Raw genomic sequence first — 72,089 nt, forward strand, 5'->3', positions numbered from 1 at the left:
GTCTGTAGTTGTTGATATCGGAGGGATCGAGTGTAGGTTTTTTCAGAAGGGGTGCAACTCTCGCTCTCTTGAAGACGGAAGGGACGTAGCCAGCGGTCAAGGATGAGTTGATGAGCGAGGTGAGGTAGGGGAGAAGGTCTCCGGAAATGGTCTGGAGAAGAGAGGAGGGGATAGGGTCAAGTGGGCAGGTTGTTGGGCGGCCGGCCGTCACGAGACGCGAGATTTCATCTGGAGAGAGAGGGGAGAAAGAGGTCAAAGCACAGGGTAGGGCAGTGTGAGCAGGACCAGCGGTGTCGTTTGGCTTAGCAAACGAGGATCGGATGTCATCATTCTTCTTTTCAAAATGGTTGACGAAGTCATCCGCAGAGAGAGAGGAGGGGGGGGGGGGGAGGATTCAGGAGGGAGGAGAAGGTAGCAAAGAGCATCCTAGGGTTAGAGACAGATGCTTGGAATTTAGAGTGGTAGAAAGTGGCTTTAGCAGCAGAGACAGAAGAGGAAAATGTAGAGAGGAGGGCGTGAAAGGATGCCAGGTCCGCAGGGAGGTGAGTTTTCCTCCATTTCCGCTCGGCTGCCCGGAGCCCTGTTCTGTGAGCTCGCAGTGAGTCGTCGAGCCACGGCGCAGGAGTGGAGGACCGAGCCGGCCTGGAGGATAGGGGACAGAGAAAATCGAAGGATGCAGAAAGGGAGGAGAGGAGGGTTGAGGAGGCAGAATCAGGAGATAGGTTGGAGAAGGTTTGAGCAGAGGGAAGAGATGATAGGATGGAAGAGGAGAGAGTAGCGGGAGAGAGAGAGCGAAGGTTGGGACGGCGCAATACCATCCGAGTAGGGGCAGAGTGAGAAGTGTTGGATGAGAGCGAGAGGGAAAAGGATACAAGGTAGTGGTCGGAGACTTGGAGGGGAGTTGCAATGAGATTAGTGGAAGAACAGCATCTAGTAAAGATGAGGTCAAGCGTATTGCCTGCCTTGTGAGTAGGGGGGAAGGTGAGAGGGTGAGGTCAAAAGAGGAGAGGAGTGGAAAGAAGGAGGCAGAGAGGAATGAGTCAAAGGTAGACGTGGGGAGGTTAAAGTCACCCAGAACTGTGAGAGGTGAGCCATCCTCAGGGAAGGAACTTATCAAGGCATCAAGCTCATTGATGAACTCTCCAAGGGAACCTGGAGGGCGATAAATGATAAGGATGTTAAGCTTGAAAGGGCTGGTAACTGTGACAGCATGGAATTCAAATGAGGAGATAGACAGATGGGTCAGGGGAGAAAGAGAGAATGTCCACTTGGGAGAGATGAGGATTCCAGTGCCACCACCCCGCTGGCTCGATGCTCTAGGGGTATGCGAGAACACGTAGGCAGACGAGGAGAGAGCAGTAGGAGTAGCAGTGTTATCTGTGGTAATCCATGTTTCCGTCAGCGCCAGGAAGTCTAGGGACTGGAGGGTAGCATAGGCTGAGATGAACTCAGCCTTGTTGGCCGCAGACCGGCAGTTCCAGAGGCTGCCGGAGACCTGGAACTCCACGTGGGTCGTGCGCGCTGGGACCACCAGGTTAGAGTGGCAGCGGCCACGCGGTGTGAAGCGTTTGTATGGCCTGTGCAGAGGGGAGAGAACAGGGATAGACAGACACATAGTTGACAAGCGACAGAAGAGGCTACGCTAATGCAAAGGAGATTGGAATGACAAGTGGACTACACGTCTCGAATGTTCAGAAAGTTAAGCCTACGTTGCGAAAATCTTATTGACTAAAATGACGAAAATGCTAGCTAACTAACACAACACTACACTAATCAAGTCGTTCCGTTGTAATGTAATAGTTTCTACAGTGCTGCTAGTCGGTAGAGGTTGGCTATTATACAAAAGCAACTTTGTAGCTAGCTAACATAACATAACACTAATCAAGACGTTCCTTTGTAATGTATTTAGTTTCTACAATGCTGCTCGTCGGTAATAGTTGGCTAGGTATGGAACAATGGCGTCGCGGGGGACAGAAATAGCTGGCTAGCTAACCTAGCTAACCTCGAAAATTACTAAACTACACAATTATCAAGCTATGACAAAGACAGCTATGTAGCTAGCTAGCTAACACTGCACTAGTCAAATCGTTCCGTTGTAATGTATTAGTATCTACAGCGCTGCTAGTCGGTAACGGTTGGCTAGCTAGCGGTGTTGACTAGCTAGCAGCTAGCAGCTAGCAGTGTTGACTACGTTAGGAGGACGAAAAAAAAATAGCTGGCCTCGATAATTACTCTAATTACTCTAAACTACACAATTATCTTTGATAGCTAAGAAAAATAAATAAAAAATTGCTCAGATCAAACAAACCAAACCGTTGGTTAAATGTAAATGTGGTGTTTCTTTTCGGAAATTAAGCGTAGGCAGTTCAGAAGGGAAACCTGATATCACACCAATTGGATTCACACTAATTACATGGTCTATTTAAGTTGACCAGTTCTACACATGCTTCCTCAATGACGGATGTCACGTGCTGGTGTTTCGTCCGTGCTGCCGTAACTAGCTGTTACTTGGTATGCTTGCTGTTTCTGATATCCCACCACAGCCTCCACCTATCTGGGTTCTGTGTTTCTTTTTTCGGGGGATTTGATATAGCATATCGTGCTCACTGATTGTAGTTCTATTATAATCTTCATATGACGCTTCGCTCTGGCAGTGAGCTACCCTGAAGAAGCAGATCCCTAACACCAAGACATGCATTATGTTTTCTAATAAATCATGTATCATAGGGCAGCAGGTAGCCTAGCGGTTAGAGCGCTGAGCCAGTAACTGAAAGGTCGCTAGTTGAAATCCCCGAGCCGACAAGGTGAAAAGTCTGTGCCCTTGAGCAAGGCACTTAACCCTAATTGTGCCAGGGTCGCCGTTGGTAATGGCAGTTGTCTCAGGGGGAGAAAATATATATAAATGTTCAATACACACACACAAATGTATGCACCCACAAAAGCAACGGATGCTAATGTTGACACTAGACCTTTTAACAGTAGAAAATGATTTCTATTTTTCATATTGCACTAGAACCAGACCGGGATTCTCCTCGACCATACTGGTCCCAACCAGGTGGGCTGGATCCAGGAGCCAAAGATGAATGAGAAGATCACTGGAAAACATCTCTGCTTCCTTTTTTACATGAGAAGCTGCCAAACAGAACCTGGAAAGGGTGATCAATGGACTCATAAGGCCTGTCAACAGATCAAAAACCTGAAACAATGGATGTGCAACCACCAAGAAGTATGCCAACTCCCTTTTGATGTGAACCGACACCACAAAAATCTTGTAGGTGAGGAGGCTTCACTCTCTACACACAATGGTTGAGAAAAGGAACAATGTGACTAGTAAAAGTATCTTTATTAATGAATTCATATTTATAACCACATGTATTTGTCAGGGTACTGATAAGTGTCTTAATTATTAAATGGACTCATTTGATTCTAGTTCACATATTGAATATACTGTTTAAAGTAACTGTCCAGTGTTTCCAGATTTCAATGAAATATGACCTATAATTAATTACAATGAGTGAAAAAAAGTTTCCCTTCCAAAAAAAATAATGCAAGTATATTAAAAAGCATCTTTCCTGTGTTGGAATGGTGTGTAATGTTATGGAACTGAGAGGCATGATCGAGGGCTAGGCGTACCCCAACAACAGAATGGTGTGTAATGTTATGGAACTGAGAGGCATGATCGAGGGCTAGGCGTACCCCAACAACAGAATGGTGTGTAATGTTATGGAACTGAGAGGCATGATCGAGGGCTAGGCGTACCCCAACAACAGAATGGTGTGTAATGTTATGGAACTGAGAGGCATGATCGAGGGCTAGGCGTACCCCAACAACAGAATGGTGTGTAATGTTATGGAACTGAGAGGCATGATCGAGGGTTAGGCGTACCCCAACAACAGAATGGTGTGTAATGTTATGGAACTGAGAGGCATGATCGAGGGCTAGGCGTACCCCAACAACAGAATGGTGTGTAATGTTATGGAACTGAGAGGCATGATCGAGGGTTAGGCGTACCCCAACAACAGAATGGTGTGTAATGTTATGGAACTGAGAGGCATGATCGAGGGCTAGGCGTACCCCAACAACAGAATGGTGTGGGTGTATAACGGGCAGAAAAAATATTAATGAGAGTAGATTGGCCAGCTCATCCACAATTAGCACATTTTTGAAACCGTCTGTTTGAGAAGTTTGAGGTGGGGTTTTTGAAGGGTTTGTTCTCCAATATATGCTTTGGCCACATACAAGTATAGGATGAGTCAACAGAATATGAACTTTTAAGTGAGATTTTCACTGTACAGTTACTTTAAGTCCAAGAATTGTCTGTAACTATCATTGTTATCAGTTGACAGTCATAGAAGAATATTAGCCATCATTGGAAATGCCAGGTATTATACCTGATGCAAATCTGTTAACATGGAATAAAAGTACTATTCAGAAAAAAAATCATGTCTTGAAGATGAGAAACTGTCAAAGAGCAGAAAACTGTACCGTTGTCATACTTCCTAGACTTGTAACATATGCACTCGGGAATGCAAGAAAGGAGGATATTAATGTTACCTAAAACAGTACAAAAACACAGAAACCATGCTGGGGGAAAAATGTATTTACTTTGTAGACCAAGAAAGAGAATATTTACAACACTTACTTACTGTATCTCAGGGGGAACAAACATAGAAAGACTTCCAAAAAGTAATCTCATAAATGAAATTTCCCATTAAACAAAATAGTTAATCCTTGTTTTATAACTTAAACCAGGTCATGATTCTTCAAACATTCCCCACATAGTAACTGCCTGGCAAACAAAACGTTTTAATGACATCCATCTGCTCTTGTCCTTTTGGAGTCTTTGCATAGTTCCAATTCCCTTTGAATGGAACAGAAATAAAACCTTCGATCTGAATGACACTAGATTCATGTTAGTTGTGATTAGCCCACAGAAATGCTGTCTGATGTGGCCAATACTGTACATGGGGCTCTGAATCAGTAACAATACGTTCCCCAGTCATAGGATAAAGGGTACTCCACTCGTAGAGTAGCAAAGAGTGCAAACATTTAGGTGATCAGTTATTGAGACATGTATTAAGGACTCTCGTAAAGCCCATATAGCCTCTAAAAAATAACATACATTCAGGAAATACAGAACCAATGGTGCTAAATGTGATAGAATTTGCTTTGAATTCTGTTGTGCATCAAAGTAATATAACAACAACAAAAAGTACAAAATATCACTCTGCAACAGTCATGAGTTACAGTAATAAAGTATATCCATGTATTTGCTGTTTTGAGGTGCATTGCTAATAAAGGAGTAGTTTCTCTAAATGCCTCCCACAATGTACCAATGTAGGTCAGGGTTTCTGAGACTGATAAAAGAGAGACGTGAAATTAAAGTTTCTACTTTCGCAATATGACCTATAATGTTTAACTGTATCTTAGACAAATACGATCTGAACTATGAGAAGAGCTATGCATCTTTGACAGGCTAGCATAAATGTCATAAGCATACGTTAGACAGTAGGATGACTTTATTATAAGAAACAAAAAAAGAACATCATACATATGCTATGTATGTAACCTGTATGATTACAGTATGGCTGATGCTTTCTTCAGCTTAAAATATCCTGATTGTGTTTGTTTGGTTAGTTATAGGGAACAGCATAAAAAGCTCACCAGCACATCCCTGAGAGAACAAGAAGAAAAAAGCAACATTCACCACATAATGTTTGAATGCTCCTATAGCACAAGGTTTATTTGTTTAAATGACAATGAAAAGGTAGGCTGCAGCGTGTAAGGTTAAATGTGCTCAAAGTGCTTCATACCTGTCCATGGCCTTGTCCAGGAACCACTCAGGGTCCATTAGTAAAGACTGAATTTTCCTTGAGTGAAAAGTGAACCTTTTTCCATGGATAGACTTTGGCTTAACATCACTGAGGATATTAAAGACTTCTGGCATTATTTGAACAGTCCAACCCCCCCAAGAAAAGGGTAGAATACCCAGAACGTCTGGCCACAAAAAACTGGGACACCCTCCCACTTCATGGAAGACAACTGTGCAAAAGTTCTAGACCCCACCAGATGCAAAGGCACATGAGCCGAATGATGAGGATGAAAAAACAGTAGTAAGTAGTTACTGAAGGCTTTCAGAGTACTCAAAGCATACTGCTAATCAGTGCTAAGCCTTTTTGATAACACTCAATGTATCCACACTCACAGTCATACAACAGAGGAAACAACAGAACCAACAGAATCTCAGGACGCTACAACTCATTCAAGAGATATTTCCCTTTTATGACAAATCATATGCCGTTGTCTTTGCTTCATACCTTAAATAACAATATGAGCTAAATAAAAACAAAAATACCAAATAAAACGAGCAAGCACGGTATAACACCTCTGGTTCAACACCATGTTATTTGCCTGCCAAAGTACAGTACCTTCAGAAAGTATTCATACTTATTAAATTTTTCTTTGGTGTGTTACAGCCTGAATTCAAAATGGATTAAATCAATTTTTTTCTCACCCATCTACATACCCCATAATGACAAAGTGAAAACATGTTTTTAGAAATGTTTGCAAATTTATTGAAAATAAAATACAGATATCTCATTTACATAAGTATTCACACCCGAGCCAAAACTTTGTAGAAGCACCTTTGGCAGCGATTATAGTTGCGCGTCTTTCAGGGTAAGTCTGAGCTTTCCACACCTGGTTTGTGCAACATTTTGCCCATTATTCTTTTCAAAATTCTTCAAGCTCTGTCAATTTGGTTGTGGATCATTGCTAGACAACCATTTTCAGGTCTTTCCATAGATTTTAATTTAGATTTAAGTCAAAACTGTAACTCGGCCTCTCAGAAACATTCACCGTCTTCTTGTTAAGCAACTCCAGTGTAGATTTGGTCTTGTGTTTTAGGTTATTGTCCTGCTGAAAGGTGAATTCATCTTCCAGTGTCTGTTGGAAAGCAGACTGAACCAGGTTTTCCTCTAGGATTTTGCCTATGCTTAGCTACATTCTGTTTCTTTTTTAACCTGAAAAACTCCCCAGTCCTTAACGATTACAAGCATAATGTTGGATTCTAGTTTGAAATATACTTATTAATGTTACCATACTAGAACGTATTGATTACTTTACATGTATAAGGAATGCATATGTTCGGGTCAATAGAGGGTGTAAGAACTAGGTGTATGGAAAGTTACTGAGTGAGGAAGTGGGAGTGCAGAAAGTTTACATTCTGTCAGAACATGGTATTGTTAAATCTCATGGCTACTAAAGAGGGAAGCAAACTGCAACAGTCTGGTTTCAGTCACTGATAAGGTAGGACAGCCGTGGAGTAGGGAGGAGTGAGGAATTTGTCCCGAGGTCGGGTCAGATGAAGTGACAAGGAACAGTCCTGTTACACACATTATACTTCCATGCCCACGAGGGTTCTAGCAGGAGGCAGGGCCATGACTACACCAGTGAGAGGAACCAATTAAGTCCGGACTTGCAACAGAGATGTATTGGCTGTTTAGATGGGAAAGGAGTTGACTCAGCCTAGTAGGAGGGTATAAATATATGTGCTTGTGTAAACATGTCTTTTGTCTTTGCAACTGTTTGACCCAGTGGGGGAATAACTTGGTTTGAGCTTTTCCTAATCGTCCATTTGAGTTTTTACTCTTTGTTCAGAACCTAACAATACCCATAACATGATGCAGCCACCACTATGCTTGCAAATATAGAGAGTGATACTCCGTAATGTGTCGAATTGGATTTCCCCCAAAACATAACACATTGTATTCAGGACAAAAAGTTAATTGCTTTGCCACATTTTTTACAGTATTACTTTAGTGCCTTGTTGCAAACAGGATGCCTGTTTTGGAGAAGAAAATAAAATTCTGTACAGGCTTCCGTCTTTTCGCTCTAATTACGTTATTATTGTGGAGTAACTACAATGTTGTTGATCCATCCTCAGTTTTCTCCTATCCCAGCCATTAAACTCTGTAACCATGAGAGGTTGGTTTCGTTCCTTTCCGGCAACTGAGTTTGGAAGAACGCCTATTTTTACAGATCTACCAATAGGTGCCCTTCTTTACAAGCCATTGGAAAACCTCCCTGGTCTTTCTGGTTGAATCTGTGTTTGAAATGCACTGCTTGACTGAGGGACCATACAGATAATTGAATGTGTGGGGTACAGAGATAAGTTAGTCATTCAAAAATCATGTTAAACACTATTATTGCACACAGAGTGAGTCAATGCAACTTATGTGCAAATATTTACTCCTGAATATATTTGGACATGCCATAACAAAAGGGTTGAATACTTATTGACTGAAGACATTTTAGCTTTTCATTTTGAATTAATTAGTAAAATTAAAAAATATTCCACTTTGACATGAGGTACTGTGTGTAGGCCAGTGACAAAAAAACTACATTTAATCAATTTTAAATTCAGGCTATAACACAACAAAATGTGGAAAAAGTCAAGAGGTGTGAATACTTTCTGAAGGCACTGCAAGCCTTAAAACTAATTGGGAGTTCCACCATCAACAGCGTGGCGAGTTACATTAACAAAGAGCAATGTTATTGCTGTGTTCAAAATATGCTGCAAATGTTGTTCTATGTGTGGTGTGTATTAATCATCCAAAGTAACACACCGAGCTTGGGTTGTTGACCGCAAAGCACAGTCGATGTGTAGGAATGAGAGGTCAGTAAGCTGGATGAGGTCACATATACAAAGACCACAAACTTCATGTCCTGTTCTAAATGGTAATGGATAGGGTGGAAGACAGAGTAACTTCTTTAGTTTACCTTTAAGGCAAACTAGTGCTGGTACTTTTCCATTCTGTAGTTTCAAGGTCTTTTTCAATCTGGAGAGGTTAGAGTACTTTGTGGTAGAGACCCTCTGTGGAGTGCTGTACTAGAGGGAACTATGACCTTGCACTCTATCTGAATCACTCTTCCCCTCCCCTGGGAGGTGCGGCTAGGAGTCTGCAAAGTGATTGTGGGTGTTGGTGACAGCCTGGGTGGCTTCCTCAGGCAGTAGGGTGGGGTCAGTAAGGATGGATGTGCTAGTGCTGAACTGTCGGAGAGTGCTCAGTACCACTGGACAACAGAAAGACCAATCAGCTATACATTCATGACAGTTTACATTTTGTGTGACAAGTTACACAAAACAAGTTACAAAAAATACATGTTTTTTTCCTCCATAAAATAATTTATGAAACAGCAGACAAAGATAAAGAGGAGCTAGCATGCCTCTCAGTAAGGATTCAGATTGTGCATCTGACTCTTCATAATCCTACTTCCAAAAGCATGCTAATCAGACGGTAGTAATATATAGTCGCTAGTAAAAGTCTATGACCCAGGGAATCGATAGAACATCGCTCAGAGATGCACAAAAACAATGTACCATTAACAATGGGTGAATCTTCACTTTAACACTTGGTGGAAGCACCCTTGGCAGCCATTACAGCTTTGAATAATTTTGAATAAGACACCAACAAGTCTTAAGGCAACATATATCCATTGTTTTTGTAAAAATTGCTCAAGCTCAGTAAATTTGGTTGGGAATCATTGATGGTTAGAAATATTCGAACCTTGGCTGTGATTTTCATACAAATTTAAGTCAGGACTGAGACTGGACCATTCACTTAACACCTATTGGAAAGCCAATTCTGGTTTGTCTTTGGCATTACTTTTGTGTAATTGTCCTGCTGGAAAATACAACTGTATCCCAGGGTTAGGTATTCAGAAGACTGTGGCAGGGTTTCTCTAACTTTTTACCTGGGCTTTGCTCCTTTCATATTTATTTAGATCCTGACAAACTCCCCAGTCCCTGCCGGTGACAAGCATACTCATAACATGATGCTGCCACCACAATACTTAAATACCTTATCCTGGGTTATGGTTTTATTTTTCAGTGGGACAATTACACAAATGTAATGCCAAAGACACACTATGATGGCTTTCCAATAGGTGTTGAGTGTTCCAGTTTCAGTTCTAACTTAAATTTGTTTGAAAATCAGAGACAAGGTTGGAATATTGTAATTTTAAGGCAGCAAAATGTGCAAAGGGTGTGTAGACTTTCACTAGGCACTGTAACCTAGTGAACTGAACTGTCTCCAGTGATGATAATCTCTGACATCAACATCCCTCCCTCTTAGATTGAGTGTGTGAGAGACACAGGTTCAACAAGAGACTGAAGGAGAATGTGTTCTTTCTTGTAAATAAGTGACGGGGAAAATATTGTGTGTGAGACCATGTCACATCAGGAGGCAAATCTTTCCTTACAAAGAAAAATGGGGGTGAAATGGACTATTAGACATTCTAAAAAACAAGTATATCATACATCACACATACTGTACCATCTAACACCTACAGACAACCAGTCATTCAATTCAAAATCATAGTGAAATGCTGTAATGCAGTGCTATTCAAACTTTTCAGGCTTACGTGTCTTTTTGTCGAGCAAAACTTTCTGAGGAAAGTAATACGCAGAGCATAACAAACTTCGTTGAGATACGTCAAGTGTCCTTGTAGGTTTATTTGGCGTGGAAAATGTGAATCCAGCTGTATAGCCTATTGCCTGTTTCTGTTTATGAGTATTTTATCAAAGAATGTGAAACGATGTGTCTGTTTACTGCTTTTCGTTAAATCATGCATAGCTGTTCTTTACATGGCCTAAAATAAATGTGTTCATATGGGCAGAATATTATCTATAGGCTATAGCATACCGAATTTTTATCAGTTATGAAAATAAAACATTTAATGCAGAAAAATGGATCTGGTAAAAGGCTGACATTTGGATGTTTCAGTTAAAACAGACTGTCACATGACTTTAGAAATGGAAACATTACAATTTTAGAGACACAAAGTAACAATAACCTATGATTAAAGGGTTAGGCTATACCGTCATCATCATCATTCCAATTCAACCAAGTCACAATTATCGGCTTTGGTATTGACATCAATGAGCATACTTTCCGATTATGATATTAGGACTGAAGAAATCCACTGTTTATATAAAAGGTCTGCCTTTTCCCCTACATTTTAACAGTCTAAATAAGTCAACATAATATAGGACATCACAAAATCCATTTGGCCTACGTCGTTTTATGTAGTCTCACTATGACGCGGAAAATGTAGGCTATTTCAAAATAATTGAATACCACATTGAGTTGACTGTATAGGCTATTATAGTAAATATCTATCCGAGGTTCAACTTTAAGCCAAGGGAATTTTTTAAAACTATTTTGATACTCACCTCATGTCTTGATAATGTGAATGAAATCCATTTTGTTTTGAAATCAGTATTTGTCCATATCGCCCATTGTTCCCATTTTCAATAAAGAAATATGCATGAGAGACTCACAAGACTATAACATTGGAATGTTGTAAAGTGCTGCCCTACCCTGGCTGCCGAGGACACAGGTGAAGCCACTGAATACAATTAATTACAAGGAAATTAAGCTTTTTTGCTTTTGAACCCATTTTAAACATGCTATAGGCCTACATTTTTAGCCTCTATAGTTTTGGACTATTGTTTTTGTAAAGTATGAGACTTGCAATCACAACAGCTGTTCACTTTACTGTCAAAATTCTGATTCAGCTGATTGTTGAAACAGGGTTCAAGTTGAATGTCAAATTTCACATATAAATGCTTATAGTCTGGAAGATGGCGCCAAAGAGGATGGCTGACGTTTCATATGCCCGTAACCAATTGTGCTATTTTGTTCATTTTTTTTGCGCTGTTTGTAACTTATTTTGTACATAATGTTGCTGCTACCGTCTCTTATGACCGAAAATAACTTCCGGACATCAGAACTGGGATTACTCACCACGAACTGGAAGAAGCTTTTTCCTTTATTATTTATTTCACCTTTATTTACCAGGTAGGCAAGTTGAGAACAAGTTCTCATTTACAATTGCAACCTGGCCAAGATAAAGCAAAGCACTTTGACACATACAACAACACAGAGTTACACATGGAGTGTGTAAAACAAACATACAGTCAATAATATAGTAGAAAAATAAGTCTATATACAAAGTGAGCAAATGAGGTGAGATAAGGGAGGTAAATACAATATAGCAAGTAAAACACTGGAATGGTAGATTTACAGTGGAAGAAAGTGCAAAGTAGAAATAGAAATAATGGGGTGCAAAGGAGCAAAATAAATACAGTAGGGGACGAGGTAATTGTTTGGGCTAAATTATAGATGGGCTATGTACAGGTGCAGTAATCTGTGAGCTGCTCTGACAGCTGGTGCTTAAAGCTAGTGAGGGAGAAGTGTTTCCAGTTTTAGAGATTTTTGTAGTTCGTTCCAGTCATTGGCAGCAGAGAACTGGAAGGAGAGGCAGCCGAAGGAGGAATTGGCTTTGGGGGTGACCAGAGAGATATACCTGCTGGAGCGCGTGCTACAGGTGGGTGCTGCTATAACAAGTTCGACAAGAAAGATATACTGCTCTCCTGGGAACAGGCCCAGATCCAAGTCATTTGCATTAAGAAAAGACGGAGGAAAAGAGGACGCAGATCGGGCTGCATTTTGAGAATCCGTAGGCGAGCGAGTAAACTCCCACTGGCATCAATTCTACTTGCTAACATGCAATCATTGGAAAATAAAATTGATGACATACTATTACCCTACCAACGGGACATTAAGAACTGTAATATCTTATGTTTCACCGAGTCGTGGCTGAACGACGACACGGATAATATAGAGCTGGAGGGATTTTCAATGCACCGGCAGAACAGAGAAGCTACGTCTGGTAAGACGAGGGGTGGGGGTGTGTGTCTTTTTGTCAATAACAGTTGGTGTGAGATGTCTAACATTAAAGAAGTCTCAAGGTACTGCTCGCCTGAGGTAGAGTACCATATGATAAGCTGTAGACCACACCATCTACCAAGAAAGTTCTCATCTAAATTACTCGTAGCCGTCTATTTACCACCACAGACCGATGCTGGCACTAAGACCGCACTCAACCAACTCTATAAGGCCATAAGCAAACAAGAAAATGCTCACCCAGAAGAGGCGCGCCTAGTGGCCGGGGACTTTAATGCACTGTAAATGCATCGACGACGTCGTCTCTACAGTGACCGCAAGTACAGTTGATGTCGGATGTTTACATACACTTAGGTTGGAGTCATTAAAACAAATTTTTCAATCACTCCACAAATTTCTTGTTAACAAACTATAGTTTTGGCAAGTCGGTTAGGACATCTACTTTGTGCATGACACAAGTAATTTTTCCAACAATTGTTTGCAGATAGATTATTTCACTTATAATTCACCGTATCACAATTCCAGTGGGTCAGAAGTTTACAAGTTCACAAACTCAGTGGCTCTTTGCTTGACATCATGGGAAAATCAAAAGAAATCAGCCAAGACCTCAGAATTTTCTTTTTTAGACCTCCACAAGTCTGGTTCATCCTTGGAAGCTATTTCCAAACGCCTGAAGGTACCACGTTCATCTGTACAAACAATAGTACGCAAGTATAAACACCATGGAACCCCGCAGCCGTCATACCGCTCAGACTTGTTCTGTCTCCTAGAGATGAACGTACTTTGGTGCATAAAGTGCAAATCAATCCCAGAACAACAGCAAAAGGACCTTGTGAAGATGCTGGAGGAAATAGGTATAAAAGCAACAGTAAAACGAGTCCTATATCAAGATAACCTGAAAGGCCGCTCAGCAAGGAAGAAGCCACCGCTCCAAAACCGCCAGACTATGGTTTGCAACTGCACATGGGGACAAAGATCGTACTTTTTGGAGAAATGTCCTCTGGTCTGATGAAACATAAATAGAACTGTTTGGCCATAATGACCATCATTATGTTTGGAGGAAAAAGGGGGAGGCTTGCAAGCCGAAGAACGCCATCCCAACCGTGAAGCACGGGGTGGCAGCATCATGTTGTGGGGGTGCTTTGCTGCAGGAGGGACTGGTGCACTTCACAAAATAGATGGCATTGTGAGGAAGAAAAATTATGTGGATATATTGAAGCAACATCTCAAGACATCAGTCAGGAAGTTAAAGCTTGGACGCAAATGGGTCTTCCAAATGGACAATGAGCCCAAGCATACTTCCAAAGTTGTGGGAAAATGGCTAAAGGACAACAAAGTCAAGGTATTGGAGTGGCCATCACAAAGCCATGAAATCAATCCTATGGAAAATTTGTAGGCAGAACTGAAAAAGTGTGCGCGAGCAAGGAGGCCTACAAACCTGACTCAGTTACACCAGCTCTGTCAGGAGGAATGGGCCAAAATTCACCCAACTTATTTTGGGAAGCTTGTGGAAGGCTACCCAAAACGTTTGACCCAAGTTAAACAATTTAAAGGCAATGCTACCAAATAGTAATTGAGTGCATGTAAACTTCTGACCCACTGAGAATGTGATGAAAGAAATAACAGCTGAAATAAATCACTCTCTACTATTGTTCTGACATTTCACATTCTTAAAATAAAGTGGTGATCCTAACTGACCTAAAACAGGGAATTTTTACATGGATTAAATGTCAGGAATTGTGAAAAACTGAGTTTAAATATATTTGGCTCAGGTGTCTGTAAAGTTCCGACTTCAACTGTAGATATCCCAACCAGAAGCCATGGATTACAGGCAACATCCGCATCGAGCTAAAGGCTAGAGCTGCCACTTTCAAGGAGCGGGACACTAATCCAGATGCCGATAGGAAATCCCGCTATGCCCTGTGGCAGGGCTTGAAAACTATTACAGGTCAACATTCACAAAGCGCAGGACCAGATGGATTACCAGGACGTGTACTCATAGCATGCACGGACCAACTGGCAAATGTCTTCACTGACATTTTCAACCTCTCCCTGACTGAGTCTGTAATACCTACATGTTTCAAGCAGACCACCATAGTCCCTGGACAAAAGGAACACCTACGTGAGAATGCTTTTCATTGACTACAGCTCAGCGTTCAACACTATAGTGCCCACGAAGCTCATCACTAAGCTAAGGACCCTGGGACTAAACACCTTCCTCTGCAACTGGATCCAGGACTTCCTGACGGGCCACCGGGTAGGCAACAACACGTCTGCCATGCTGATCCTCAACACTCAGGGGTGTGTACTTAGTACTCCCTGTTCATCCACGACTGTGTGGCCAAACACGACTCCAACACAATCATTAAGTTTGCTGACGACACAACAGTGTCCTGATCACCGACAACGATGAGACAGCCTTTAGGGAGGAGGCCAGAGAACTGACAGTGTGGTGCCAGGACAACAACCTCTCCCTCAATGTGAGCAAGACAAAGGAGCTGATCATGGACTACAGGAAAAGGCGGGCCAAGCAGGCTCCCATTAACATCAACGGGGCTGTAGTGGAGCGGGTTGAGAGCTTCAAGTTCCTTGGTGTCCACATCACCAACGATCTATCATCGTCTCCCCCTCAGGAGACCGAAAAGATTTGGCATGGGTCCCCAGATCTTCAAAAAGTTCTACAGCTGCACCATCAAGAACATCCTAACCGGTTGCATCACCGCCTGGTATGGCAACTGCTTGGCATCTGCACGAGCGTTGCAAAATAAAATGTACACATACATGTTATTCAATCATTGCACCCACAATGCTCGCGCATGCCAACGAGCGTCTGCGTTGCCAGGGGCTAAAATATAAGTTGCTTCTATTTGTGACGCCGAACGCGATGCAAGTCCTGTCTCACCCATCTCCTCATTGGCTTTTAGAAGCATATACCCATGTGCCATCTCCTCATTGGTTATAATCACATGAGTGATTGAAAGATGAACTGAGGTCGGTCGGTCGGTTGTGGTAATACACCTTATTATGAAAGTTAGATGCCAATCGCCATATAAAGTCCAAAGAAGAAAAAGCCTGGAAGGAGAAGAGATGACTAGAAACGATTCGGTTGACCGTTTAATGTGTGAGTTAATTGTCCGAGTAGAGGACCTTGTGCATTTCAGGTAAAATGGCTAGCAATTGCAAGCTAGCTAGCTAAATTGCCATACATGTTTAATGCTTTTCGACCTGTCCCCAAATTAATATAATTGTTTCAGAGTTTGCTTTGATATTTCAACCTGCGTGTCGTGATCGCGTTTGGTGTGAGGGGACAAAATCTATTTGCGCACGATGGCACACACGGACGCGGTTTGGGCATGGTGTGAGGCAATACCTGAAACCCGACTCAATCATGACTTACTCCAAGCCAGCGGCTTTTAAAGATTTCACAAAGGTGTTTCCTGGGACTCACAACCGGGGTTGCTTCTTTCACATGAAACAGGCCATTTGGCGAAAAGTACAAATGCTTTCCAAAGTGCAACAAAAGTACCTCCACGACACCGACTATGCCCAAGAGATCAGGGAGCTCGGCGTGCTAGCATTCGTCCCGCCTGCTGATGTAGGCGAATGTGTCCATGACCTGCTGGATACCCGGTTCTTTCAGCGCCTGGAATGTCAACTGGAGGAGCTCCTGACCTACTTTCAGACAACATGGGTTGGGGAGAAGGTCGGATGCATTTTTTGTATTTTGCTAAGCTTATTTGTTGATAAATACATGTTTTATAGTGAATGGTTGGTGTGAATGGATGGTGTAAAAACTATATAAAACAAAAATATATTGTAGAAACTAGATATAGGCCTAGATATTATAGTTTGTTTTAGCCTTGAGCCTTTATAGATATATTATAGTTTGTTTGAGCCTTTATATTGAGCCTATATATATATATATATATATATATATATATATATATATATATATATATATATATAACCATATGTACAAATTTATATATAATATTCTGCCCATACTAACTTATTTTAGTCCATAACTGAACCAGTTTCTGTATATACACGCACAATATTCTACCCATAAGCGCTAATGTATATACTATATTTTAGCCATACGTGATTAAATGAAAAGCACTAAAAACACCTGCCCATGTGAACGAATGTAGGCCAATAGGCTATACAATATTCAGAACCATGAGTAAACATACACATTATTTCACATTCTTTAATAAGACTCATAAACACAATCACGCAATAGGCTACAGATCACTTCACAGCTTCACCGGGAAACTCAACGTATTGTAGCCTCACGTGGATGAAACAGTAGCGGAGGAAGGAGTTCGCTTCTGCTGCAGTGTTCATGGCAAAATATTATGTGTTGCAGTGGTGCTTCGCTTTTTCAGCAAGGACTCAAATTATTATTTCCACCAACATTTCTGGAACCCCATTTTTGTTTTCGCCGGAAATTCTGTAGACCCCACCACAAATCTAATGAAACAACCTTAAAAATGGGTACATTTAGTTTTCCATATCAACAAATAACCATCTCTCCTATCAAAATAAAGAGAACCAATATATACAGTGCCTTCAGAGTATTCACATCCCTTTACTTATTCCACATTTTGTGTTACACCCTGAATTTAAAATGGATTAAATTGAGATTTTGTGTCTCTGATCTACCCCCAATACCCCAAAGTGGAATTCATTTAGTAGAATTTTTTACAAATTAATTAAATCTGCAATATGTAACTTTTTGGAGATAAAAATAAACAATAGAGCTAAGCACCAGCAAAATCCTATAGGAAAACTTGGTTCAGTCTGCTTTCCAACAGACACTGGGAGTCAAATTCACCTTTCAGCAAGACAATTATCTAAAACATGGCCAAAGTTGCTTACCAAGACGACATTGAATGTTCCTGAGTGGCCTATTTACAGTTTTGAGTTAGATCTACTTGAAAATCTATGGCAAGACTTGAAAATGACTGTCTAGCAATGATCAACAACCAACTTGACAGAGCTTGAAAAATGTTACAAAGAATAATGGGCAAATATTGTACAATCCAGGTATGCAAAGCTCTTAGAGGCCCAAAAACACTCAGCTGTAATCGCTGCCAAAGATGATTCTAACATGTACTGACTCAGGAGGTTGAATACTTATCTAATCAAGATACAGTATATTAGTGTTTTATTTTTCCTAATAAAACAAATAATCTTTGAATTTTTCTTCAACTGACATTGCAGAGTATTGTGTGTGGATCGTTGACAAAAAAAAAAGACAATTCAATCCATTTGAATCCCACAATGTAACACAGCAAAATGTGTAAAAAGTCAAGGGGTGTGAATACTTTCTGAAGGTACTGTACATTTACTCAGTACATCAAAAGTTTGGACACACCTACTCATTCAAGGGTTTCTCTTTATTTGTACAATTTTCTACAATGTAGAACAATAGTGAAGACATCAAAACTATGAAATAACACATATGGAATCATGTAGTAACCAAAAAAAAGTGTTTTTAAATATATTTTATATTTGAGATTCTTCCAAGTAGCCACCTTGCCTTGCCAGTTTTGCACACTCTTGGCATTCTCTCAACTAGCTTCATGAGGTAGACACCTGGAATGCATTTCAATTAACAGGTGTGCCTTGTTAAAAGTTAATTTGTGGAATTTCTTTCCTTCTTGATGCTTTTGAGCCAATCACTTGTGTTGTGACAAGGTAGGGGTGGTATACAGAAGATAGCCCTATTTGGTAAAATACCAAGTCCATATTATGGCAAGAACAGCTCAAATAAGCAAAGAGAAACGACAGTCCATCATCACTTTAAGACATGAAGGTCAGTCAATATGGAACATTTCAAGAACTTTGAAAGTTTCTTCAAGTGCAGTTGCAAAAACCATCAAGCGCTATGATGAAACTGGCTCTCATGAGGACCGCCACAGGAAAGGAAGACCCATAGTTACCTCTGCTGCAGAGAGAGGATAAGTTCATTAGAGTTAACTGCACCTCAGATTGCAGCCCAAATAAATGTTTTACAGAGTTCAAGTAACAGACACATCGCAACATCAACTGTTGAGAGGAGACTGCATGAATCAGGCCTTCATGGTCGAATTGCTGCAAAGAAACCACTACTAAAGGACACCAATAAGAAAGTCGCTCTGGATAAGAGCGTCTGCTAAATGACGTAAATGTAAAATGTAATAAGAAGAAGAGACATGCTGGGCCAAAAAACACGAGCAATGGACATTAGACTGGTGGAAATCTGTCCTTTGGTCTGCTAAGTCCAAATTTGAGATTTCTGGCTCCAACCGCCGTGTCTTTGTGAGACGCATAGTAGGTGAATGGATAATCTCCACGTGTGATTCCCACCATGAAGCATGGAGGAGGAGGTGTGATGTGTGGGGGTGCTTTTCTGGTTACACTGATGGTGATTTATTTAGAATGTATTTAGAATTCAAGGCACACTTAACCAGCATGGCTACCACAGCTTATCATTTGTTTTTCAACAGGACAATGACCAAACACACCTCCAGGCAGTGTAAAGGCTATTTGACCAAGAATTACAGTGGTGGAGTGCTGCATCAGATGACCTGGCCTCCACAAATCACCCGACCTCAAACCAATTGAGATGGTTTGGGATGAGTTGGACTGCAAAGTGAAGGAAAAGCAGCTAACAGGTGCTCAGAATATGTGGGAGCTCCTTCAAGACTGTTGGGAAAGCATTCCAGGTGAAGCTGGTTGAGAGAATGCCAAGAGTGTGCAAAGCTGTCATCAAGGCAAAGGGTGGCTACTTTGAATAATCTCAAATATTTGTTGTTTAACACTTTTTGGTTACTGCATGATTCCATATGTGTTATTACATAGTGTTGATGTCTTCACTATTATTCTACAATGTAGAAAATAGTCTAAATAAATAAAAACCCTTGAATGAGTAGGTGTGCCAAACTTTTAACTGGCACTGTATATATTTTTATTATCTTTCTCAATAACGTTTATAACGTCCTATGAAATAATACGTACTCTTCATTTTTGGTTCTCCCCCTGAAAGAAAATGTTTTATTTTGCGATCCCACTGCAATTCCATTTGAATATCACTGCTGTAATGGAACCATTTGCCAACTGCCCCTTCTCTATCCACCTCCTCACTGTCCTACTCTGACGCTTCAGCTACAGGAAGACTGATTTGCAGGAAAATCATGTGGGAATCTTGAAACCATTTAATTGAAAACATTGAGTGGGTGTGTGTGTGTAGATTTTGGTTTTACTATCCTTGGCTCAGGGGTTAAGTTTAGGGTTACAATTAGGGTTAGGGGTTAGGAGTTCGGGTAAGATTTAGGGGTAAAGGTTAATGGGAATCAATTGTTTGATCCACACAAGGATAGTAAAACAAACGTGTGTGTGTGTGTGGGCTTGTATACTATCCTCGTGGGTACAGTCCCCACAAGGATAGCACAACAAGGAAAATTATCCCTCATGGGGACATTTCCCAGGTCGCTACAACGACAAAGGATATTTTAGGTTTAGGATTAGTGTTAGAATTAGGTTTAGGTGTTAGGTTTAGGAGTTAGGGTTAGGTTTAGGAGTTAGGATTAAAGTTAGGGAAAATATAATTTTTTATAGAAATCTATTTTAGGTCCCCACAATGACAGTAAAACATATGCTGTGTGCGTGTGAGAGAGAGAGAGGTTTGGGGCATTGAGTGTAGTTTACTCACTGGGCCTCAGCACATGGAGGGAGCAGTGACGGTCCAGCCATTGCAGTGTGGTCTCACACAGCTCCCCTTCGCTTGTGGTGGAGACAGTCCCATTGAAGGACTCAAACAGGGGTTTAATGATGATGCTGAACTAAGGATGGGTGGGTCAAGGTTCAAACACACACTATTGAGGGAACAGATCCAAAGTTGCATCCTATTTCAATCTCAGAAGACATATGAACGAACCTCTCGAACAGAAAGGACCTCAGATGTACTCAGATGGCTCATGGTATATAGTCCTATATTATACTACTTCATTTTCTACAGTTGTAACCTTTCACAAGTCCCCCTGAAACCTTTTACGACAGTCAAAAATTATAGCTCTTCTTTGCTTATATACAGCATCTAATCTAGCCATCTGACATAAATGAAATAAATATTAAAAGTAGCCTGATTGAATCTTATATCATTATGACAAAGTCATGTTAAATGCAAAAGTCATGTTAAATGTCAGTGATGAGGGTAAAAAAGGATACGATCCAAAACTTCCAGTTCTGAAGTGTGCGGCTCTTCACGTACTCATTAAACTTCTCCCGCATGTGGTCGAATCGGTGGCGTGTGATGGGCACACCTGTAGCAGGCAGCTTCTCCTGACACACACTGTGGCACAGCAATAACACACAGATCAGATTACTATGTCATGTATAGTCGTACTCAAACTGTTTCCTGAACTCGTCTACTCAGATAAGAGAGATAACATAACAGTGAGGCAGTACATACTTTATGGAGGCATTGACCTCCTCAATCTCCTCCCGTAGCCTTTTGGTCTCCTCCTGTATCTGCTGCCTCTCCTGCTGCAGCTTCCTAATGTACTCCACTGTCTTCTGCAGCGTGACTGCATTACTGATCTGGTATCAAACACAACAAGAATAGGTGGCGATATTGGAAAGGTCATGACATGTCGTCAACTGCTGGAGCATTCAACAATGTGTGGGTATGTATCATTCTTTCATGACTTTACCATTTCAGACAGAAGATGTGGTATATTACCTGTAAAATTAAATTAAACCATGGGTGCTGTTTGCATTTCACATTAGAGAGGTGTTAAACAATGGAAGTGTTCATGAATTTACCTGCAGAAAAAGCATAGAACCATTCACACAGCCCCGATAACTGTATTTGGTTATAGGGCTTTTAATTTACCATGTTTTTTTTACCCCCTTCATATATATGAAAAATCTGGTATAAAAAAAGCAGGCATGGTACATTTGTGGGATTTTGGTCTGTGTATGAAAGGGATACTATATTTGTACCCTGTACCTGAACATAATAGGATGTGCAAACACTATGCTTCTGAACTGATCTTTAAATAAAAGCCATCAAAAGCTAGATCTGGAAGATATTAGTAGGAGGACTCAGTAGACAGATTACAGACAGACATGGCTTTACATTGGACTGGGACTTGAGAGCAGGAATCAGGCTGCACAGCATTTTGAAGCCAATGTTGATGTTAAAGCGCCTCTTCTGTTCAGCAGTGATATGGGTCACTCTACGGCTCTGGAACAGACAGGGAGAGAACAGACACACACATAATCAGAATGATCAGTCTGCAATGCTTCAACGGCAGGCACACAACACTGGACCTACTTGAAAAACCTGGAGTCATACACAGTCACATACACAGACAGAGAATAGTAGGCAGGAGGGTGGGCTGCTGTTACCTGGTTGGACTCGTTCTTGGAAAAGGCTGTGCAGCTGCTGAGTGGAGACTGAGGACTGGATACCTGCTCTGACCCACACAGTGACCCCTGACCTGAGCCACAGTCCTCATGCCCTGGGAGACACAAATTATCCACACTTACCAAAAACCATCATAACAAAGACTGCTACACCAGTGAGCACCAACTCACATTAAAGACAATTCATTCATTTTATGGGAAGCAGATCAGTACTGTAAACATTCCAAAACAATGTGTATGAATGTGTTACCATGCCACATCCTGGATGCAAATGTAGAGCTAATAGATTTATAGCTTAGGTTTGACAGGAGAAAAGCACCCTGTGACACATGACTGAGTTTAATGTACATACATATAACAAAAAAAAGTAAGGGCCTGGCATATGTCACTCTCACCAGTACTTGTGGAGGGTTCTTGTTTCTTGCGGCTGGAAGAGTAGGTCTCCTCTTTAAGGATAATGAGCTGGGGAGACTTCGGAGTCTGTGGAAGGATGTGTAATCCAGGAGCCTGAGATAGAGGGATGGTAAGAAATAAAACACAAAGTAAATGAAAACGATCTTAATTAAAACAATTGAATGCAAAGGGGGCGCTTCAGAGCAGACCGGGTCTTACCCTTGATAGGCTGGAGGAGCCGATGACCATGCCAGTTGAGGGAACCACGTCTGCTTTCAGGGAGGTTGAAGTAACAATCACTGCACTGGTATGTCCTGGGAAGGGTGCTGGGACAGCAAAACATAATCTGTCAGGGCCTTCGACATTAAAACCACATGGTAAATGCTGATTGTCTCATGTATTTAATATCTAATATTGAGCCTGGATGTCATTGATGATCTTTGCTAGGATCATTTCGGCTGAATCGCCTACAAACATTGACTAGTTTTAATTTAGTTTTTCATTACGATAGTGACTGACTATATAATGATAGACGGTAGCACCACCTAGTGCTGAGATCAGACAGCTCTAGTGGAGCAGTAATCCCCCACTTCAATAAATACTATTGTTTCTAATGTGGTCGTTTTTTTCTGGGTAGCACCGGCTAGGCATGTATTAATTCAATATTACATTTGATATTAAATCAATCCACCATTCTTATTCAGCAACAGTTAAACCTTTTGGGATGTGATTAACTCACCTGTTAGGATGAGGTGAGACGAGGAGATGGCAGGAACAATCCTTTGCACACGCCGTGTTTTTTTGTTGGAGCAAGAGGGCTGGATGGGTCTGGGCAGGGCGAAGGTCTGGGGGTGTTGTGGGGTGGTAGCAGGTGAGGGTGCCAGGGGCTGGAGGGGTGGTGGTGGAGGTGCCCGGTTTAGGGAGCTGAAGTCAGAGCCGTGACTGAAGGTGGTGGCAGCATCACTGGGTATAACAGTGGAGGTGGTTGTATGTGTAATGACAGATGAGGGCGGGGAACCGTCCAGGCTTGTGGCATCGTCCAGGGGTGGGGGGGCTACTAGTGTTGGGGTGGCAGCACCCTGGCAGGGCTGGGTGTGCCGCACCGTGGGAAGGGCTGAGGGTTGCATGAGAGAGGAGCCTCCAGCCTGAGCACTAGGGGGCTCTGGCCCAGAGAACAGAGGCATGTAGTTCTGTACATAAGAGGGGCTTCCACTGGTCCCACTGGTTTGATTGGACATGAGGGAGGAGATAGTCAGGGGGGCTGGGGAGGCGATGAGTCTGTGGTCATGACTGACGGACGGGAGGTCAGCTGAGAGATGCATGGAGGAGAGAAGCTGGCCCTATCAAGTCACAAGGACAAGAGCAAAGATAGCACATTTATAATGTTATCAGCTAGTAAGATGTTGTGAAAACATCTAAGAAAAAAAGGCAGGTGTGTTAGGTCTGGGGGTGTGTTAGGGTTGAGGTTCACAGGGGCCGGGCCAAGGGTTGGGGTTTACCTGGGATTGAGAGCTGCTGCTGTGTAGAGGAGTGGCGGATGAGGCAGTGAGGGAAGCAGAGGGGAAGATGGGCTGACGGAGGCTATGAAATAAGTCTGGAAGAAGAGTCTCTAGGTTAGTTAGAATTAGTATAACATCCACTCTCCCTCATAAGTGTTAGGATATGCCACCTGCCGTATTACACTTACCGTATGAGAGTAACATGGTGCTCCAGGGTCCTGTTAAAGAGTTTGTGCACTGTGCAAGTGACATTATTTTAGAGTTTGCAGTTGTGGCAGAGTGCATTGTCATTACCTTGTAATTGCTCATAGGAGTCCATAAAGTCCAGGTTGGGCTGTAGGGGGATGAGTCCAGGCTGGATCATGTCTGCGTTCCCTGCATGAGCTATGGGGAACATGGATAGGGTGTGAATAACAAACAGACTTTTAGATCTGGTTGGAGGAAGGTTTGTGTGGATCTGAGTAAATAGAAACAGGCTTGGTGTATGGCAGGGCTATTCAACTGGCGGCACGCCTGGCCAGATCAGGCCTGGTTATCAATTTAGAATGGCCCTTTGATCAATTCTGAACATTAATAAAAAAGAACAGCTAAAAAAAAATCCCCCCAAAATCCAATGTTAAGTGCCAAAAGGAGCCCTCGTTCAATATTCTCCAATGGGAGAATCTGTTTTCCTGTAGTCCCACCCATTAAGTGATGTCTGTCAATATCACCCAACATACAAGGTACAGCAAATCAGAGCTGCTAACAGGTGTACAGGGTCTGTTTGCCCGCCTATTGGCTCTTTCACCGCAGATGAGATCACTACACTGCCTGATACAGCAGAGCGTGATTGGAGTTAAAAAAAACATCACAGACTCAGTTATGGCTATCATAAACTTTATCCGATCAACATCTAGCCTGCAACATCGCTTGTTCCGTAGTCTGCTGAGCATCATGATCTACTTTTACATACATTTTTCTACATTTTGTTGTGTTACAGACTACATTTTAAAATGGATAAAATGTAGTTTTTGTGTCACTGATCTACACACAAAACCCCATAATGTCAAACTGGAATTATATTTTTTAGAAATGTTTACAAATTAATAAAACATTTAAAGCTGAAATGTCTTGAGTCAATACGTATTCAATCCTTTTGTTATGGTAAGCCTAAATAGGTTCAGGAGTAAAAATGTGCATAATCACCCTGCAGGCCAGAAGCATACCACCCTGCATCCCACTGCAAGCTTGCCTCTGAAGATAAGCAGGGTTGGAAGACCAGATGCTGCTAGAAGTGGTGTTGGAGGGCGAGTAGGAGGCACTCTCCTCTGGTCTAAAAAAATATCCCAATGCCCCAGGGCTGTGATTGGGGACATTGCCCTGTTTAGGGCGCCATCTCTCAGATGGAATGTTTAACAGGTGTCCTGACTCTGTGTGGTCACTAAAGATCCCATTGCAATTATCGTAAGAGTAGGGGTGTTAACCCCGGTGTCCTGGATAAATTCCCAATCTGACCATCATGGCCAACTAATCATCCCCAGCTTCCAATTGGCTCATTCATCCCCTCCTCTCCCCTGTAATTATTCCCCAGGTCGTTGCTTTAAATGACAATGTGTTCAGTCAACTTCCCTGGCAAATTATAGAACAAATTGCATGGACTCCGTGTTCAATAATAGTGTTTAACGTGATTTTGAAATGACTACCCCATCTCTGTACCCCCACACACACACAATTATCTGTAACGTCCCTCAGTCGAGCAGTGAATTTCAAACACAGATTCAACAAAGACCAGGGAGGTTTTTCCAATGCCTCGCAAAGAAAGACACCTATTGGCAGATAGGTTAAAAAAACAGATATTGAATATCCGTTTGAGCATAGTGCAGTTATGAATTTAACACTTTGGATGGTGCATCAATACACCCAATGACTACAGATACAGGTGCCTTTCCTAAATCAGTTGCTGGAGAGGAAGGAAACAGCTCAGGGATTTCACCATGAGGCCAATGGCTGTAATGGCTGTAATAGGAGATGACTGAGGATGGATCAACAATATTATAGTTACTCCACAATACTATCATAAATGACAATGAAAAGAAGGAAGCCTGTACAGAATGCAAATATTCCAAAACATGTATCCTGTTTGCAATAAGGCACTAAAGTGACACAAAAAAAAAGGAAAATAAATTACATTTTTGTCCTGAATACAAGTGTTACGTTTGGGGCTAATCCATTACAACACATCACTGAGTGCCCCTATTCATATTTTCAAAAATGGTGGTGGCTGCATAATGTTTTGGGTATGCTTGTCATCGGCAAGGACTAGGGAGTTTTTAAAAAATAAAAATAAACAGAATAGAGCTAAGCACAAGCAAAATTCTAGAGGAAAACTTGGTTCAGTCTGCTTTCCAACAGACACATTTACCTTTCAGCAGGACAATAACCTAAAACACAAGGCCAAATATACACTGGAGTTGCTTACCAAGATGACATTAAATGTTGCTGAGTGGCCTAGATAAAAAATTTTTTAACTTAAATCGACTTGAACATCTATGGCAAGACTTCAACCAACTTGACAGAGCTTGACACATTTTTTCAAGAATGGGAAAATATTTTACAATCCAGACAGATAGAGACTTACCCAGAAAGACTCACAGCTGGAATCGCTGCCAAAGGTGATTCTAACATGTATTGACTCAGGGGGTTGAATAGTATCTAATCAAGATATAATAGTGTTTTATTTTCCATTAATACAAAAAAATAAACAATTTCATCCACTTTGACAGAGTATTTTGTTTAAACCGTTGACAAAAAAATGACAATTAAATCCATTTAAATCCCACTCCGTAATAACAAAATGTGGAAAATGTCAAAGGGGTGTGAATACTTTCTGAATGCACTGTATCTAGCAAAAATGTTCATATCAGATGTTTGTTTTTTGTGACATCTTCAATCAATTAAATTGACTTAATTTGGGACTACAGGGGAGGGATAAAACATTTAGTGACATGATTGAAAAACCAAACTATTTTCAAAACAAATGTGTTATTTCCCCCCCTGTAAATAACCTTTTTCAAATCTGGCCCCTGTAAGAATATAGTTGATAAGCCCTGGTATATGGAATGGGATGTTGTTGGCGGGCCCTCACCTATTTCCCTGGGATTGGGCCAGGCCATGGGCTGGTGGGAGGCCAGCGTGGAGAAGAGTGTGTCAGAAAACTCTGACATTAGCACGTCCATGTCAAAGAGTGGGTCCATCTCCATGGGGACGGGTGACTCACGGCTCTTGCGAGCAATGCGGCGCCCAGCCATTTCCTCATCCTGATAAAGGGACACACGGAAGGTGTCTGGAAAGACCTCCCCAAACAGCGAAAACTGTTCTTCCGGCCCCTTGGGGTGTTCAAAATGCAACAAGCCAGCCAGTCAGTTACACAAAAAACATGGAGTGCACATATTATACAGTATAGTCACACAACTAATTTATTTAACAGAGAAAGATAAAACAATTATGAAACATGCACATCGCATACTCAAATTGATTCCAATCAGTCTTTCTAATGAGAAATCAGAAAGACTGATTGGAATAATTATGCACCAAGCGGTGTTTGTTTGCACAATTGAAGTAGGCCTACTACTCCCCTACATATTTATTTGGACAGTGAAGCTGAAACTTTTAATTTGACTCTATACTCCAGCATTTTGGATTTGAGATCCAATGTTTCATATGAGGTGACAGTACATTTTATTTGAGGGCATGTTCATACATATTCTGTTTTACCGTTTAGAAATGAAAGCACTATGTCTCTAATGCCCGCTTTTGAAGGCGTCATAAGTATTTGGAGAAATTCACTTTTGTATTAAAGTAGTCAAAAGTTCAGTATGACACATCAAGCTTGTGACTCTACAAACTTGTTGGATGCATTTGCAGTTTGTTTACGCTGTGTTTCAGATTATGTTATGCTCAATAGAAATTAATGGTAAATAATGTAGTGTGTCATTTTTGAGTTACTTTTATTGAAAATAAGAATAGAATATGATTCTGAACACTTCTACATTAATGTGCATGCTACATTGATTACGTGGCGGAGATCTTTGTGGGCTATACTCGGCCTTGTCTCAGGATGGTAAGTTGGTGGTTGAAAATATCCCTCTAGTGGTGTGGGGGCTGTGCTTTGGCAAAGTGGGTGGGGTTATATCCTGCCTGTTTGGCCCTGTCCGGGGGTTTCATCAGATGGGGCCACAGTGTCTCCTGACCCCTCCTGTCTCAGCCTCCAGTATTTATGCTGCAGTAGTTTATGTGTCGGGGGGCTAGGGTCAGTCTGTTATATCTGGAGTATTTCTCTTGTCTTATCCAGTTTCCTGTGTAAATTAAAATATGCTCTCTCTAATTCTCTTTCTTTCTTTCTTTCTTTCTTTCTTTCTTTCTTTCTCTCTCTCGGAGGACCTGAGCCCTAGGACCATGCCTCAGGACTACCTGGCATGATGACTCTGCCTGCTGCTATGGAACCCTGACCTGCTCACCGGGCGTACTACCTGTTCCAGACCTGCTGTTTTCAACTCTCTAGAGACAGCAGGAGCGGTAGAGATACTCTCAATGATCGGCTATGAAAAAGCCAACTGACACTTACTCTTGAGGTGCTGACTTGTTGCACCCTCGACAACTACTATGATTATTATTATTTGACCATGCTGGTCATTTATGAACATTTGAACATCTTGGCCATGTGCTGTTATAATCACCACCCGGCACAGCCAGAAGAGGACTGGCCACCCCTCATAGCCTGGTTCCTCTCTAGGTTTCTTCCTAGGTTCTGGCCTTTCTAGGGAGATTTTCCTAGCCACCGTGCTTCTACACCTGCATTGCTTGCTGTTTGGGGTTTTAGGCTGGGTTTCTGTACAGCACTTTGAGATATCAGCTGATGTAAGAAGGGCTAAATAAATAAATTTGATTTGATTACGGATAATCATGAATGAATCGGGAATAACGATGAGTGAGAAAGTTAGAGGCATAAATAGCATACTCCCTCCAAAAAATGCTAACCTCCCCGGTTATTGGTACTGGTGAGCGGTTAGCATGTCTTGGGGGTATGATCTTCGTGTCTAACTCATTCACGATTCATTCCAGATGTTCTGAAATCATGGTAGTATCCACATGAATATGGAAGTGTTCAGAAACATATTATATTCTTCTTTATAATAAAAGACTACAAAATTACACAATACATTATTGACCATTAATTTATATTGGGCACAACATAATCTAATTTACAACTAACACAAACTGCAAACGCATCCAACAAATTTGTAGAGTCACAAGCTGGATGTAGTCATTGTGTGCTAGGAATATGGGACCAAATACTAAACTTTGACTACTTTAATACACATAAGTGAATTTGCCCAAATACTATTGAGGCTTTCAAATGGGAGAACTAGATGCATAAAGTGCTTACATTTCTAAATGGTAAAACAGATACGTATGAAAATACCCTCAAATAAAAGGTGACATTCTGTAGTGTTCCCTGATATACAAAAGTTGATCTCAAATCCAAAATGCTGAAGTATAGAGACAAATTAAAAGTTTTAACTTCACTGTCCAAATAAATAAGTCGGAGAGTGAGTGTATGTGTACTCAAAAACAGCATTAGAACATAACCTATAACTTTAATAAATTCATTCTGTGACATTAATAACCTATTATTTTCCATTTTCACATTACATTTCAGATGTTGGGATTATTTGGGTGTTAACCTTATTTCCCCTCACACTACTTTGCTATTACCAAATTTGAATAGAGGCAGCACCACACACAAGAACGCTTAGAATGCATACCTTGAGAAGGCTTGAGAGATCGTCATCCTTGTGCTTCTGTAACTGTGACAAATTGGAAAATCAATGTTAATTGGCAGACTCATATATTGAATGAATAACATGAAGTAGAGCATAGTAAATGTAGGATATTCAACTGGTTGCCTCACGAGCCAGTTAAAGCAACTGACAAGAACCTAAAATAGGCATACTGCTGCTTAGTCTTAAACATTAGTCAACTTTGTTTAATTGCGACATAGCGGTACTTTTTAAAGTTTTTATTTTACCCCTTTTTCGTGATATCCAATTGGTAGTTACAGTCTTGCCCCATCGCTGAAACTTCCCTACGGACTTTGGAGAGGCGAAGGTCAAGAGCCGTGCATCCTCCGAAACATGACCCTGTCAAGCCGCACTGCTTCTTGACACAATGCTCGCTTAACCCGGAAGCCAGTCGCACCAATGTGTCGGAGGAAACACTGTCCAGCTGACGGCCGAAGTCAGCTTGCAGGCGTCCGGCCCGCCACAAGGAGTCGCTAGAGCCGCGATGGGACAAGGAAATCCCGGCCAGCCAAACCCTCCCCTAACCCGGATGACGCTGGGCCAAATGTGTCTCCCGGTCACGGCCAGCTGTGACACAGCCCGGAATCAAACCTGGGTCTGTAGTGATGCCTCAAGCACTGCAGCCTTAGACCGTTCCCCCACTCAAGAGGCCTAACATTGCGGTACTTTAATCTAAACACAGAAAAGACACCATTTCAGGAAATAACAAAATCCATTACTCTACCCTTTTCTTGAAATATGTCCTCCACTTGTGATACTCTCGAATTACAATTTCAATTCTTCTTTTCCAATATTTCCCCTCTGTGGCTATTGCCTACAGAAGATAGAGGGGGAGGGAGAAAAGAACGTGGGAAGAGGTTGACAGAAAAGTGATAAGCAGTAAGGAGGGGTGAGAGACATGGGTGGGAGTGGAACAGAGAGGGGGGGGAGGGGAAATCATAATATTGATAATGAAGAGCGACATGCGAAGGAGCCAAAACGATACGTATGGGATAAAAAAAGTGATCAGAGAGAAGAGTCTGGTTATTAGGGTGAAGCAGCGGTATGGTAGTGTTGCCTACATACCCAGCAATCCACTACCCTTCCTTACCTCTGCCGGACGATGGTCCTCCATGTCCACGGTCCCATCCAGAGGAGTAACAAAATGGCAGACAGGGTTCTCTCGCTTCTCCACATCTGTAGAGTAGAACACATGCAAGAGCTACCAGTTGAGTGAAAATAACACACCAGCTTACTAATTACAGAATATACCTAATATAATTGAGAGCAGATATCAATTTACCCAGATTGATTATATATGATTTGTAGACATTAACTGTAGACTATACTTCTCAATCAGGTGATTCAAGTGCCATTCAGTGGCTCTCCAAACCCAACCCTGGATACCCCTGCACAAGCGTTAATCCCATACTTCATTCAGCCAAGTTAAACCTGGTTGTTACTTCGTTACAACAGTGGGGTTACTGTTTTTAGTGAGAGACAGAATAGAGTATGAAGCCATATGTGGAGCTCTTACATTGCATGTACCAGGCCCTCCAGATAGCATTGTTGAGCCGGATCTTGTCTCTCCACAGCAACTTCAGGCCTTTGAAGTTCTTCCATTTTGGCGACACCAACTTGCCGCTGAAAAGGAAGAAGATAACACAAGCATCTAAATGACCTACTCAAGTGGGAAAGGTGCAGGTTGGCAAAATCAAGAGGTAATGTTAACAGTGGAGTTAGAGTTATCATAGAACAAGTATGGATGTCACCCCTGATTTCAGACAGCTCAACCTTCCCTTTATCCTAAGTGTAGGCAGGCTGCCTTGACAGTAGACACACTCCATGACTCCAACTCTGAAAAGGGCAACATAACACATGCGTCCATAGGGACTAAGTAGGCCACCGTTGACACTGGAGACTACACAAAAGAGAGGCAGAGAGCATAGGTGAGGCAAAGACAAGGCAGTGGAGGTTTTAGCATGTTCTATCAATCATGAACAACTTCATGTTCTATTTCACACCGAGGCTTGGTGGTTATCGAGGGGGAGTGTTGGAAAGATTTTTCGCATTGAGAGGGGAACTGCCGTCATTGACAAACGATGTAAAAAAAAAAAAAAAAAAGGATTAAAATAAAAAAAGACCTGGTTGACTTTCTGTGTAATGAAAAGAAAATGTGTCTCCTTGTCTATGTAACTGACATATTTGGGAAACTGAATGAACTGAACGCAAGCATGCATGCGAAATACAAAATATTATACAGATGAGTGACAATCAGTGGATTCAAAGGAAATAATTCTTATTGGAGAGAGTCCTTCATGCACCCTTCCCTTGGCTGTGCATGTATCTAACAGAAAAATATGACACAATTGTATTTGTCACATGCGCTGAATACAACAGGTGTAGACCTTACCGTAAAATGCTAACTTACAAGCCATTAACCAACAATGCAGTTAAGAAAAATAAGAGTTAGGAAAATATTAACTAAATTAAAAAAGTAACACAATAAAATAATAATGACGAAGCTATATACAAGGGGTTCAGGTTAAGTCGAGGTAATTGAGGTAATATATACATGTAAGGTAGGGGTAAAGTGACTATGCATTGATAATGAACAGCGAGGAGCAGCAGCGTAAAAACAAGGGGGGTCAATGCAAATAGTCTGGTAGCCATTTGATTAACAGTTCAGCAGTCTTATGGCTTGGAGGTAGAAACTGTTAAGCAGTCTTTTGGACATATACTTGGTGCTCTGGTACCGCTTGCCGTATCTATGACTAGGGTGGCTGGAGTCTTTAACCATTTTTAGGGCCTTCCTCTGACAGCGCCTGGTTTAGAGGTCCTGGATGGCAGGAAGTTTGGTTCCAGTGATGTACTGGGCCGTACGCACTACCCTCTGTAGTGCCTTCCGGTCGGATGCCGAGCAGTTGCCATACCAGGAGGTGATGCAAGCAGTCAGGATGCTCTCAATGGTGCAGCTGTATAACTTTTTGAAGATCTGAGGACCTATGCTAAATCTTTTCAGTCTCCTGAGGCGGAATAGTTCTTGTTGTGCCCTTTTCACAAATGTCTTGGTGTGTTTGGACCACGATAGTTTGTTGGTGATGTGGACACCAAGGAACTTAATAAAGCTCTCGACCTGCTCCACTACAGCCGCATCGATGAGAATGGGGGTGTGCTCAGCCCTCCTTTTCCTGTAGTCCACGATCACCTCCTTTGTCTTGATCATGTTGAGGGAGAGGTTGTTGTCCTGGCACCACAATGCCAGGCCTCTGACCACCTCCCTATAGGCTGTCTCATCGTTGCATGTGATCAGGCCTACCACCGTTGTGTCGTCTGCAAACTTAATGATGGTGTTAGAGTCGTGCTTGACCACGCAGTAGTGGGTGACCAAGGAGTACAGGAGGGGACTACGCACGCACCCCGGAGGGGCCCCCGTGTTGAGGACCAGCGTGGCGGATGTGTTGTTTCCTACCCTTACCACCTGGGGGCTGCCCGTCAGGAAGTCCAGGCTCCAGCTGCAGAGGGAGGTGTTTAGTCCCAGGGTCCTTGGCTTAGTGAGGAGCTTTGAGGGTACTATGGTGTTGAACGCTGAGCTGTAGTCGATGAACAGCATTCTCACGTAGGTGTTCCTTTTGTCCAGGTGGGAAAGGGCAGTATGGAGTGCAATAGAGGTTGCGTCATCTGTGGATCTGTTGGGTCGGTATCCGAATTGGAATGGTTCTAGGATTATGGTGTTGATGTGAGCCATGACCAGCCTTTCAAAGCACTTCATGGCTACAGATGTGAGTGCTACGTGTCGGTAGTCATTTAGGCAGGTTACCTTGGTGTTCTTGGGCACAGGGACTAGGGTGCTCTGCTTGAAACATGTAGGTATTACAGACTCGGTCAGAGACAGGTTGAAAATGTCAGTGAAGACACTTACCAGTTGGTCAGAGCATGCTCTGAGTACAGTATCAGTAAGTGTCCCACACGAGTCATGACTGCTCACCTCCAACGATTAGAAGAACACTTTGGGACCTACTTCCCAATCCGTTTGACTGTGATCCTGGCTCAGTTGATATGCCAGTAAGTAAAATCTAACAGCTGATCGAGCTGTCATGTGACCGAATGCTGCAGATAACGTATTTGGCTATTTCAAGCGACGCAGGTCCTAATCCAGGCACTTGTCATCTCCCGTCTGGATTACTGCAACTCGCTGTTGGCTGGGCTCCCTGCCTGTGCCATTAAACCCCTACAACTCATCCAGAACGCCGCAGCCCGTCTGGTGTTCAACCTTCCCAAGTTCTCTCACGTCACCCCGCTCCTCCGCTCTCTCCACTGGCTTCCAGTTGAAGCTCGCATCCGCTACAAGACCATGGTGCTTGCCTACGGAGCTGTGAGGGGAACGGCACCTCCATACCTTCAGGCTCTGATCAGGCCCTACACCCAAACAAGGGCACTGCGTTCATCCACCTCTGGCCTGCTGGCCCCCCTACCTCTGAGGAAGCACGGTTCCCGCTCAGCCCAGTCCAAAACTGTTCGCTGCTCTGGCACCCCAATGGTGGAACAAGCTCCCTCACGACGCCAGGACAGCGGAGTCAATCACCACCTTCCGGAGACACCTGAAACCCCACCTCTTTAAGGAATACCTGGGATAGGATAAAGTAATCCTTCTAACCCCCCCCCCCCTTAAAAGATTTAGATGCACTATTGTAAAGTGGTTGTTCCACTGGATATCATAAGGTGAATGCACCAATTTGTAAGTCGCTCTGGATAAGAGCGTCTGCTAAATGACTTAAATGTAAAATGTAAATGTCATTTCAGCCACACCCGTTGCTGACAGGTTTATAAAATTGAGCACTCAGCCATGCAATCTCCATAGTGGAATGGCCTTGCTGAAGAGTTCAGTGATTTTCAACGTGGCACCGTCATAGGATGCCACCTTTCCAAACAGTCAGTTTGTCAAATTTCTGCCCTGCTAGAGCTGCCCCGGTCAACTGTAAGTGCTGTTATTGTGAAGAGGAAACGTTTAGGAGCAACAACGGCACAACCGCGAAGTGGTAGGGAACACAAGCTCATAGAACGGGACCACCAAGTGCTGAAGCACGTAGCGAGTAAAAAATAATCTGTCCTCGGTTGCAACAATCACTACAGAGTTCCAAACTGCCTCTAGAAGCAACGTCAGCACAATAACTGTTCGTAGGGAGCTTCATGAAATGGGTTTCCATGGCCAAGCAGCCATACACAAGCCTAAGAACACCATGCGCAATGCCAAGCATCGGCTGGAGGGGTGTAAAGCGCGACGCCATTGGACTCTGGAGCAGTGGAAACACGTTCTCTGGAGTGATGAATAACGCATCACCATCTGGCAGTCCGATGGAAGAATCTGGGTTTGGCGGATGCATAGTGCCAACTGTAAAGTTCGGTGGAGGGGGAATAATGGTCTGGGGCTGTTTTTCAAGGTTCGGGCTATGCCCCTTAGTTCCGGTGAAGGGAAATCTTAACAGTACAGCATACAATGACATTCAGGATGATTCTGTGCTTCCAATTTTGTGGCAGCAGTTTGGGGAAAGCCCTTTCCTGTTTCAACATGACAATGCCCCCATGCACAAAGCGAGGTCCATACAGGTTTCTCGAGATCGGTGTGGAAGAACTTGACTGACCTGCACAGAGCCATGATCTCAACCCCATTGAACACCTTTTGGATGAATTGGAAAGCTGACTGCGAGCCAGGCCTAATCATCCAACGTCAGTGCCCGACCCCACTAATGCTCGTGGCTGAATGGAAGCAAGTCCCTGCAGCAATGTTCCAACATCTAGAGGAAAGCCTTCCTAGAAGTGTGGAGGCTATTATAGCAGCAAAAAGGGGGACCAACTCCATATTAATGCCCATGATTTTGGAAAGATATGTTCGACGAGGTGTCCACATACTTTTGGTCATGTAGTGTACCTGTGTGAAGCTGGATTCAGTGCTTTCGTCTGCATTAAACCCAAATATCGATCCAGGTTGGATGTGACAGCAGAGACGAGGTGCGCACTATCGAAAAACGCCCCCTGACTTTAAGAATCTCCGACTCGACATGCATTAAGCACACCCATCTCATTAGTGGTGGTGAGATAATATACATTATGTCAGTAATTTGCAATTGACTGTCATAGCCCCACATTAAAAGTAGGCTATGTGATGGTGATTTGAGAAGACAATCAGAAATACTGTTAGAATGTTTTTCAATCGACTGCCATAGCCCCAAATAAAAAAGTTAACATTGGGTGTTAATTACATGTTTCTCACTTGGTTGGGGTCGCAATCATTTTTCACTTTCAACATAAAAAAATTATGTAAACTTTATTTAACTAGGCAAGTCAATTAAGAGCAAATTCTTATTCACAATGACAGCCTACACCGGTCAAACCCGGACGACGCTGGGCCAATTGCGCACCGCCCTATTGGTCGTGCCCAAAAAGGTTTGGGAATCCCTGGCCTAGTATAATCTGTTTACTATAACTAAAAGTGCAGTTCATAGGGCTGAGTCAAACACAGAAAGACAGAGGCTATCAACAGGACAAGAAAAAAACAGGAACAACGGGACATTCATATGTGTAGGACTAACAGGTTGCGCCACAGCAATGGATGTTCCCCCTACAGACATGGTTCCCCCTACAGGCCAGTGTTTAGTTGGTCGCTCTACACAGACGGGTTGCCTCACACAACGCTCCAGCTTACACTTCTGTAGAAGTTCCGGTTTCAGTTGGGACAGAGAGGACGAGTCAGAAATGGACGTGCGTCACCGGTGACGTCACTGCCATATCCGCTTGTTGCCCTATTTAAACATGAGCACAATTCCTGCCCGGGAACTATCTTTCCCCTTTTGAACCTTCCATGAGAATCTGGGGAAATATGCAATGTTTTTGGTTGACATTAAAGGTTGCCCAATGGCCCGGGGCAGGTCAACTCGGGAAAGGTACAATTTTGTCACAAAGACAACCTTTATTTCACATTGATTCTAGTGTTCCATTTGTTTAAAACAACAAAAAATAAACCAAGGCCAAGTGATCCCAGTTCTTTTCCCTACATTCTCTCTACCCTCCTTGCCTCACTCACTCAATTCTGATCAGACCACTCCCTCTAGTCTATTCACACGCGTGCTGCACAAAAAAGATCCCATTAGACCTATAGAAATACTGCCTATAAAACGTATTTAACTGATGGGATACACAAACAAAACTATAGACAAGCTACATTCCTTGCTTAATCACGACAGCTTTATCACAAATTCAAAATAGATTTGCAAACCGCTAGTGTGCCATTTAGAATTGGTTTCAACTACACCTAGGCAGGTTCCAGACTGAAACGTGCAACAAAATCATTGTTTTGGTAAAAGGCAGAGTGTATTTCTTTCTGAATCATTAGTCTACTTTGTTACATTTTTAACAAAAGCCTGCCCACCAAGTTTAAACTAAACAAATCAAACACAAGGTAAACAAATGTACACCCATGGAATGTGGGTGACGTATGGTTAAATAGGGGAATTTTAGCTTTCTAATGTTGTTAACTGTTTGTCTCAACTCGCAATATTCAGGGAAAAACACCCTATTAAAACGAGAGTAAACGGTGAACAGCGGCAAAGACGCACCTGGGCTTAGGAGTGTTTTAACGACGCATCGTTCCAACGGCCGAAGACTTAACATGCGTTTGTCAAAACACCACGCAGAGAGAACGTTTGTTAAATGCGTCGTGGAAGCATGTGTTGATACTGAAAAATAGGCAGCGCTGCTCTCGGATCACCTTTCTACACTGCACAAAAATATAAACGCAACATGTGAAGTGTTGGTCCCATGTTTCATGAGCTGAAATAAAAGATCCCAGAAATGTTCCAAATGCACAAAAAGCTTATTTCTCTCAGATTTTGTTTACATCTCTGTTAGTGACAATTTCTTCTTTGCCAAGATACACAGTCCCGTGTGGCTCAGTTGGTAGAGCATGGTGTTTGCAATGCCAGGGTTGTGGGTTCGATTCCCACGGGGGATGCATTCACTACTGTAAGTTGCTCTGGATAAGAGCGTCTGTCTGCTAAATGACTAACATGTAAAATGTATATGCTACACCTGTCAGGTGGATGGATTATCAAAAAGCTGATTATACAGCCAGATTATGCCTCCCAAATTGTGCAGTGGTCGAATGCACTGCATTGCAGTTCTTGAAGTGTTACTACAGACCCGGGTTTGATCCCAGGCTGTGTCACAGCTGGCCATCCAACCACAGCCCATGTGTATGGAGTTGTGTGGGCGAGCAGGTTTGCTGATGTCAATGTTGTGAACAGAGTGCCCCATGGTGGCAGTGGGGTTATGGTATGGGCAGGCATAAACTACAGACAACAAACACAATTGCATTTTAACTATGGCATTTTGAATGCAGAGATATGGTGACGAGATCCTGAGGCCCATTGTGAGGCCCATTTTTGTTGACCAACAGATGGTCTGTGACCAACAGATGCATATCTGTATTCCCAGTCATGTGAAATCCATTGGTTAATTTATTTGAATTGACTGATTTCCTTACATGAACTGTAACTGAGCAAAAAAAATAGCATTTATGTTTTTGTTTAGTATATATTAAAATCTTTCCTTAACATTAGAATACTTTCACAATACTGAGAATGGATCATCTCCTAGAGACATATTACCACCTATGACTGCAAATATAGGAGGGTTATTCTAATGCTTACCCAATAATAATGCACTAAAATCACAGATTTGGCACATCATTGTGCACATGCTGTTAGGCCTACACATTAAATATATTGAGGCAAATATTACAGAAAGTAGCCTACAATTAGCCAAATATAATTCAATTGATTTAACATGAAATTGATTTAAATGGGATTTAAATATATAGGCCTATAAAGCCTATACTGTATTTATCTGAAACGTATTTTTATCCTTTGCTTATTTGTAACAACTGAAAAGACATTGGAAACTTTGTATTTGTAGCCTAGTCAACATCATTCTGGAGTTATCGGCAGTCAGAGAGACAGACAAACATCTTGATTCTGTGTTTAGCGGATATCTTCGTTAGATGCAAAAAACATCTAACGACACACTTATCTGGTTCGTATTGCCTCGGAGGCCAGGTTGGGGCTGGTTCTATGAGAGGTCTGAGGCAGTCGGTAAATGACGAGCATTTCAAGTGCAACTTTACTAACAATGGTTTTGGGAAACAGCTTGGAGATTTAACGTAGCTCCTATGAAGGTTCTAACGATGAACTTAGCCCTATTTCGGTAGCGCAAGTCGCAGCTCAAATGGCGCTTGCAGTCCATCATTTAGCAAATCACCTCGCAACTCTAGCAAGTGTTTTTCAGTTTAAATTACCCAATGACAATGGGCATAGACTCTATTTACTATGTATTTTGCCTGGAAATGGAATGAAGTGAACTGAAACTACCAATGAGTCAAGGATATGTCCTTCCACTTTAGCCAAGTTGATGGGTACAAAGCCACCTGAGCCGGATGCCTGTATCACCCATCCACTTGGCTACATGTCTACAAATGTAGCCACTAGCCACAGCATTGGAGATTCCTGGGGACACCAGGCATTAAAACCTCTCCATCTATGACAGCCTAGGTGAGGACACTTGTTGCTCCGGACGCCCTACCCAACCCCCCAAGTGAAAGGCAACACTTTGCAGGTGGGTGATGTATTTGTGCCGTGTCAAGCCATTTGAGCAAGTGCCAAGGTCGAGTGTAAATGAATGTGGTAGACTGGCCCCGTTTAAGGAACTGCAACGAGTCTGTCAACCTTTCTCACTCATAATAGTTGCACATTGGCATTCACTCTTGACCTTGGCACTTGCTCAAATTGCTTGACACGGCACAAATAAATCACCCACCCGCACCGTGTTGCCTTTCACTTGGGGGGTTGGGTAGGAAGTGAGCGTCCAGAGCAACAAGTGTCCTCACATGGGGTGTCATAGGTGGAGAGGACATTTGTAGATTTGAAGAAAAACTACTATGAGTGAAAAATGTTGACAGAATCGTTGTGGTTCCTTAAACTGGGCCAGTCTACCACATTCATGCGCATCTTCAAATGCAGTGTAATAAAAAAAAGAGGAATGAGTTTGATTTTATGGTGGACTCTTCAGGCGCTGTCCTATTGTGTAGCAAAACAGGGTGTACCTGGACCGTCTACATTGCACTACACTTTTGTTGCTCTAAGAGAGAGCCAAAGTGCTAAAGGAATCCAGATTATCGACCATGTAGTAAAGGGTGTGGCTCACTAGAGATAAACTGTCAAGCAGCGCTTACCTGACATCACTGAGGGATGACCTTAGCTTGACATCAGAGATTTGAGGGATGACCTTAGATTATGAGAATGAAAGCGCAAAAAATGCTGTTGATTTAATTGGCCAAGTTTGTATTATGTACCTGCACCATGGCCCCACCACCTACATTTAGTTCAGGTTCTGAACGTCTGTCATTGTTCTCTACATCCACTAAACCTTGTCTGCAGTAAAACTAGAGCAAAGGTTGCGGGATGAGCGATGGTGCCAATCCTTGGCAAGCAGAGAGCTGTAAAGGAATGCAATCTCCCTTGCACAGGTGTCATATCATGTGTTGACATGGGTTGAGGGTGTTCCGAGAAGGAGCAACACAGACTTTTATTGCCAAACCCCTGTCATCAAAGTGGTGCTCAGGCTCTTTTGCATTGCCTGGGCGTCTGGTGTCAAGAGTCCTCTCCACACTCAGCACATCAAGCATGGCTAAACATCAGGCTGTAAAATCCCAACAATCTAGGGTCCATTCTCTCAGCGAAACAGGGTGTGTATATGTCTGTCTGTGTTTGGCACTAGACAAAAAACTGCATCTGAGTGATTCCTTATAAAATGCATTCAAAAAAAGACCATGATTTGGGGGATTTTCACAAAATGTAATCCATAGAATAGTCCTTTGGGGGAAGGATTGTTGACATATTTGACCCTTGTATCTAAAAGCATAATTAAGAAATAATTTCTCAAAGTTGGTATATTTATGACATTTTGCTCTTACCCAGGGCTCCTTTAAAGTGGCAATAAGCATCTTCCTGCCCCCGTTTCTGTAAAAATCTGAGGGATGGAGAAATGTAACCACTCTCAAATGTATAGACAGAGCTATGGATGCAAGGACTGACTATCCAATATTCAAAGTCCTTGTTTAAAACTGGGGTATTAAACTGGTGGTCCGCGGCTCCCTAGAGGTCTGCAAAGGTACTGCAGGGGGTCCCACAAAAATCATTTTTATTTCAATGTTTTTATGAATATCGCTAGCAACAGAACAAACATGTTTTATTACATAGGCCTACCTACAGTACAAAATAGAGGAATATCGTATGTCGAATGATGTCAACTTTATTTCTCAGCTCATAACATTGAGGAAATTACATTAATTGGAGCCAATTGACCCTTCGCTATGCTCAGCCTGCATTGGTTACTGTTTCAAACTCTGACAACATTTGACCAGGAAGCCCAATTCCCCATTTAACCACTCACGAAATCTCCTCACAATGATCTCAAACTGTGTTTCTAATACACATTGAAATTAAAACAGACTACCCCTTGCTAATCAGGAAACTCTTGTGTATGTTGTGGTAGACTGTCATTACAATTGCTTCACGGGAACCTGGTAAAATTATGTTAATAGTGTGGCTAGCCACTGAATGGCTCAAATTCACTGTCAGCGTACAGTCAAAGCTATAACCACTTTTGGAACTAACTAGTGCTCTCAAATCATATCCTGATGTCAACTGCAGATGGGAACAGCATTCATAACATTTTAGCACAAGGGAAATGGTGGAGCGATTTCTGCATAGTACATATTTAATAATGAAAAGCTGAAATGTCTTGAGTCAATAATTATTCAACCACTCTGTTAAGGCAAGCCTAAATAAGTTCAGTAGTAAACATGTGCTTAACAAGTCACATAATAAGTTGCATGGACTAACTGTGTGCAATAAGTGTTTAGCATGATTGTTGAATGACTACCTCTTCTCTGTACCCCACACATACAATTATCTGTAAGGTCCCTCAGTTGAGGAGTGAATTTCAAACAAGAGATTCAACCACAAAGACTAGGGAGGTTTTCCAATGCCTCGCAAAGAAGGGCACCTTTTGGTAGTTGTGTAAAAATAAGCAGACATTGAATGTCCCTTTGAGCATGCTGAAGTTATTATTAACACTTTGGATGGTGTATCCATACGCACAGTCACTACAAAGATACAGGCGTCCTTCCTAACTCAGTTCCCAGCGAGGAAGGAAACCAGTCAGGGATTTCACCATGAGGCAAATGGTGACTTTAAAACAGTTACAGAATTGAATGATAGGAGAAAACTGATGATGGATCCACAACAATGTAGTTACTCCACAAAACTAACCTAAATGATGAGTAAAAAGGGAGTCTGTACAGAATAAAAAATATTCAAAAACATGCATCCTGTTTGTTATAAGGCACTAAAGTATAACTGCAAAATATGTGGCAAAAAATTAACTTTATGTCCTGAATACAAAGTGTTATGTTTGGGGCAAATCCAACACAACACATCACTGAGTACCACTCTCCATATTTTAAAGCATTGTGGTGCCTGCATCATGCATGGGGATTCTTGTCATCGGCAAGGACTGGGAGTTTTTTTTGTTGAATAAAATAAATGGAATAGAGCTAAGCACAAGCAAAATTCTAGAGGAAAACTCGGTTCAGTCTGCTTTCCAACAGACACATTCACCTTTCAGGAGGACAATAACCTAAAACACAAGGCCAAAACTACACTGGAGTTGCTTACCAAGACGACATTGAATGTTCCTGAGTGGCCTAGTTACAGTTTTGACTTAAAATTGACAAATATTGTACAATCCAGATGTACTAAGCTCTTAGAGACTCACAACTGTAATCGCTGCCAAAGGTGATTCTAACATGTATTGACTCAGGTGTGTGAATACTTACATAAATGTGATATTTCTGCATTTAATTTTCAATAAATGTGCAATCATTTCCAAAAATATGATGCACATACTTCTTTCAAATTTTTTTTTTTGGGGGGGGCTAACGTATGATGGGGTCCCTGGGTTGCCAGTTTGCCTAGGAGGTGGTCCTTGGGGAAGGAAAGGTTTAAACAATTTGAGACTGTATAGGGTTTGTTTAGATTTATTTGTTTACAAATACTGGAGCAAAACAAGCTTACACTACTACTTCAATGTTTGGGGTCACTTAGAAATGTCCTTGTTTTTTAAAGAAAAGCACAGCTTTTGTCGATTAAAATTACATCAAATTGATCAGAAATAGTGTAGACATTGTTCATGTTGTAAATGACTACTGTAGTTGGAAACGGCAGATTTTTTATGGAATATCTACATAGGCGTACAGAGGCCCATTATCAGCAACCATGTGTTCCAATGGCACGTTGTGTTAGCTAATCCAAGTGTATAATTTTAAAAGGCTAATTGATCATTAGAAAACCCTTATGCAATTAAGTTAGCACAGCTGAAAACTGTTATTCTGATTAAATAAGCAATAAAACTCTGCCTTCTTTAGACTAGTTGAGTATCAGGAGCATCAGCATTTGTGGGTTCGATTACAGGCTCAAAATTTCCAGAAACAAAATAACTTTCTTCTGAAACTCGTCAGTCTATTCTTGTTCTGAGAAATTAAGGCTATTCCATGAGAGAAATTGCATGGAAACGGAATATCTAGTACAACGCTGTGTACTACTCCCTTCACAGAACAGCGCAAACTGGCTCTAACCAGAATAGAAAGAGGAATGGCAGGCCCCGGTGCACAACTGAGCAAGAGGACAAGTACATTAGAGTGTCTAGTTTGAGAAACAGACACCTCACAAGTCCTCAAGTGGCAGCTTCATTAAATAGTACATGCAAAACACCAGTCTCAACGTCAACAGTGAAGAGGCGACTCCGGGATGCTGGCCTTCTAGGCAGAGTTCCTCTGTCCAGTGTCTGTTATTTTGCCCATCTTAATCTTTTATTTTTATTGGCCAGTCTGAGATATGGCTTTTTCTTTTGCAACTCTGTCTAGAAGGCCAGCATCCCGGAGTTGCCTCTTCACTGTTGACGTTGAGACTGATGTTTTTCCATTACTGAATTATTTAACGTAACAAATCAAACCTAAACCTTGTAAACAAGTCATTGTTATTCATTGTAACCTAGTAAACAATTCATTTAGACCTGGTGTTAAAGTGCTGAAATGTGTTCGGTTGCTTAGTTATTAAAAGGGACAGGCGGCTATTTGAGATTCGACGTTGAATTGAAGTTTTACAGTAAGCTCATGAGGCATTTATAAGTTATATACTGAGTATAGAAAACATTAAGAACACCCACTCATTCCATGACATAGACTTACCAGGTGAAAGCTATTATCCCTTATTGATGTCACTTGTTACTAAATCCACTTCAAATCATTGTAGATGAAGGGGAGGTGACAGGTTAAAGGATTTTAAAGCCTTGAGACAATTAAGACATAGATTGAATGGCACACATACACAGAGGGTGAATGGGCAAGACAATATTTAAGTGCCTTTGAATAGGGAATGGTTGGTGCCAGGTTTGTGTCAACTGTATCGCTGCTGGAAGGCTTGACACATTGTAGAGTCCATGCCTGACGAATTGAGACTGTTCTGAGGGCAAGAATGTTTGGTATACTCAAGTGTATTCTTCAAGAATCAATGGGTATATATATATACTGCTCAAAAAAATAAAGGGAACACTAAAATAACACATCCTAGATCTGAATGAATGAAATAATCTTATTAAATACTTTTTTCTTTACATAGTTGAATGTGCTGACAACAAAATCACACAAAAATAATCAATGGAAATCCAATTTATCAACCCATGGAGGTCTGGATTTGGAGTCACACTCAAAATTAAAGTGGAAAACCACACTACAGGCTGATCCAACTTTTATGTAATGTCCTTAAAACAAGTCAAAATGAGGCTCAGTAGTGTGTGTGGCCTCCACGTGCCTGTATGACCGCCCTACAACGCCTGGGCATGCTCCTGATGAGGTGGCGGATGGTCTCCTGAGGGATCTCCTCCCAGACCTGGACTAAAGCATCCGCCAACTCCTGGACAGTCTGTGGTGCAACGTGGCGTTGGTGGATGGAGCGAGACATGATGTCCCAGATGTGCTCAATTGGATTCAGGTCTGGGGAACGGGCGGGCCAGTCCATAGCATCAATGCCTTCCTCTTGCAGGAACTGCTGACACACTCCAGCCACATGAGGTCTAGCAGTGTCTTGCATTAGGAGGAACCCAGGGCCAACCGCACCAGCATATGGTCTCACAAGGGGTCTGAAGATCTCATCTCGGTACCTAATGGCAGTCAGGCTACCTCTGGCGAGCACATGGAGGGCTGTGCGGCCCCCCAAAGAAATGCCACCCCACACCATGACTGACCCACCGCCAAACCGGTCATGCTGGAGGATGTTGCAGGCAGCAGAACGTTCTCCACGGCGTCTCCAGACTCTGTCACGTCTGTCACATGTGCTCAGTGTGAACCTGCTTTCATCTGTGAAGAGCACAGGGCGCCAGTGGTGAATTTGCCAAACTTGGTGTTCTCTGGCAAATGCCAAACGTCCTGCACGGTGTTGGGCTGTAAGCACAAACCCCACCTGTGGACGTCGGGCCCTCATACCACCCTCATGGAGTCTGTTTCTGACCGTTTGAGCAGACACATGCACATTTGTGGCCTGCAGGAGGTCATTTTGCAGGGCTCTGGCAGTGCTCCTCCTTGCACAAAGGCGGAGGTAGCGGTCCTGCTGCTGGGTTGTTGCCCTCCTACGGCCTCCTCCACGTCTCCTGATGTACTGGCCTGTCTCCTGGTAGCACCTCCATGCTCTGGACACTACGCTGACAGACACAGCAAACCTTCTTGCCACAGCTCGCATTGATGTGCCATCCTGGATGAGCTGCACTACCTGAGCCACTTGTGTGGGTTGTAGACTCCGTCTCATGCTACCACTAGAGTGAAAGCATTCAAAAGTGACCAAAACATCAGCCAGGAAGCATAGGAACTGAGAAGTGGTCTGTGGTCACCACCTGCAGAACCACTCCTTTATTGGGGGTGTCTTCCTAATTGCCTATAATTTCCACCTGTTGTCTATTCCATTTGCACAACAGCATGTGAAATTTATTGACAATCAGTGTGGCTTCCTAAGTGGACAGTTTGATTTCACAGAAGTGTGATTGACTTGGAGTTACATTGTGTTGTTTAAGTGTTCCCTTTATTTTTTTGAGCAGTATATATATATATATATATATTTATTTATTTATTTATTAGGGATGCATGATATAATGGTGAACATATCGGAATCGGACGATATTAGCTAAAAATGCCAACATCGGTATTGGCCGATGTCTAGTTTAATGCCTGGTGTGCAAAACCAAAGTGTCAAAGCTGATGTGCATACCTATATAACGAAGGTACATGACAATGACGCCACGTAATGACGTAATGACGCCATCCACCGTTCTCTGTCGTTGGTGATGTTGGCTTTCGCCGACTGGTCGGGCACCGGTTAACACTACCAAGTGCGCTATTTTTCAAATGTTGCCCTACCGGAGTTACACAGTAATAGCGTCACTGCTATTAGCTTCATGACATACATACTATGAAACACCGTTTGGGTCGTTGCGTGTCAAAAAAGATACAGTAGCACTGTCAAAGCTGTACAAAAAAAGTCAGCAAACAAGCCAACACCGGCCACGAACGATGTGTTTACAATACTGCGTTGGTAATCAAGCATAATTTGTTCGACCGCAACTTCTGGGGTAGCTAGCTATAGCTTGGTAACGTTACCTAGTCAGCCTGAAAACAATGACCAGTAGAAACTGCAGTTATTTTCATTATTCTTAGCAATGATTTAGGAATCTTTGTGAGTAAGTATTAGCTAGGTTGCCACTTGTTGTTCGCCTATTGAAATTGAACTTCACTTCATGAAAATAAATAGCTAGCCAGCTACTTAACCCTATTGCCCAAAGCTAACATTATAAGCAGCCAGCTAGCTTCATCCGGCTAGTAAGGCTTGACAGGACCGGGTTATGTGTTGTGAAGCTAGCCACGATAAGGATTAGGCACAATAGTGGAATTTGCGGTTCACCTTCAAAATAAAAGAATCATTAACAGTGATGCAAATTAATACAAATAGTAGAATTACGCCATACTTTTAGTTTGAAGGCTAACCGCAAAGTCCACTATTGTGGCTAATCCTTATTGTAGCTAGCTTCACAGATGTGTCCGACCACCATTAATCAAATAAGAACTGTTATAAATTAGGGTTATTTTAGATGACACCTAGCTATATAGTTAGCTAGCTAACTATATAGCTACTGAAACAGATTGTTGTTTTGTTATGTTTTTGAGGAAGATCATTGTTTGCATCCATGAGCAAGCTAGCTTTTTTTATGATGCGCACTGTAGGTGTGCTAGGAAATTTTACCAGTACATTAGCATACGTATTGATGAATCGTTGTGACATATGAAATATGAGTGAGTGTATTCAATGTGTAATAACTACATAAAACATTTATGAACACGTAAAATTAATATGTGATGTACAGTCATATTCAGGTCCTGATTGGTCAACAAACTTATTTGACACGTCAAAAAGTGTTATTTGACACGTCAAATAGTGTTAAAGAGTATATTTTTTGACACGCAAAGACCCAAACGGCGTTCCATAGAAATCCTGGTTGAGAATGAAACGACTGAACAGATGATCAACAAAACAGCACAGCAAGTAAGTGAAAGAAATACAGTTGAAGTCGGAAGTTCACATACACTTAGGTTGGAGTCATTAAAACTCGTTTTGCAATCACTCCACAAACTATAGTTTTGGCAAGTCGGTTAGGACATCTACTTTGTGCATGACAAGTAATTTTTCCAACAAATGTTTACAGAGAGATTATTTAACTTATAATTCACTGTGGAGCAATTCCAGTGGGTCAGAAGTTTACACACACTAAGTTGACTGTGCCTTTAAACAGCTTGGAAAATTCCAAAAAATTATGTCTTGACTTTAGAAGCATCTGATAGGCTAATTGACATCATTTGAGTCAATTGGAGGTGTACCTGTGGATGTATTTCAAGGCCTACCTTCAAACTCAGTGCCTCTTTGCTTGACATCATGGGCAAATCAGAGTCAGAGTCGAAAGCCTTGGCCAGGTTGATGAATACAGCTGTACAGTATTGTCTCTTATCGATGGCGGTTATGATATCGTTTAGGGCCTTGAGTGTGGCTGAGGTGCACCCATGGCCAGCTCGGAAACCAGATTGCATAGCAGAGAAGGTACGATGGGATTCGAAATGGTCTGTGATCTGTTTGTTAACTTGGCTTTCGAAGACCTTAGAAAGGCAGGGTAGGATAGATACAGGTGTGTAGCAGTTTGGGTCTAGAGTGTCTCGGGGATGACCGCGGCAGCTTTCCAATCTTTGGAAATCTCAGACGATACGAGAGGTTGAACAGGCTAGTAATAGGAGTTGCAACAATTTCGGCGGATATTTTTTAGAAAGAAAGGGTCCAGATTGTCTAGCCCAGCTGATTTGTAGGGGTCCCGATTTTGCAGCTCTTTCAGAACATCAGCTATCTGAATTTGGGTGAAGGAGAAATGGGGGAGGCTTGGGAACGTTTCTGTGGGGGGGGGGGTGCAGGGCTGTTGACCGGGGTAGGGGTAGCCAGGTGGAATGCATGGCCAGCCGTAGAAAAATGCTTATTGAAATTCTCAATTATCGCAGATTTATCGGTGGTGACTGTTTCCTAGCCTCAGTGCAGTGGGCAGCTGGGAGGAGGTGCTCTTATTCTCCATGGACTTTACAGTGTCCCAGAACTTTTGGGAGTTTGTGCTACAGGATGCAAATTTCTGTAGCACAATAAATGTACTTTCCTAACTGCCTATGTATATTGGTTCCTAACTTCCCTGAAAAGTTGCATATCTCGGGGGCTATTCGATGCTAATGCAGAACGCCACAGGATGTTTTTGTGCTGGTCAAGGGCAGTCACGTCTGGAGAGAACCAAGGGCTATATCTGTTCCTGGTTCAAAACATTTTGAATGGGGCATGCTTATTTAAGATTGTGAGGAAGGCACTTTTAAAGAATAACCAGGCATCCTCTACTGACGGAATGAGGTCAATATCCTTCCAGGATACCCGGGCCAGGTCGATTAGAAAGGCCTGCTCGCTGAAGTGTTTTAGGGAGCGTTTGACAGAGATTAGGGGTGGTCGTTTGACCGCAGACCCATTACGGACGCAGGCAATGAGGCAGTGATCGTTGAGATCCTGGTTGAAGACAGCAGAGGTGTATTTTGAGGGAAGGTTGGTTAGGATGATATCTAGGAGGGTGCCCGTGTTTACGGATTTGGGGTTGTACCTGGTGGGTTCCATGATAATTTGTGTGAGATTGAGGGCATCTAGCTTAGATTGTAGGACGGCCCGGGTGTTAAGCATATCCCAGTTTAGGTCACCTAACAGCACAAGCTCTGAAGCTAGATGGGGGGGCAATCAATTCACATGTGGTGTCCAGGGCACAGCTGGGGGCAGAAGGTGGTCTATAGCAAGCGGCAACGGCGAGAGACTTGTTACTGGAAAGGTGGATTTTTAAAAGTAGAAGCTGAAAATGTTTGGGCACAGACCTGGATAGTAAGACATTACTTTACAGGCTAACTCCGCCCCCTTTGGCAGTTCTATCTTGTTGGAAAATGTTATAGTTAGGGATGGAAATTTCAGGGTTTTTGGTGGTCTTCCTAAACCAGGAGTCAGGCACGGCTAGGACATCCGGGTTGGCAGTGTGCTAAAGCAGTGAATAAAACAAACTTAGGGAGGAGGCTTCTGATGTTAACATGCATGAAACCAAGGCTTTTACGGTTACAGAAGTCAACAAATGAGAGCGCCTGGGGAATGGGAGTGATGCTGGGGGCTGCAGGGCCTGGATTCACCTCTACATCACCAGAGGAACAGAGGAGTAGGATAAGAGTACGGCTAAAGGCTATAAGAAATGGTTGTCTAGTACGTTCGGAACAGAGAGTAAAAGGTGCAGGTTTCTGGGCACGGTAGAATAGATTCAAGGCATAATGTACAGACAAAGGCATGGTAAACCTATGCATTAAGTGACGATGAGTGAGATATTGTCTCTAGAAACATAATTTAAACTAGGGGAGTTCACCGCATGTGTGGGAGGTGGAACTAGAGGATTAACTAAAGCATATTGAGCAGGGCTAGAGGCTCTACAGTGAAATAAGGCAATAATTACTAACCAAAACAGCAATGGACAAGGCATATTGACATTAGGAAGAGGCATGCGTAGCCGAGTGATCATAGGGGTCCAGTGAGTAGCTCGGCGGGCTGGAGACATGGCGATTCAGACAGCTAGCAGGCCGGGGATAGCAAGCTAGCAGAAGGGTCTTAGAGGGACGTTGTGATATTAGAAGTCTGTTGTAGCCCCCTCGTGCTGTTATGTCGACAGACCAGTCGTCATGGATCAGCAGGGCTCCGTGTGGTAAAAGGGTCCAGGCAAATTAGCAAAATAGGTGTAGTGGCCAAAGAATTTGTCCGATGGGCCTCTTCAGCTAACGGTCCGATATGCTCTAGACAGCTAGCGGGCCGCGGCTAGCAGGCTAGCAGATGGGCATTCAGGGGACGTCGTGACGGAGGAGCCAGCAGAAAAAAACCCTTGGGCGAATTACGTCGGTAGTCCAGTCGTGATGGGTCGGCGGGGCTCCGTGTCGACAGTAAAAGGGGTCCAGGCCAATTGGCAAAATAGGTATTATAGCCCAAGGAGTGGCTGATGGACCTCTTCGGCTAGCCGGGAGATGGGCCTAGCAAAGGCTAGCTCCAGGCTAATTGGTTCTGGCTTCGGGACAGAGACGTTAGCCAGGAGTGGCCACTCGGATAGCAGCTAGCTAGCTGTGATGATCCAGGTGAAAAGGTTCAGAGCTTGCGGTAGGAATCCGGAGATATGGAGAAAAATAAGTCTGATTTGCTCTGGTTTGAGTCACGCTGTGCAGACTGTTCGGGCTAAAGGTAGCTGATGACCGCTAGCAGTGGCTAGCTGACTACTAGCTAGTTAGCTTCTGTTGGGGGTTCCAGTTCAAAAGTAAAGAAAATAGCAGCTCCATACCACATTGCGTGAGGCGGATTGCAGGAGAGTATGTTGAAGTTAAGAAAAATATATGCTTAGAAAAAAGATATAAAAAGATATATACAGGGTACAAGAAGAGGACAAAAGATGTCTGATTGCTACGCCATCTTGGATTAGACACACACGTATAGTTGAACATAATATACTCTACAGGCATATCAAACTTCCAGAGTGGGATCTCTGCTAGTTTGAAAATTCTGGCCGCAAATGTTTAATTATATTGACCAGATAGTCCATTGGCCGCTCTAACAATGAAAATAAATGGCTTAAAAAATGGAAGGTAGTCGGGAGGAGGCATCAGGTATTATATTCAAAGAATTGGCAGATACGCCTGTGAACCACAACGGTCCTTGCTATTTGGGATCTTTGGGACGTCCCTACCCCATTGAAGTTGCCATTTAAATTGGTTAAGGTGCCGGTTATGGTTAGGATTTAGGGGTAGCGACTTCAAAAGGATTCCGGATTGCACCCTCAGGCACAATTCTGATAGTGTTTTTTCTCAAAGTTGCCGGGATGACACGTGTCTTATTTATACCAGAACACTCCTAACAGCCTAAACATTACGAAACTTATATTTGATTAAATAAACCTCACAGACCATATAAAGACACATTTTTGGTTGACCAAATTCGACACTCATTGACCTCCATACAAAAAAAAAATCTAAACGCCACCTGCTGGAGAATACATTTTCGGCCGAGTTTACCTTCGGTGTAAAGATTTTTCTTCCACTAGCCCTACTTCAGATTATTAGAATGTGTTTAAATATATGACTTCATTTTTCAACAGTTTAAAAAAATAACGGAAAATTATGCAGATAAGTAGTGCCTAATGCGGTGTAACTGTCAAACTGTTACGCAAACTATGCAAAGTTATCCAGACCAGACCTGCAAGTAGGACAGGACACAGTTGATCTTGGGACCACTGCACAACACATACTATTTAGCAAATTCCGAATATTTGCCTGGCTATCCAGCCACATCGTTCCGGCCAAACGCCACGCCCAGGATAGATAACTGAACTAAATTCAGTAAATTGCCTGGCAAGCCTAATAGCTTCTCATCTGACATTGACAGACACTACATGCGAAGGAGCTGCATCGAATTATTACATTTAAAGCATTAATTAGACTATGGTGGTTGTTGTTGTTGTATGCCACTATACTGTAGCCTGTGTTTTTAAGAAAGTTAGACCCGTGACTTCAGCTACACCCGGGCGTGGGATCAAATACTCGAGAGACACTGGAAAAGGAAAGGCTCGTCCAACTTGTGATTCGCTTAGAAAATAAAACCACTTAGTTGTCATTGGTCGAGCTCGTTTTGCATGTCCAGGTGCACCGCGTGAGCGGAGTTTCTTTTGAGACTAGTCCATTGGTCTTTAAACACATCTCCACTCAACCGGAGCACCGGGCCATGCAAAACAAACTCCACCATTCGGTAGCTGGGTATGGACAATGCATATTTTTTTAACCCAAGTCACAGTCCAAGATGTAGCCCATTCAATTAATGCCACCGCAGTAAAGAAATGCTTGGAAGCTAGGTAACTATTCAGTTAGCAAACGTTACACTTAATTGATTAACGACGAGAACCACCTAATACACAAACCTGTATGCAAGAGTCATGCATTCGAAAAGTTTTGTCAACGACGCGTCAATGGAGAGATGTGATGTACACTTCTTCCCGAAGTGATACGTCCGACAGGTTTGTTTGTTGACTGTGTCGAAATCGTAACCTTTTCTTGGTGGGTGTTCAATGTGCGGCGAGGACACCATGAAGTGACCACTGTGGATTATCTGTGACTCGCGTCCATCCGACTTCTTGAAACCAATGTGAGACTCCGTGTCCGAGTCATCGTCCTGCTCCTGCTTGATACTCACTGTGGGGCTTCGGTATTGTATTTCCCTGGTAGTAGCCATGTCTTAGTTATTTAGCTAACGTTAGTTCTTCTGGAACTCTTTGCTAACGTTAGCTGTTCTCATAGCTAGTAGTTGCGAGTTAAAATGAAGTTATTTATACATGTCACTTTGCTCTTTCGAATACATTTTCCAGTTTTGCTCCACCCTTTGAGAAACGTTGCATTGTTGGCAACCACTGCCAGTCTTTTCAGTATCCTATTTTGCTAGCTATATATAGCTTGCTTACAGCTAACAAAAGTGTTGTTGGTATCGAAGTATTTCCAGTGAAGCTAAAGGGACTAACTGTTGCGCCGTCATGTCTGCCAACGTGATTGGCTGAAGTATCATAGAAACACCCTCCACTCGAGCTGCAGGCTCAAAATAACTTCGACGTAGAGAGTAGTCGTCTTCGTATGGTAGACGTTTTGTTCCATATTGCTGCGTTTCCCAGTTTGGAAAGTGCATTGCACAATTGTTTACAAAAAAGGGGTAAAGGAAATTGAAGCGCCATAACCCTATACATACCACTATCCCCAACACACATTCCCACTACTTTGGCCAAACAGATCCCACACCAGGCCTGGGAGGCTGGACCCCCTTCTCTCAAAACCCCCTGTAGTTCTTCAGCACAAAAATCTCATACCCAAGAGTTCTGCTGCCAATTCAATCTTCTGGGATTTCCTTCCCCTCATTGTGGTACAATTAATGACCATAACAGTAAACAGCAACAAGCCAACTACTACCCACAGGGCTCCAATCAACAAGGCATACTACTCACAGGGCTCAAATCTCACTATCACAGGACATTTCTGATCCCCAGCAACATGACCACCCCCACAATTGAAACACACACGTTTTCCCTTTAAACTACACTTGTCCCATGCCCTCCTGCACACTTGTATCTCCCTTCTACATACTGCTGCAACATGACCATAAACATAGCACCTGAAACACCTTAGTGGGTTTGGACCAAAAGCTCTCACAGGATAATATACACCCTAGCATGACTTTATCCGGCAACACTCTGCATCAAAACTCCAAAAGGACAGACCGAGTCTCCTCGGTCTCACGCTTTCCACTGGGTCTGCATTGCATCAAGCATTGACTTCACCAGGCCCGGGCTTTAGCCCCGAATGATTTTGTCTCTGTCCCGAGTCTTTTGCCCTGCTGGGATAGTGTAAAATAAGCTATTCTACACTGCAATGAATACTACAAACATGAGCCTTGGCCTGTGCTGCCTAAAACCAGCATTTCAGTGTATGGTGGCACTTTAGGAGGCGGAGTCAAGGTGGTTTTCTAAAGTCATTTTTGATTCGTCCCCCCCAAAATATATTTTGTCTTGCACAGGCTCATTCTCTGTGGGAGAGAGCGCAAAGATGAGGAGAACCAGAGGTAAACTTTGTTTGTTTGCTTGCTATTACTATAGCACATTTTGTTAGCTCATAATGATGTTATTGACTTCACAGTAATCCAGATTCGAGTAATTTACAGTCAACATGTTGACTCAAAAGCTGCACTGACAGAACGTTAACTTAACTTACATGAGGGACTACCCAGTCGAGCTAACATTGAGACGGTTGTTGTATTTGCAGGAGGAAGTGAATAGATTGTGTGTTTACAATACAATTATTTAGCATCTAGCTACATAGATGGGTTGGCTGACAACGTCACAAAAATGATGTGCGATCTTCCATGGGGCATAAATCAGCCTGTTGTGATTCTGGATGGCCAGATTGCTAGCAAGAATGACACTGCCATGTGTGGGAATAATAAATGGCTTATTTCATCAAGTTATTGATACCATGTCTTGTTTTGAGGTGTTTTGACTGATTTCATGTCAATGCAAATATGGCTAAAATTCACTAGCTAGCTAACCAACAACTGTAACGATTTATTTGAAACAACAAGTGGTCATTGTGCAAATGTATTTGTTTTCAATAAAAATTGGAAACTAAATATAGCTTACATGTAAACAATCTAAGCCAACCTCATTTGTTTTGCCACATGGTTGGTTGCATGCATTTAGATTGTGTTGCTAAAGCGACAGAGAGAACACAGGTATTGTGGTGAGTGAAGGGTAAGACAGTTGAATGTTAATCAGGTTTAAGATTGAGTGAAAAAAATCATGTAAACATTATTTGCCTGTTGTTCATGTTGTGTGTGTGTGTGTGTGTATATATTGCTTCTGTGTGTTTGTCTGTTCAGGATACTCCATATTGCTACGGCACTGATACTATGCCTTCTCTGTAATAATATAGGAAATCCGAGACAGCAGAACATCAGACAGCAAGGAAGAGAGGGGAGAAGACAAGACAGAGCGAGAACATCGAGAGAGGGCAGGCCCACACAAGACAAACATGGCATATTCATCTCAAGCCAGAGGAAATAGTCCTTGCTAAACATAAAGATGCCACTTCTGACATGTCCTGCGTGTATAAATTGTTAGACACTGATATTTTCCCATCACTGAAGGCAATCATACAGACTGTGCTGACCATCCCAGTTAGCAGCTGTGAGAGCTCTTTCAGTGCATTAAGACATCTACATACCTGGCTTAGGAGACCAAGATAGAATGCCTCATGACAATTGACAAGGATTTTCATACTAACACGCTTGGGAAAGAGTGAAGTCATAGACAGGTTTGCACCTACAGTTTAATTGTTTAATTTCACATTTCTATGGATGGACTAATCCTAGTACTGTGTAATATAATTCGCAAACATTGTGAATATTTAGTTGGAAAATGGATTGTATGCTGGTACACGTGTGTAAAATTGTGAAGTGTTACTACAGGGGTGTTGGAGGGGGTGTATTTGTTTTTGTGTAATTACTTAGGTAGAAATATTGTCAAGTAGCTAATTGACCTTGGACTTTGACATCCACGCGATTCAGAATATACCATCTTCATAGTCATGTTATGCTTGGTTCAATAGCTATTGACGAGGAAACCGAATACTCAATATAAAACGAATTTTACCTCTGTAAGCAGGGATAAAGTTTTTAAGTCCCCATAAAGACTTAAAAACCACAAACAGATCGACCAAAGGTATGGATCCACTTTCTCCAAGAATCATACTCCGATTGGGCCAGAGTCTTTCTGATCATTGGAGTGAGGCTCGAAAGCCTTCACACCACCTGATGACCCAGGTTCTTTCTCACTTTCGTCAGGATCAATTTCAAGTTCACTGTCCGTTGACAGCTCAGGGTCTTCAGGCGCATAACATGCATTTTGTCTCTCCCGTTTCCTACCCCATTGAAGTTGCAAATTTAAATGGGTTAGGTAAGGGTTAATGGCAGGGTGGTTGCCCGTTTTGCATGTTATTTTGGCATTAATGTGTCACATCAGTTTGCAAACAATGTAAAAATATATATATATATATATATACACACACACACATCATTGAGTTAATAAAACTGCATATAAACATGGTCTCTTTTTATTTTTTTTCGGGTAAGGCAGCTCCAAAATGCAGGTATTTCAGCCTAGCTCAGTGCTTCTGTGGTGGTGGGACAAGCCAGCAGAAAATACGGAGCGTTGCGCCATGATTGGCCCAGTGTTCTGTCACTCATGAGGACACTACCGCGCCACCAAGTCTAAGGGCAGAGCTCGAAAATTCAAGCCCCTTGGGTGCTGCCATAGAGTTATATTAGAAGTACCCATCCAAGAATGCTCAAGGTCATTGGCCACAGAATTACATCAAATCACGTTATATCTACAGTAGCTTTGACTGGACTTTCAAAATCTTAGCTAGCAGTCATCACCATGAATCAAGTCGACAATCTACTGGCAAATCCTTTTTAATCCTTGTCATATGAAGATAAATAATGAAGAGAAATTATAGATAAAACGTATAGGTGCTCATCGGCCATTGGACATAAACATTACACAACAAGTTGGATATCGCAAATTCAACAATGAGGGGTTTGGAAGGAATCAGTGGCTAACTGCAAGCATTGCAAAGCAATCATTAGCCTGCTATTCAGTGGAGTGGCTGTGTGGTCCCAAGTCTAAGATTATGGGCCTCTCTTCCTAGTTTAAAATAAAACATTCAACATTGGCCATGCTGACAATGAAGCATGAATTGGGCCACGCCCAAACTTAACTTGGAACTGCCAAATCTGACTTTAGTGAGTTTAAGACAACTGGGAACTCTGGAAAAATTAACTAAGACTGGGAAAATACGTTTTGAACTTTCATCCAACTCAGAATTGTAAATCCGGAACTCGGGCCTCTTTCTGGTTCGAGTCTAGGCTCTGTCGCAGCTGTCCGCGACCCGGTGACCCATGGGGCGGTGCACAAACGGCCCAGCGTCGTCCGGGATAGGGGAGGGTTTGGCTGGCAGGGTTGTCCTTGTCCCATTGCGCTCTAGCCACTCCTGTGGCGGGCCAGGCGCACGGTGTTTCCTCCGACACATTGGTGCGGCTGGCTTCCGGGTTAAGTGGGCATTGTGTCAAGAAGCAGTGCGACTTGGTTGGGTCGTGTTTCGGAGGACACATGGCTCTCGACCTTGGCCTCTCCCGAGTCCGTACAGGAGTTGCAGCGATGAGACAAGACTAACTACCAATTGGGGAGAAAAAGTGTTGTGTAGTAAGCTGTTAGTAGCCCATGTGCCTCACCCTAATAATTTGGCCTATTTCCACCTCTTAATTTCACCTATTTTGATTTGGTGCACATGTAGCCTATAACCTGTTTTTGAGAAATGTAATCAATGAATATTGTAAGAGCTTTCATTGTCTGCTTATATGCCCCCTTTATTTATCCTATGGTTCTAACTTGGTGTACAGGGAGAACACTGTAAGAACCGCCCATGTTCTGAATTCTGTTGCTGTACATTTCAAAAGTGCTGAACAAATAGTTACATTGGCTATATCCGTCCTATCTCGCTCATTAATGTCTTAATCGAAATTATGGATTGCCTCATCTGCTTTTCGTCCCATTATGCCATAGTTTGTACATCTCAATTGTCAGTAGAAACCACATTTGTTTAAGCAAGTCAGCCATATCAGCTATGTTTTTTTAAAGGCAGTAAATGAGGCTGAATGAGCCGTTTTGCTGCCAGACAAGGCTCCGATTATAGCCAAGTGTAGCAGTGGTAAGATGTTGGGACAACTTGATGTAGGCCCTAACAGTTTGTGGGCACTGTTTGTCACCGTTATAGTGAAATGAATGTATTGTTTAGTGTTGTGTGGTGACTTTGCTGGCATGCATCCCACTTTCTTTTTTTTTTTTTTTTGCCCCACTAGGATTTACATGCTAAAATCACCACTGATATCCTCAAAGAGTGAAGGCAGGTGGGAGGCAAGATCAGGTGGGACCATTCTAGCCAATGAGAGGGCAAGTAAGTGTGAACAACAGGCTATAGAGCTAAGACTTATCTTTGTAGCTGTGCCATTACAGCGTCTGAGACAGCACCATTGAGGTTCTCCATTTTAAAGTAGTAAATTTTCTTCTTAATTGGCTGATTGCTCCCAACTCAGGAATTCCCACCCAGTTGACTACTTAAATCAAAATGTCACATGCTTCGCAAACAGGGTAGACTAACAGTGAACTGCTTACTTAAGGGCCCTTCACAACAATGCAAAAATAATAAAGATAACACAAGGAATAAATACACAATGAGTAACAATAACTTGGCTATATACACAGGGTACCAGTACCGAGTCGATGTCGATGTGCAGGGTAATTGAGGTAGAAACAAGATGCTCTCAATGGTGCAGCTGTAGAACTTTGAGGATCTGAGGGCCCATGATAAATCTTTTCAGCCTCCTTGGGGGTGGAGAGGCGTTGTCATGCCTTCTTCGCGACTGTGTTGGTGTGTGTGGACCATGTTAAATTCCTTAGTGATGTGGACACAGAGGAACTTGATCTCGACCCGCTCCACTATAGCCTCGTCGATGTGAATGGGGGCGTGTTGCCCTCCGTTTCCTGTAGTCTACGATAAGCACCTTTGTCTTGCAGACGTTGAGGGAAAGGTTGTTGTCCTGGCACCACACTGGCAGGTCACGGACCTTGTCCTTATAGGCTGTCTCATCGTCGATCAGCCTTACCACCGTCTTGTCGTCAGCAAACTAAACGATGGTGTTGAAGTTAGGTGCGGCTACGCAATCATGGGTGAGCAGGGAGCACAGGAGGGGCCTAAGCACGCACCTGAGGGGCCCCCGTGTTGAGGGCCATTGTGGTTGATGTGTTGTTGCCTACCCTCACCACCTGGGGGCGGCCCAACAGGAAGTCCAGGATCCAGTTGCAGAGGGAGGTGTTCAGTCCCAGGGTCAAGCTAAGTGATGCGCTTGGAGGGCAGTATGGTATTAAACTGAGGTGTCATCAATTAACATTCTCACATGTTCCTTTTTTCCAGGTGGGAGAGGGCAGTGTGGAGTGCAATAGAGATTGTGGATTGGTTGGGGCGGTATGCAAACTGGAGTGGGTCCAGGGTGTCTGGGATGATTGGTCATGGCTCACAACAGTCTTTCAAAGCATTTCATGGCTACAGATGAGTGCAATGGGGCGATAGTCATTTAGACAGGTTACACCTTGGCGTTCTTGGGCAAAGGGACCATGGTGGTCTCCTTGAAACGTTTAGGTATTACAGACAGGGTCAGGGAGCGGTTGAAAATGCCAGTGAAGACACTTGCCAGCTGATCAGTGCATGCACTGAGTACGCGTCCTGGTAATCCATCTGGCCTTGTTAATGTTAACCTGTTTAAAGGTCTTACATCGGCTAAAGAGAGCGAGATCACACAGTCACCCGGAACAGCTAGTGCTCTCAAATCAAATGTATTGGTCACATACACATATTTAACAGATGTTATTGCCGGTGTAGCAAAATGTTTGTAAAAACAAAATACTGCAAAGCTGCTTAGGAGCTCGAAGCAGAGCTGCCATGTCTGTTGGCGCCATCATGCATGGTTCAGTGTTGCTTGCCTCGAAGCAAGCATAGAATGCATTTAGCTCATCTGGTAGGCTCACGTTACTGAGCAGCTCAAGGCTGGGTTTCCCTTTGTAATCCGTGACAGTTTGCAAGCCCTGCCACATTCAGGTGGAAGCCCTCAATGGCAATGTCCTCCATCTCTATGACAGGCACAACTTCCATAAAGTCTTTTTTCCCCCTAAAGTTGCCAAAATGCTATGTACATCCACTTATCAGTGCATTCATAACCTAACCATTACAAAACTTTTATTTGATCAAATAAGCCTTACGTAAGCAAATTCCGGAGTAAAACCATGCTTCGCCTCTTCCTCTCTGACTCAATTCTGGAAGATATCCATATTATAGGGATCTAAACTAGAGCTATCTGCATTGTAGCTTTATATCGATGGCAGCTGCATAACAAGTTGTTTTTTGTAGAATTGTTTTATTTTAAAACCTTACATGACGAAATCAATTAATATTTGTGGAATAAATTATGCTAGTTAAACCCCACTCAAATGTATTCAACACTAATAAAATAATACAAATAAGGGTCCCAAAAGAAGACATTCAACATTTGACTTTCTGTAGGACTAATTGAATAAGGCATTTTTAGTTGGGCAAAGGCTGACGAGGAAACAACTATTTAGGCCACTTACACTTCGCAAGTAGAGGTTATACTTATTGTTTAATCTATACATAGTGTTGCCAGCACTGCTGGACTTCAGTGAGGTATTCAAAGAGCTATAACCAAGCAGCCTACATTTGCACTGAAAAATGCTTTGAAAAGGTTAACAAAAACTGGGCAATGGGCACTTGATATACCAGAGTGAAGTATACACACACACTATAGAAACAAATCTACACACATTATTCTGGCAATTCAAGGCACACAAACCTGGAAGTAGGCCTATGCTACAAGCTTTCACACGAGGAGAAAGGGAAACCAATATGCAACAGAGTGCCACTAATTAATAAAAAAAATGTAGGTGTTGTTTTATAGTTAAATTAACTAATGTCTAACTGTCAAAGTAATAAAAGGTTACAACAGCAGCAGAACCAATAGATCATACAAGGATTCAAACAGTGTGTTGACCCTCCTGAGCAAAACAACAAAAGTGACTAAATCAAAATACTGTATGTACATACACTTTGGCGGAGAACCAAAACAATAGCAGGTGTTAGTGGCAAAATGAGAGGGGGGGTGGGGGTGCTGGACTCCTCTGGGACCAATGCAGAAGAAGAAAGAGCTGAAGACACAGGAGAGGTTAGGACACCTGAAGTGATTAGGAAATAGAAACAGGTCGAGGAATTGGTGATGGGAGAAGATAAGTTAGATTTCCTCAAAATCAGCTGAGGGAGTTTCCAACTTGCCCTTCTTATTGGGAGGAGTGCCATCTTCAGATTCCTGCAAAAATAAAACAAATTATTTCAGAAAAAGTAAGATTTTCATATAAAAATACTTGCTGTCAAACGAGTTTCATTATACTGCATCAGTAAAATGTATAATTGACAAACATACAGTACCAGTCAAGTTTTTTTTTTTTTTTTTTACTATTTTCTACATTGTAGAATAATAGTGAAGACGTCAAAACTATGAAATAACATATGGAATTATTTAGTCCACAAAAATGTGTTAAACAAATCAAAATATATTTCAATTAATAGGTGTGCCTTTGTGGAATTTCTTTCCTTAATGCGTTTGAGCCAATCAGTTGTGTTGTGACAAGGTAGGGGTGGTACACAGAAGATAGCCTTATTTGGCAAAAGACCAAATCCATATTATGGCAACAGCTCAAATAAGCAAAGAGAAACAACAGTCCATCATTACTTTAAGACATGAAGGAAAGTCAATCTGGAAAATATAAAGAACTTTGAAAGTTTGTTCAAGTGCAGTCGCAAAAACCATCAAGCGCTATGATGAAACTGGCTCTCATGAGGACCGACACAGGAAAGGAAGACGCAGAGTTACCTCTGCTGCAGAGGAGAACTTTGTTAGAGTTACCAGCCTCAAATTGCAGCCCAAATAAATTCTTCACTGAGTTCAATTAACAGACACATCTCAACATCAACTGTTCATAGGAGACTGCGTGAATCAGGCCTTCATGGTCGAATTGCTGCAAAGAAACCACTACTAAAGGACACCAAGAAGAAGAGACTTGCTTGGGCCAAGAAACACGAGCAATGGACATTAGACCGGTGGAAATCTGTCCTTTGGTCTGATGAGTCCAAATTTTAGATTTTTGGTTCCAACTGTCGTGTCTTTGTGAGACGCAGAGTAGGTGAACTGATGATCTCCGCATGTGTGGTTCCCACCGTGAAGCATGGAGGTGGTGGGGTGATGGTGCTTTGCTGGTGACAATGATTTATTTAGAATTCAAGGCATACTTCATTTACAAAATAGCTTCCAATACTCTACTCAGCAAACTGGATGCAGTCTATCACAGTGCCATCCGTTTTGTCACCAAAGCCCCTTATACCACCCACCACTGCGACCTGTATGCTCTAGTCGGCTGGCCCTCGCTACATATTCGTCGCCAGACCCACTGGCTCCAGGTCATCTATAAGTCTATGCTAGGTAAAGCTCCACCTTAGCTCACTGGTCACGATAACAACACCCACCCGTAGCACGCGCTCCAGCAGGTATATCTCATTGGTCATCCCGAAAGCCAACACCTCCTTTGGCCGCCTTTCCTTCTAGTTCTCTGCTGCCAATGACTAAAACGAACTGCAAAAATCTCTGAAGCTGGAGACTTATTTTTCCCTCACTAACTTTAAACATAAACTCTCTGAGCAGCTAACCGATCGCTGCAGCTGTACATAGCCCATCTGTAAATAGCCCACCCAATCTACCTACCACATCCCCATATTGTTTTTATTTACTTTCCTGCTCTTTTGCATACCAGTATTTCTACTTGCACATCATCTGCTATTGATCACTTAAGTGTTCATTTGCTAAACTGTAATTACTTCGCTACTATGGCCTATTTATTGCCTTACAGCCTCACGCCATTTGCACACACTGTATATAGACTTTTTTTCCTATTGTGTTATGGACTGTACACTTGTGTAACTCTGTGTTGTTGTTGTGTCGCACTGCTTTGCTTTATCTTGGCCAGGTCGCAGTTGTAAATGAGAACTTCTTCTCAACTAGCTTACCTGGTTAAATAAAGGTTAAATAATTTTTTTTTTAATGTTTAAAAAAAAGGCACACAAGCATGGATACCACAGCATTCTGCGGCGATACGCAATCCCATCTGGTTTGCGCTTAGTGGGACTATTATTTGTTTTTCAACAGGACAATGACCCAACAACACCAGGCTGTGTAATTTGACCAAGGAGAGTGATGAAGTGCTGCATCAGATGACCTAGCCTCCATAATCACCCGACCTCAACCCAATTGAGATGGTTTGGGATGAGTTGGACCGCAGAGTGAAGGAAAAGCAGCCAACAAGTGCTCAGCATATGTGGGAACTCCTTCAAGACTGAAAAGCAGTCCTCATGAAGCTGGTTGAGAGAATGCCAGCAGTGCAAAACTGTCATCAAGGCAAAGGGTGGCTACTTCGAAGAATCTCAAATATAAAATATATTTTGATTTGTTTAACACTTTTTATAGTTACTACATGATTCCATGTGTGTTATTTCATGGGTTTGATGTCTTCACTATTATTTTACAATGTAGAAAATAGTAAAAATAAAGAAAAACCCTTGAATGAGTAGGTGTGTCCAAACTTTTGACTGGTACTGTATACAAAGACATTCTAGTCTTGGATGGTTGTGGAAGGGAGGACCTGAGAATCTTGAGGAGTGTCTGAGGATGGTTCATTCCCTCCTGTGGACCTTCCGTCCCTCTTGGGTGTGCTTGTGTTGGAATATTCTGAGGAGTGAACATTTCCTGCAATACCAGAAAGTCTATTTCAGGCATAACCATGGAAAGACAAGATGATTTAAGGAAATGGAATAAGAAAGGACAAGGCACTAGTGTTTATACACTAGTCCTACTTCTGTAACAGTTCTGATTAAAAGTGAATTATTAAAATAGGCAAGTACATTTTCTGTTACATGCCGACTACACGCGTACATATGTCACTGCACACATGTTGATTTTGTCCACCACACCAGACGCAATCATGACATGGAGGTTAAAATATCAAAACCAACTGTGAACCAACTACAGTGCCTTTGGAAAGTATTCAGACCCCTTGACTTTTTCTAAATTTTGTTACATTACAGCCTTATTCTAAAATTGATGAAATATTTTTTTCCCCCTCAATCTACACACAATACTCCATAATGACAAAGAAAAAAATGGTTTAGACATTTTTGCAAATTACAAATTAAAAAATTTAATATCACATTTATATAAGTATTCAGACCATTTACTCAGTACTTTGTTGAAGCACTTTTGGCAGCGATTACAGCATCGAGACGCTATAAGCTTGGCACACCTGTATTTGGGGAGTTTCTCCCATTCTTCTCTGCAGATCCTCTCAATCTCTGTCAGGTTAGAAGGGGAGCGTTGCTACACAGCTATTTTCAGGTCTCTCCAGAGATGTTTGATCGGGTTCAAATCCGGGCTCTGGCTGGGCCACTCAAGGACATTCATTCAGAGACTTGTCCAGAAGCCACTCCTGCGTTGTCTTGGCTGTGTGCTTAGGGTTGTTGTCCTGTTGGAAGGTGAACCTTCACCCCAATCTGAGGTCCTGAGCCGGTTTTCATCAAGGATCGCTCTGCTCCGTTCATCTTTGCCTCGATCCTGACTAGTCTCCCAGTCCCAGCCTCTGAAAAACATCCCCACAACGTGATGCTGCCACCACCATGCTTCACCGTAGGGATGGTGCCAGGTTTCCTCCAGATGTGATGCTTGGCATTCAGGCCAAAGAGTTCAATCTTGGTTTCATCAGACCAGAGAGACTTTCTCATGGTCAGAGTCCTTCAGGTGCCTTTTGGCAAACTCCAAGCGGGCTGTCATGTGACTTATGAGGAGTGGCTTCTGTCTGGCCACTACCATAAAGACCTGATTGATGGAGTGCTGCAGAGATGGTTGTCCTTCTGGAAGTTTCTCCCATCTCCACAGAGGAACTCTCGAGCTCTGTCAGTGACCATTGGGTTCTTGGTCACCTCCCTGATCAAGGCCCTTCTTCCCCGATTGCTCAGTTTGGCCAGGCAGCCAGCACTAGGAAAAGCCTAGGTGGTGCCAAACTTCTTCCATTTAAGAATGATGAAGGCCACTGTGTTCTTGGAGACCTTCAATGCTGCATATATTTTTTGGTAACCTTCCCCAGAGCTATGCCTTGACACAATCCTGTCTATGAGCTCTGCGGACAATTCCTTCGACCTCATGGCTTGATTTTTGCTCTGACATGCACTGTATGAGGTACTGTGGTACTGTGGTACCTCATACAGACAGGTGTGTGCCTTTCCAAATCGTGTCCAAACAATTGAATTTACCAAAAGGTGGACTCATCTCAAAGATGACCAACGGAAACAGGATGCACCTAAGCTCAATTTCGAGTCTCATAGCAAAGGGTCTGAATACTTATGTATATAAGGTGTTTCTGTTTAAGTTAATACATTTGCAAAAAACGTTTTTTTTTTCATTCTCGCTTTGTCATTATGGGGTATTGTGTGTAAATGGCTGAGGATTTTATTTAATCGATTTTACAATAATGCTGTAACATACAATGTAGAAAAAGTAAAGGTGTCTGAATACTTTCTGAAGGCACTATATTAATTTTGGGGTAGGTCGAACACACAAAACATTCATGAACATTTAGCTAGATAGATGTTGCTAGCCAGTTTGTCCTGGGAGATAAACACTGGGTTGTTATTTTACCTGACATTATTATGGTTCTCTTTTTATCTGATTCTTTGTAGAATTTCTACCCATAGTCATACAAAATCATGTTTCTCTACTTTGACTATTAATCCACAGATAAAAAGTGAAACCTAGTTAGTTTTCTTTAATTAATCTCTCCTCGTTTGTCTTTCAAGCATCCACGTGGGTTTGAATCTTCCTGATATCCAAATAGAACTAGGTTATATTTTAGCGTTTGGCTACGCAGATACTTTCGCACGAGCGGTGTGGTTGAAATTATTGAATAACATGTGTAAATGTATTTTGCAACACTCACGCACACAACTTGGCCGTTGAGGGCTGCATGTTATTCTTCTCTTTACTATCCACAATAGTTTCAACTTCACAGACGTGGCATGAGTGACCTTGCTTGGGGTGTATTATCGCAGATCTTGGTAGACAAGTTCTGATTGCGGCATGACCTAGCAAGATTTATTTACCTGTATTTTTCCCAAAATAATATCACGAAATCTGAGAGATGACAGAAATACCTTATTGTAACTGACTTAAAACTCTACATTACAGAACCATCTTGAGGCAAGAAAGCGAAGTCGCGTGTATGTACAGAACTGGCTGCTTCATGTGATATATTGTTGTCTCTACCTTCTTGCCCTTTGTGTTGTTGTCTGTGCCCAATAATGTTTGTACCATGTGTTGCTACCATGCTGTGTTGTCATGTGTTGCTGCCTTGCCATGTTGTTGTCTTAGGTCTCTCTTTATGTAGTGTTGTCTCTCTTGTCGTGATGTGTTTTTTGTCCTTATTTATATGTCATTTATTTATTTTAATCCCAGCCCCACAGGAGATCTTTTGCCTTTTGGTAGGCCGTCATTGTAAATAAGAATTTGTTCTTAACTGATTTGCCTAGTTAAATAAAGGTTAAATAAATAAAAAGAACAAGGGGTTGTTATTGAATTATGGAAAATACTACTCTCACGGGTGTTTAGCTTGCTACTTGGTGAAAACTACATCAATGATAAGTTGGCACACTGTAGTTTGAGGAGTTTTGCGCTCCGTTCTTAAACGGCATTGGTATGGCAGACCGATTTACCAGCTCATTACACCAGAAACTACAGTAGGCCTTAGTGAAATCCTCTGTTCAACCCCACAAGAGGAAACAATCTGTTTGCCTGTCTAGTACATAACAGCTAAACTTTTCTCAAAATATATGAGAAACTCTTGTTGCCCAGAGTACATGCTCAGACTTGTGAATAAATCTCTCTCAGTAGATGCCCATTTTTACAATACTGTTAAGAGGCATGTTTAGCATTTCATGATATCTTCCATACCCTCATCGTTGATTATGGTTTGTCAATATGTATCGCTAGCCTGAAAATATTTAACAAAAACTTGCTAAATTGTTTCAAGCCATTCTCTGTATGTTGATGGATTAATTCATATAACTGTTCCCAATGCTGCCATTGACATTGGTGAAGATGAAATAACATTTGTTTTCACGCATGACTAAGTCACTTTGGGGGAAAAAAAGAGTGCTAAATGGCATATTATATATTATTTTGTTCACCAAAGGTTCCTTATGAATGCCATCTCTACAAGCCATAACATGTACACTTTTGACCTTGACAGTTGTGCAACTGCCATTTTTTTTTACTATTCCGGGATTATGTGGGCTGTATAAAAGCATTCTGCCTCTCAAGTTAAGTCATATTGTTTGACAAGTTGACACTACTCTTAGAAAATACCTCAAGGTAAGACAAGAGCACAGCTTTAATGAGGACAATATGCTGTATGCATGGTATAGTTTCTTATAGTTTAGTTGAAACTAAGGCAATGCTCTCCCTTTCTGTGCTAGGTAGCATATTGACTGACCACTCTTGCTGTCTGTGCTCTTGAGCTGCTCTTTGCCAGGGGACTGGCTCTGGTCACTCTTAGCCTCGTTGCTGTCACTCTGGGAAGTTGCCGTGGCCTCTGGGGCAGGGCTGGCACTGTTGCTGTTCTCCTGCTTCATCGGGGAGCAGTCAGCAATGGAGCTCTGGTTACTGTTATCATCTAAGAGATACAGAAAGTGAAAGAAAGATGAGTTTACAACTATTATTGAACATCAGTTTAAAGTATTTTGCTCTTTGTTGGCATAAGGTGAGAATTGGCTCTTACCATGCATGTCCATCATTCCAGGAGAGGAGCTGTTTTCTGGTGTTGTGACCTCCGACCCATACTTGTCATCCTTGCCTTTCTTCTTATTTTTGCTCTTCTGCAAGATCACACATAAAATGCTGTAGTTGTGCTATTTATGTATAACATATCACATGATGTATTTTATCTCAATATAATCACTTTGTATAGGTCATATCAGAAGAAATTTAAAAGGAGATGAAGAAAGGAAGCTTAATGGTGATCATCCACCTTACTTCAGTAATTTAACTGTTCCCAGTTTCATTCTACACGCAGCAGAAAAAAATGAATAAAAATTTGGTGCCCCCAAACACCCTATGGACTTACATCATTTGACTTGGGCTCGGTCACTGGCACCCATTTGTAGATTCGCAAGGATGTGTCACCGACTGTTACCCATTTCTTCTCCCTGCATTAGATACACAAGGAATGAGGAACACTTGTTTGCATTGGTGTATTAATTTCAAAATGTCAAAACACCACAATACTATTTTTGTTTACTATCACTTTAAATGTCAATTCCCCGTAGAAAATGTCCTTCAACATTTGTGTGGAAAGTTAATTTGAAAGTTGGGAATGTACTTGTAGTCATTTGAGAAATCTACCAATGAGTGAATAGCAGGCGAATAGCCTCAACTAAATTATTTAAATTAATTTAGTGGTGATTACATTTAGGCTACTAACACATCCACATTAGTGCAAATCTATAAATTGCAATTTTATTCAACTATAGGACCATCCAAAATAAAATTGTAAAGCAATTCTGTCTTGCACAGTTCCTCTTCCCACCAGCACCACACGCGCTCTCTATATTTGTAGGACACAAAAACCTCTCCAAGCGCTAAATTTAAAACCCCGCGAACATAGAAACTATTCTAACTATTGACCGCTGTCGTCGAACGGCGGCTGTGATGTTATTATTGATAACAATCGAGCGGTGAAAAACCAGTAGCCGACAAAGCTTCTCAAGCCGGCAGTACATGTACTATGCTAGAACGGCAAAGGCTTCATGTGACTGCAACGAAATGGCTTCTAGGTTCAACCCACAATATTTTATGAATAGATGTAATATTCCCACATGATACGTGTTTAAGCGACCTCCTCCTCTGACCAGGGCACGGGAGCGCAGCGCACATGAGCCGAGATATCATCAGACCGAATTTCATTCAATATATCTTTCGTTTCATAAATTTGTTCTTCTCCCGGTCTCTCCTCCCCCACTAGCAATGCTGCTCTCGGGTCTTAGATAACGCTTTCCCTCTTACCAATTTCGTACTTTATCAACAGCAGCCATAACCCGCTTGATGTCATCTTTCGCCCTACTCCGTGTCTCCGCGCGGACCGACCTGCCCGACATAGCTGCTATAGGTAAAATATTTTCTTAAACTCGCCGGCAGTTTAGACACAATGCAAACACACTGAAGCGAGCTGTAAGGAGGAAGTAACGCGCCTGCGCCAAGGACAGTGTTCAGAACAAGCAAAGCGCGTGCACGCCCATTTTTTTGTGTTTTGTAGACAGACAGCCTGAACAGAAGTTGCACTACTTCAGACAAAAGTTTTACAGCATTTATCTTGCAAGTCTCCCAGAAAACAAAAGTTGATGCATAGGCTATACATTAATTTTAAAAAAATATGATTACTTGGCACAGAGGTAAGCAATTATTGTGGATTAATAAATTTAAAACATGCAATTAAATGTGTTATTTTTCATGTCATAACATATGCTGTATTCAATTGATCTTTATTAGCCAATCATAACCAATAAAAGGTCACATCAAACTTCACCCATGAGGAAACCTGTATGTGTGTGCTTCATGAACTAGATACTTCCCATGAGTCTTTCACAGCACTCTTGCCACCTCCCCATCAGGATTTACATCTCACTCTTGCCACCACCCCAGTCAACAACAAGACCCAGGCCCTCACACGGTTCTGCCTGGGATCTTACCTCAGAACCCAGAGGCTGATCCCAGTCGACCTGCAAGCCCCAGTCTCTTTTCTGCTCCCCACACTATGTCCAGCTCCAAAAGTCAAGACATTTTAAACTGGGAAAAGAAGCAGTCACGGTTTTAACTAAACACCGCTCTCTTTTCTCTCTTGTGCTGGAGCGGGAACCAGTGTGTACAGTGCGCAGGCTTGCTATAGGTGAGCCCACAACGGTTTGGCGCAACGTGGCCCATCTTGCTCTGCTGAATTGGCACCGGGACCTGTCCCGGATGGTCGCCCACGAGATCCTCCCCGTCAGGGCCGTTATGCACTCCCGGGGCATGGCGAGGACGTCCTCGTGCCCCCGACCAGGCTGCGGCCAAGATGAGTCGGTCAGGCACTTGCTATGGGAGTGCAGAGCTGCCAGGGACCTGTGGAAGGAAACAGGCCCCCTGAATCTGCCAGCAGGGGAGGACCTAACGCCCCAGCTCATGCTGTATGGGGTGGGCCGAAGGCCTATTCCACAAAGGGCCTTCACCAAGCTCTGGCCCACCCTCACATGTCTGAAGGAAGCACTGTGGTCCTCCCACAACCTGCTGGTAGCGAAACGAGTAGAGACTACCCCCCAGGCAGTGGCCATGGTAGCTTTGAGGTGGTAAAGAAGAAAAGGGGGCCTCGACCCCAGGCGAAGGGTCCCCCACAACACCCAAGGTCCCGGCGGCCACGGCCTGACAGCGCTGCGGCACCTAGAGCGATGCACCTAGGAGAGGGATCTCCTCTGGGCCCCGACGGTAATTGATTTGGAGGAGCTGGAAGAGGTGAGTTTGATAAGGACTCACCCTGTTCCTGTACAAAGGACCGAAGACAGACTTATAACAAAGTGACTTAACATGTTGTTTTTCATGTCTTAAAAATGTTTCTGACCAAGATAAAGCAAAGCAGTTCAACACATCAACACAGAGTTACACATGGAATAAACAAAACAGTCAATAATACAGTAGAAAAAGTCTATATACAGTATGTGCAAATGAGGTAAGATAAGGAAGGTAAGGCAATAAATAGGCCATGGTGGCGAAGTAATTACAATACAGCAATTAAACACTGGAATGGTAGATGTGCAGAAGATTAATGTGCAAGTAGGGATACTGGGGTGCAAAGGAGCAAGAAATAAATACAGTATGGGGATGAGGTAGTTGGATGGGCTATTTACAGATGGGCTATGTACAGGTACAATGATCTGTGAGCTGCTCTGACAGCTGGTGCTTAAAGCTAGTGAGGGAGATATGGGTCTCCAGCTTCAGAGATTTTTGCAGTTCGTTCCAGTCATTGGCAGCAGAGAACTGGAAGGAAAGGCGGCCAAAGGAGGAATTGGCTTTGGGGGTGACCAGTGAGATATACCTGCTGGAGTGCGTGCTGCTATGGTGACCAGTGAGCTGAGATAAGCGGGGCTTTACCTAGCAGAGACTTGTAGATGACCTGGAGCCAGTGGGTTTGGCGACGAGTATGAAACGAGGGCCAGCCAACAAGAGCGTACAGGTCACAGTGGTGGGTAGTATATGGGGCTTTGGTGACAAAACGGATGGCACTGTGACAGACTGCATCCAATTTGTTGAGTAGAGTGTTGGAGGCTATTTTGTAAATGACATCGCCGAAGTCGAGGATCGGTAGGACGGTATGTTTGGCAGCATTAGTGAAGGATGCTTCGTTGCGAAATAGAAAGCCGATTCTAGATTTAATTTTGGATTGGAGATGCTTAATGTGAGTCTGGAAGGAGAGTTCACAGTCTAACCAGACACCTAGGTATTTGTAGTTGTCCACATATTCTAAGTCAGAACCATCCAGAGTAGTGATGCTGGATGGGCGGGCAGGTGCTGGCAGCGATCAGTTGAAGAGCATGCATTTAGTTTTACTTGCATTTAAGAGCAGTTGGAGGCCACGGAAGGAAAGTTGAATGGCATTGAAGCTCATCTGGAGGTTAGTTAACAGTGTCCAAAGAGCCAGAGGTATACAGAATGGTGCCGTCTGCGTAGAGATGGATCAGAGAATCACCAGCAGCAAGAGCGACATCATTGATGTTTACAGAGAATAGTCGGCCCGAGAATTGAACCCTGTGGCACCCCCATAGAGACTGGCAGAGGTCCGGACAACAGGCCCTCCGATTTGACACACTGAACTCTCAGAGAGGTAGTTGGTGAACCAGGCAAGGCAATCATTTGAGAAACCAAGGCTGTTGAGTCTGCCGATAAGAATACGGTGATTGACAGAGTCGAAAGCCTTGGCCAGGTCGATGAATACGGCTGCACAGTAATGTCTCTTATCGATGGCGGTTATGATATCGTTTA

At 42.5% G+C, this 72,089-nt stretch overlaps 2 protein-coding genes and 1 long non-coding RNA gene across 5 annotated transcripts; 1 reads left to right on the forward strand and 2 right to left on the reverse strand.

Annotated features, from left to right (window-relative positions):
• Window positions 1-8,601: 8,601 nt before the first annotated feature.
• Window positions 8,602-53,781, reverse strand: LOC115164483 (MLX-interacting protein-like). 3 transcript variants are annotated; one of them, XM_029717015.1, is made up of 17 exons: window positions 52,636-53,781; window positions 31,418-31,524; window positions 30,992-31,077; window positions 30,626-30,715; window positions 29,866-29,901; window positions 27,186-27,426; window positions 24,356-24,445; window positions 24,062-24,156; window positions 23,302-23,902; window positions 22,782-22,888; window positions 22,565-22,676; window positions 22,152-22,264; window positions 21,880-21,987; window positions 21,211-21,338; window positions 20,967-21,090; window positions 20,452-20,581; window positions 8,602-9,075 (listed from the first exon to the last, which is right to left on the reverse strand). In XM_029717015.1, exons 1-17 carry the CDS (start codon window positions 52,944-52,946, stop codon window positions 8,954-8,956), a joined length of 2,601 nt encoding a protein of 866 aa, XP_029572875.1. In that variant the 5' UTR covers window positions 52,947-53,781; the 3' UTR covers window positions 8,602-8,953. The 3 variants fall into 3 exon arrangements, with proteins under 3 accessions (XP_029572875.1, XP_029572874.1, XP_029572876.1); XM_029717014.1 differs by having other exon boundaries at window positions 29,866-29,907; window positions 52,636-53,780; XM_029717016.1 differs by lacking the exon at window positions 52,636-53,781 and adding an exon at window positions 37,494-37,591 and having other exon boundaries at window positions 29,866-29,907.
• Window positions 52,305-55,838, forward strand: LOC115164484 (uncharacterized). The gene is made up of 3 exons (XR_003869931.1): window positions 52,305-52,569; window positions 54,273-54,317; window positions 55,184-55,838. It is a non-coding gene; the product is annotated as an uncharacterized LOC115164484 (long non-coding RNA).
• Window positions 55,839-60,261: 4,423 nt separating this feature from the next.
• Window positions 60,262-69,282, reverse strand: LOC115164485 (B-cell CLL/lymphoma 7 protein family member A). Its single transcript, XM_029717017.1, has 6 exons — window positions 69,087-69,282; window positions 68,149-68,230; window positions 67,804-67,900; window positions 67,519-67,698; window positions 63,625-63,728; window positions 60,262-61,241 (listed from the first exon to the last, which is right to left on the reverse strand). Exons 1-6 carry the CDS (start codon window positions 69,176-69,178, stop codon window positions 61,167-61,169), a joined length of 630 nt encoding a protein of 209 aa, XP_029572877.1. The 5' UTR covers window positions 69,179-69,282; the 3' UTR covers window positions 60,262-61,166.
• Between the last annotated feature and the right edge of the window lie 2,807 nt (window positions 69,283-72,089).

Source organism: Salmo trutta, chromosome 27 (assembly GCF_901001165.1).
Source record: "Salmo trutta chromosome 27, fSalTru1.1, whole genome shotgun sequence".
NCBI lineage: Eukaryota > Metazoa > Chordata > Actinopteri > Salmoniformes > Salmonidae > Salmo > Salmo trutta.

Excerpts from the sequence above, each read along its gene's own strand:
- LOC115164483 (XM_029717014.1), bottom strand. The coding sequence starts at position 52,946 with ATGGCTACTACCAGGGAAATACAATACCGAAGCCCCACAGTGAGTATC. Across the intron at positions 24,157-24,355 it reads CTCCTATGAGCAATTACAAG|ACTTATTTCATAGCCTCCGT; the intron begins GTAATGACAATG and ends CTCTTCTTCCAG. Across the intron at positions 21,339-21,879 it reads CTCTCAAGTCCCAGTCCAAT|ATCAGTAATGCAGTCACGCT; the intron begins GTAAAGCCATGT and ends GTTTGATACCAG.
- LOC115164485 (XM_029717017.1), bottom strand. The coding sequence starts at position 69,178 with ATGTCGGGCAGGTCGGTCCGCGCGGAGACACGGAGTAGGGCGAAAGAT. Across the intron at positions 68,231-69,086 it reads GTTGATAAAGTACGAAATTG|GGAGAAGAAATGGGTAACAG; the intron begins GTAAGAGGGAAA and ends TATCTAATGCAG. Across the intron at positions 67,901-68,148 it reads CCGAGCCCAAGTCAAATGAT|AAGAGCAAAAATAAGAAGAA; the intron begins GTAAGTCCATAG and ends GTGATCTTGCAG.